Source organism: Myotis nattereri (genome assembly GCF_964212035.1).
Source record: "Myotis nattereri genome assembly, chromosome: 14".
Taxonomy (NCBI): Eukaryota; Metazoa; Chordata; class Mammalia; order Chiroptera; family Vespertilionidae; genus Myotis; species Myotis nattereri.
Genome location: NC_138089.1, coordinates 40,105,778 through 40,177,866, shown reverse-complemented (window position 1 = coordinate 40,177,866; position 72,089 = coordinate 40,105,778). Strand labels below are relative to the sequence as shown.

Sequence of the window (72,089 nt, the reverse complement as noted above, 5' to 3'; positions counted from 1 at the left end):
TGTAATTTTGATGTGGTTGTGGGAGGCAGCAAGTACTGGCATTTACCTATGCTGCCATCTTCAAATCTCTCCAGCTTTTGTCTTTAGGCTTATAACATACTAGAGACCCGGTGCATGACATTCGTGCACTCAGGGGGTCCCTCAGCCCGGCCTGCACCCTCTTGCAGTCTGCAAGCCCTGGGGAGTGGGCCTAAGCCGGCAGTTGGACATACTTAGCCCTGCCACGGAGGCGGGAAAGGCTCCCACCGCTGCCGCTGCGCTCGCCAGCCCTGAGCCCAGCTTCTGGCTGAGCGTACACTTCCCCTGTGGGAGCACACTGACCACCAGGCAGCAGCTACTGCATTGAGCGTCTGTCCCCTGGTGGTCAGTGTGCATCATAGCAACCGGCCATTCTGCCATTCGGTTGATTTGCATATTAGGCTTTTATTACATAGGATAGTTAAAATACTGTCTTCCAAAGTTACATAGATCAGATCTTTTTATGCTCACCATTTTTCATAATCATATCAGACATTTGTTTGTCCCAGTCTGTTGCTTCTTGGCTTCCACTGACACCCTGGTTATTTTTTTTAAATTTGCATGAATCAAATGTAATTTTTGTGTTATACAGTCCTGTGGATTTTGGCAAATGCATAGGGAATCATACATCTACCATCACAATACCACTTAGAAATGAACCTCAAAATTCGGCTGCGCTTCTCCTTTGCAGCCAGTCCCTCCCTCACTCCTCCACTACGGATCCGCTTTCCATTTCTATAGTTTTTCCTTTCCGGGAATGTCATACAAATGGCATTGCACAACATATAGATGTCTATCGCTGGCTTCTTTCACTTAAGGAACTGTGTTTCAAATCCATGTATGTTCTTGCATGAATTGGTAGTTTATTTCTTTTCATTGCTAAGTAGAACACGCTACCGCTTGTTCATTCATTCTCCTGTTGAAGGACACCTGGACTGTTTCCAGCTTTCAGCGATTGTGTAGAAAGCTTTTCTAAACGTTCACGTAAATGTTTTCATGTGGTAGTAAGTCTTCATTCAGTTCACTTGGTTACATACCGAAAGTGGGATGGGTAAGTCATACGACAGACGAATGTTTAACTTTATAAGAAACTGCCAAACTGTTTCCCAACGTGGCTGTACCATTTTGCATTCCATTAGAGCTAGTGTCCGGTTGCTCTGCATCCATCAGCAGCAGCATTTGCAATTGTCGGTTCTGTTTTGGTTCAGCTTTTCCAATGTAATGGTATCTCAGTGTGATCCTAACTTGCATTTCCTTAAAAACTAATGATGTTGAAACGTAGCACGTGCTCATTTGTTCTCTGTGTATCCTCTTTGGTAAAATGATAGTTTAGAACTTTGCCCATTTTTTTAAAATGGGCTGTTTGATTTCATATTGTTGAGTTTCAAGATCTCTTTATGTATTCAGGATACAAGTGTCTTATAAGATATGTATTTTGCAAATAGTTCACTGCATTCTAAGGCCTTTCTTTTCATTCTCTTAACATTATCTTTCACTGAGTAAAAGTTTATATTTTAGATAAACCTCAGTTTATCCATTTTTTTTCTTTTTTAGATTATACTTTTGATTTCATAACTAAAAACTCTTCACCAAACCCAAAGTCACATTAATGTTCTTCTACAAATTTTATAATTTTATGTTTTATATTTAAGTCAATGATTCATTTTTAGTTATTTTTGTATAACGTTTGAGGTATGTGTCAAGCTCTTTTTGTGGATATCAAGTTTTTCCTTGCCATTTGATGAAACGGCTATCTTCTTTTCATTAAATTGCCTTTGCATTTTTATCCAAAAATAGGTTGACCATGTTCATGTGAGTTTATCTCTGAGCTTCACATTTAGTTCCCTGGTCTATATGTTCCTCTTTTTGCCAATAGCTCACTGTCTGTGGCATATCTGAGTCAGGTTCTCATGATTGCCTTGTCTCCTCTGAGTGTGTTTTACTTGTCTTTGCATATGTCTCATAATTATTGTCGAAAGTTACTCATTTTTATAAAACAGTAAATACCAGGGTAAATATTTTTGATGCTTGGAGATGAGCACATTATCGCTTCTGCTAGGCCTTTGCTGTTGGAGGTTTATGGGACCTACTCAGGAGTAGGCTGGGTGCAGCGTTCGGTGTTGCTATGGTTACTCTCATTGTACCTCAGGCTTCACATGCTGCTAGTAATGCCTCCTCTTCCCTCTGAGGCTGGCTTGCCAGGAGTTTCCTCAAGGTCCACGTCCCTCTTGAATTTGGGTTTTCCCTTTGTGCTGCTCTCCAAAGAGAATCTGTCTTGCAGCTCTCCCTGGTTTATTTCACTGTTATGTTTACTTGACATTTGTTAGCCTGATGGTGGGGGTGGAAAGGGCGGAGCATTTTCTGATGCTCTGGTTAACCCTCCATTCTAGGCAGGCCAGTGTCTCTGGGTCTGGTGGCTGCATATGCTGGGCCTAGCGTGCATTCCTGGAACACATACCCCTGCCCAGAGGTAGAGGGTGTTTTGTTTGTTTGTTTGTTTCATATTCTCAGCCCTCAGTTGCAATGAGTTTCCACCACTTGTTCTACCCACTAAGACACCAATTGTTGTGATCTTACCACAGATTAAGGTTTTTCCTCATTAGGAGGTGGTTCTGGGAGAAGTTCCTGCCTCAGTTGCTGTTCCTCTCTCACAGAGGGCACCATGAAGGAAGCTTTGAGCGTTAGAGTAACGAGAAACACAGGATCAGTGACAAGGTCAAGTTTACATTTTAGAAACATACAGAGACTGGGTTGCAGCAGGACAGCACATGAGAAGACCAGTGTCTTTTTATTTTATTTATTTTTTAATACATGTGTATTTTTATTTTTTAGATGAAGGGAGAGGGAGAGATAGAAACGTCAATGATGAGAGAGAATCATTGATTGGCTGCCTCCTGCATGTCCCCTACAGAGGATGGAGCCCACACCCCAGGCTTGTGCCTTGACTGGGAATGGAACAGTGACCTCCTGGTTCATAGGTCGACACTCAACCACTGAGCCACACCAGCTGGGTGAGAAGACCAGTTTCAAAGCTCTTGAGAGAGTGCACATAGCAGGGGGAAAGAAAAACCAATTATCTTAAGAATTGGCAATAACATTCCTCTTGGGGAGGGAACTGTCTCTGCTTAGCAAATCTCTTAATGGGCTATTTAGGTGTAAAAAGATAGACTCCAAGGAAAAAAGAGAGGATGAAAAATGCAACTGAGTTTCTTAATGAAATAAAAGTGAGCTTGTTTGCTGAGACTGATAAGAAAGGAAAAGAGGAACAACCAACAGTGATTACAAAGCACCTAATAGGGAGGTGTGATGGGTGACCTACCCTGGGGAAGGATTGTCTGAATTACACTTTTGGAGAAGGATGTCTAAAATGCTAATATAAAGCGCTGTGTTTTCTGTGATGTAAATGCCGTGGATTGCCCTGAACAGTCAATAAAGTCAGCCACAGGCAGCAAAGGAGTATGTTAAGGAATTGGATTTGGACTGGGCACAGGGAGTCTTAGAGCCAAGGATAGGGCCGAGACCACTGTCTGCACGAATTAAGTGCACGACAGCAGAAGGAGGACCAGAGAGGCCACTGAAATGAACAGATTCAGAGAAATTAAGAATTCCACCCCTGACACAAGGATGACCATTGAAGCTCCCAAAGGAAGGGCTGGACTTTTCACAAGCCAGAGGCTTGGGTATTTGAGACTGGGTGATTTCAGCGAACCCTTCGGTGGGCAGTTCCTTCCCGTGGCCAGGAATAAGGGGATGCCCAGGGATGGAGTCCATAACAGGGATACGTGGAAAACCGAGAGTGTCAAAATAAACTGCGGTGGGCTCCGACTTATACCATAAAAGAGAGCCACAGAGTTAGGCTGACTTTATTTACACCACTTGGGATTCTTTAAGAATGTCACTTGCCAAGGGGAAATGCAGTTGAGGTTACTGTCAGAGAAGATCATACAGCCTTTACGAATTGTTAGCTTTAAAATGGAATCAGGCTGCCCCAGAAGGAATTTGGCATTTTCATAATGACCTGGATGGACACAGAGGCGGGGAGTGAAGTGCTCTGGGCAGACAGGGTCCTGGTGCTGCCTTGGACCACTTCTCTGAATGTGACTCCCACCAAGACACTGCAGCCCCACTGCACATCACATAGCGTGTGCAAGAGGCAAATTGGGCACAAAATGCCAATTATTTTACACCTGAGACACAAAAGCAAGACATATTACAAACAAGTGTATTTTGGGAGATTCTTTCAAAACAGTAAATCACTAACTTTGGCTCATAGTCTGTTGTATGAACTTCAGTACCAAACAAGAGGCAGTTGGAGTTACTGTCAACAACAGAAGCAGTACAGAAGAAAGTCAAAATTTTTTAAAGAAAACCTCCTGTACATTTATATTGTAGGAATATGTCTTATAAACAAGGGAGAAAATGTCACCAAAAACCCAAGATAGTATTTTTGGAAATAGTCACATTCACATTGTCATCTTTTGTTTTTGGGGTCTTTTTTTGTTTTTGTTTTTGTTTTTCCATTTTTTCTTTTTCTTTTTTTCTCCAAAATATCTCATGCCCTTTACTGAAACTAGCATAGAGAAAGTATACTCCTCTGAGTTCTATTCCTTGAACATGGTCCTCAAGAGGGATACAACATCAACCCAAGTGCATTTAAAAGTGAGGTTTTTAAAAATTAATCCTGGTAGACTTCATACCCTTTAGTGTCTGTCTGGATTTGGTTGCCCCAGAAGCAGATGCTAACATAAGGATGTGAGTGTGTGAGACATATATGGAACACGATCCCAAGAAATGTTGAAAAGGGGATGGGAAGTAAGGCAAAGAGGAGAAAAAGCCAGTAAAGTGTGCATTGATTAAGCAGTTCATCACTGTGGACAATGGAGACGCAGTGCTCCTGGAGAATTGTGGGAGAGAGTGTACGACACACCAGAGTCCTCCCACTGCCGGGCACATGTTTGTGCCTACTTCTCCGGTGCCTGTTGAGAGCTGCTTGTAGGGACATCAACTCTTCACTTTGCACTGTGCTCCTATCCTCAGAGGATCAGGAAAAGTGGATTTTGCATCTAGAAATGTCACCAGCATGAAACCAATTGTGCCAAAATTTAATATGCACAACGTCTCGATTAATCTAAGCTGTGCTTAGTAATTTCATTTCTCTTATAACTGATTGGCTAAGGCAATGATATGTGATACAGGCCTGGCCAATGAGACTGAATGGGAGGTTTGCTAAAGAGCTTCTGAAAAAAAAAAAAAATCCTTCTTGTAGTAAGGAGACACCAAAGGAGAATTTTTTTTTCTATCTCTCCCTGTGGTTGTGTGAGGACATGACATGTAGGACCACAGAGACCATCCTCTTTCCATGAGGAGATAAACCGAGGGAAAATACCAGCAAACTGAGGATGGGACAATGGACACATTAGTATCATCTCTGGGCTACTGAAGTAACAGATCCTGGAATTTTCTACGTCCAATGCTCTTTTGCTGTGAGCAAAATTCTTATTGTTTAATGCACTTGTAATAGCATATTCTGTTACTTGCAGCCAAAAACATGCTCTCAATGCACTCAATGACTTTAACAAAGAGTCAATCAAGAACACCTTTGCCCTAGCCAATGTTGCTCAGGTGCTTGGGCATCATCCCAGGCCTCAAAAGGTTGCTGGTTGGATTCCCTTTCAGGGTACATGCCAGAGTTGTGGGTTCGGTCCCCTTTGGATATGTGTCGGAGGCAGCTAATTGATGTTTCTCTCTCCTTCTCCTTTCCTCTCTCCCTAAAATTCAATTTTTTTAAAAAAAATTTAAACATTGATACCGAATGTTAAAAATTGTTTGGGTTTTATCACTAAAAAAAAAAAAGTTGTTTCTTTACCTAAAATAAATCTGTTTATTTCAAAGCATTGCATTGAATGATTTTACATGCTCTGTGCTCATTCCTCTTGAAATAAAAACCTTATATGTTTCTCTATATAGTTAAAAACATATATGTTGGATATACTAAATATACCAATTGATATGTTTGATAATGTAGAAGAATAAAAGTCATTCGAGCCCAAATATTGTAGTAAGCAGTTATCAGAATTCCTTATGGGGAATTTGCCCTTGTAGTCATTTGTTTAGCATCCAGGACACTTCATCTTTCATCAAATACCTTCGAGGCATGGGGCAGACCCTTTACAGGCATCTGTCATGCCTCTGCTCAGTACCACCTCCTCTGAATGGCTACCTGCTAGCCACTCACTCCACGGAGGAAATTAATGTAGGAAGTATCACCATGAGACAGTAAGAAACCTTCCAATTATACTGTGATCTGACCTGACTACTCTTACGGTGTCTTTATATGCCCATCAATCCAAACAGGTTAAGCCCTGAACACCACATTGAAAAAGTTATTAAAAAAAAAAAAGGAAAAGAAAAGATAGAAAAAACCTGTCAGATTTTAGTGGTACTTTGTGAAGATGTTTCAAGACTTTTTCAATGGAAACTATGTCAGGAGAGATCTCTAAACACATCACTGATCTGAATTGTGGATGACAAATAGCCTGGGTTTCCCATCATCCCAATGTTGTCAATTTGGCCTTCCTCCCCACTGACTGAGGACAGACAGGGGGACTCCAGACACAGGCCTGCATTAAGTATCACATCCAGTAAATGAGTTTATTGCCTTTACCAACGTCATTGCATCAGGGAGAGTTGGGGGGAACCCTGGCTTGGAATAACATTCCTGGTAGCTGCTGATCGTTCTCTTTCCTTCCAATAAAGATGAAAGAGAAAAGAGACAGAAGGTGTACAACCTCATTGTAGTTGTATCATTCCCCTTCAGGTTCACACACTTTGGTGCATGATACAATACAACGCTTGCTGGAAAGGGCGGAGCGGTGTGGAGCCAAGTTCTCCACCTCCACCTGCACACCTTTCTCAGAACCACGGAGTTCACAGGTGATAAGAAGGGAGGCGTCTCTGATACTGGGTGCCAACCCCCCTGATCCAATTTATTCCCTTCCTGAGTGCTTCTATCCTCCGATGTGGCAATCGCACCTCCTCACCTTTCTCCAAGAGCCTCGTTAACTTCCCTGATACGTGTGCCCCCCCCCCCCCCCCCCCCCCGCTTAAATAATCCAAAACCTGCGACTGCGTGGTACCTCGCAGAAGAACAGATGCAGTTGGGCGCACCTGGGGACAGCTGCGGTCTGGACTCCGGGCCCCCATCAATGATCACCCCCCTTACACTCACCCTCCCCTCCGTCACATTGCCACCTGTGCTTTATGTGTTCCTGAGATTCCTTGGGAAAAAATGCAATGAGTAGCATGCGGGGGGTCTCTCGGATTCCCACACCGCGCACAGTCCTCCCTTCATCCCTCTTTGCAGCGTGCTAATTGTAAATGCAGAAACAGAGAACTGCCTCCAGAAAGCACAGGCTTCAAACTCAACCCAGACAAAGGTGTGGCGGCTGCCAGCACTCAGACGCTCTGCCATTTCAGTCTGAGGCGCCGCTTCCGAATCGCGGGGGGCTCACAACTCCCCTTGTCTTCAAGGGCAGAAGTGGGCCCAAGCAGGCGGCAACCACTGTGAGTCTGAGGGCCTCGCAGCAGTGTGAGGTTTTCAATGTATTACAATTATTAAAACACCTGTGCTAAATAACCTGATCCAGTATGAAGTGTTCCTGAATCTCCAAAATGACTCATTACTTAAGTAGGCTGGCTGGCTGTTTGATTGCCTTGGTGGGGGGTGCGGTGCGGGGGGCGGGGGGCAGAAAATGGAGCAAAAGCTATGTTCAAAGCATCTTGATGTCCTCTCTCACCTGCGTTGCGAGACATGGTGCATTTGCTTTGAAACTTCTGGCTCTCTTACTCTCCTGCCGGCCTAGTGAAAACCAAGCCAGATGTAAATGGCAGAATAAAGGCCACCACAAGCAGCCCCAAGAAGCCAGCTCAGGGAGGAAAAGGTGCTGTTCATTCGGAGCGGAAGGAACCTTTCCTACTAACATCAGATGCTTTGGTGAGAGATAAGCCAGGGGTAAACAGTGCAGGAATGGCAGACATGCAGGTTTAAGTGAATAAGTTCATTTCTGCTTCTCAAGCTGTACTAAATGCCCGTGTCAGATGCTTCATCTATTTTAAAGCAGCTGGTCACTTAAGTTAAAAATCACACAGATGGATGAAAAGTTCTCACAGGATTAAGAAATGTCTTTAAAATATCCATGGCCACATGGGCTCTGCAGCGGGAAAGGCTAGGGCTTCATGCAGTCTCTTTGCCCCCAAGCCCACAGACTTCTACCCTTCTAATGGACTTCTGGCTTTCGCAGTGTGATCGTCTCCTTCCGATGCAATTTCTTCCTTGGCCAGGGTTCCTTTCCTGAACAGTAGGGTACAATTCAGGTATGGGCAAGTGTAGCAGGAACCCATGGAAGCAAGCCAGACACAGGTTCTAAGGAAATTCCTATCTAATCTCTGACATACAATAGGAAAGGGCCCTGGGACTCCCCCATTCCAGGGTTCTGCTGGGACTCTGGTGTGGTCTGAGGCCAGTTTGTAGTTGTACTCACACTTGAACTTCTTAAACATCTCTGGATTCATGATCAAACTAAGCCAAGCCAGTCCTTAAATACAGCCCTGGACTCCTTGCCATACCAACATAACCTAGGAAGATGCAAGTAGATGCTATGATTGCTTAGAAAATCTCTCTAGGAACCTCTAATATTTCACCAGTGCTTAATATTTTCCATGAACAATGATAAGGTATTTTATATAAAATACCTCATTTATTTCTCACAGTATGCTGGTGCAGAAGGCACTATTGGTTTTCCGACTTTATAAAGGAAAAAGCTGAAATATAGAGTGTGTGAGTAACTTGCCAAAGGTCACAGAATTAATAGATACTACAACCAGAAATGTAAATTCTAATTCCATAGCCTACATACATATACTTTTAACAACTATCCCCCCCAAAAAATTGTCACTAACACGCACACAAATTAACCTCATGAATAATATTAGAAATGTGAAAGACAGTAACAGTGAAATGATATCCCTTTCTTTTTCAAACTAGAAAAAAATTACAATGATGATATCTGGGCAGGGGTGGAGGAAGGGAGTAGGGCTCTCAGTGCTGTTGGGTGTATAAATAGATACATATTTTCTGGAAGACAATATGACAATAATATCAAATGCCTGGGGATTTCACCTACTATTTTAATCAGTAGATTCATTCCTAGGAACTTATCCTAAGGAAATAGTCTGAATAAGTGTGAAAATGATGTGCAATGTTTATCATAGCTTTGTTTGTAGCAGAATGGGCAATAACTGTAATGTGCAATAAGAAGAAATTAGCTAAACAACCTGTGGTATATCCATATATCGGAACACTTGTAGTTGGGCAAAATTGGAATTTAAATGTGCATTAAATTAAATTCCAAAACACATTCCATGGAAATGTGTTTAAGGTATAGTATTAAATAAAAAGATACAGAGCCATATGCATAATAGAATCCAATAATCCAATTTTTGCTCAAATTTTTACCCATACTTGGAGCTTTGATTTTTAAAAAATCGTTTTTTATTCTCATTATTTTAATCCTGATTTTCTTTGGCTACTAAAATTATGTGCAAGTGCTTTTCATTTATTTTCATTTTCTCTGGGGTAATCAAGTATTATTAGTATAATCAAAATATTTTTAAAAGCTATTGATAATTGAGATACTAAGATTAAATTGATTTTATAGATCAGCAAATCTCAACTACATTGCCTAGGCAGATATAGATGTGAGATCAGTTATGAAATGTCAACATTTTTATTGCAAGTAATACTAAATTAAAATTAGAAAATGCTTTGTGAATTCAAAGTTATCCTTTAATAATGTCTCTTCTACTTCCTTGGGTTTCAATACATTCTCAGGAGTAGAGGTAGATGAAAAAGGGTGGAATTCCCACCAACCTGGGGAAGCGCATGCCATCCACAGCCGATGCCATCTGCACCCTACAGACTGATAGGAGTGGAGGGTGATGGCCAAGAACAAAGTCTGACCCTGGTACAAGTGGGGGTCAAAATCTGGCTAATGCATGCGACTGACCATTCATCCTGTGGCCTCTGCAGGAAATAAAAGCTGAGAGCAAAAGCCACAGACAACTTAGGCTATTTCCCAACTAAACTGTTTCAAGTCCAACACTGTCCAAAATACTTTCTATTTAACAAGACAAACTTCTCCAGTCCTTAACGAGGTGCCCACAAATTAGCGAATTCTGACTATAACTCCCTCCCTCCTTTGCCTCTTTCTTTCTCCACTTTTACAAGGCTTTCCAGAGATGAGACCACAGTTCTCTTGGGGTCAAGGATGCAGGCCCCAGTTTCCAGGGTGTCAACCAGGGTGGCTGTGTTCCATGTACTGATGCTCTAACTCCTGCCAGGCTTCTTAAAAAATACTTACAGTTTGGCCAAAAGAGCCCCAAAGAAATTACTGAGCTGAATTTTTGCCAGCGTGGCAGAAATCAAAGCACATGCTCTACAAGAAGTAGAAAGCTGACACTTCTCTGGACTGTAAAAAAAGTGTCCTGTGGTCAGCCATCCTTCAACAGGCACACTTTTGCTGTTTGTTTATTGCTGCTGCTGCTTCTTTTTTTTCTTCTGCAAAAAGCTTTATTGTTTCATTTGGTCCAATGCATGAGAGAGGGCTCCAGGGTGGTTAAAAGAATGGCTAGTAGTTTCGGGAAGAGGCTCAGGTAAAAGCCAGAGACACCAGGGGGATGCAGAGGGGCCTCTGAAAGGCCTCTGGGCTCCAAAGGCTCCTACTAGCTCTTGAGAGTGAGCCTTTGGAAGAGATACTCGCCCAGCCCAGCCTGGGGCCGGCAGCCTGCGGAGGTGAGCCAGGGGTGGCCCATCTTCTTGATGAGCTTCACCGGCTCACCCCGGAAGTGGTTCTCCAGGAGGTCGCAGAGATGAGGGCCTGTGCAGCCAGAACCCAGGGCCTGCAGCTCCACAAGGGCCTGGCTCAGGTTCCTCTCCAAGGCCAGGGCGGCTTCCAAGCGATCTGAGTTTTGCCCCAGTCATCTTGGGAAGGTTTCTGCATGTCTTGGAAGAGAATGCGGCCGCCACGCTTGCTTTGCAACTTTAAGGGACGCTCGGAGCCCTCGTGCTTCTTCTCCGCCAACTCTCAGAAGAAGTGGCCCTCGCCCTCCAGAGCCACATCTCACGGTCGAAATAGTAGCCCAGAGAGAGGTAGGTGTGGGAGGCCCGCAGAGGCAGGCTGGCCAAGCGGTTGACCACAGCCTCCACCTCGGTGGAATAATTCTGACAAATTTGGGAGCTCATGGTTGTTCAGCAAGAACGAGTTAAGGTAGAAAAAAAACCTAGTGTGTTGGCTGGTCCCGGATATGGTTCTGAAGGTGGTGACTGGATGAGACACAGGAGAGTGGCCAGAGGCTGGAAGAAGGGGCGTCCCTGGGTCTGTTCCAATAGTTGTTGAAGCAAGAGACAGATCTGGGACCTCCGAGTGCGCTGCCTGTTTATTGCTTCTTCTAACAAATGTGTTAACTGATAGTCAAAAGCATCGTCTTTGATAATATTGACTCTGCTGAAAGTATGAGAGCCCAAATGAGTAATTATTTCCACCACTTACAGTAGAATTGAGCATTTGTCAGATAAGGAAAATAGTACAATTCAATTGGGAGCATGAGTAAACAGTTCAAATATAAAATATTTGGAATATGTATCCATGTGTGATAAACATCTCAATCTATTTCCATGCTATTATGTCAATTTTAACTCTATAGAAATTTCAAGCTTCTGTGGGGTTTGTGTTTGTTTTTTAATCCTCACTGGAGGATATTTTTCCATAGATTTTTAGAGAGAGTGGAAGGGAGAGGGAGAGGGAGAGAAAAGGAGAGAAAACACCCATGTGAGAGACACATGGATTGGTCGGTCGCCTTCCACTCAAGCCCCCCTGACCAGAGCCAGGGATCAAGCCCGCAACCAAAGTATGTGCCCTTGACCAGAATTAAACCCGGGACCCTTCAGTCTGCAGGCCAATATCCTATCCACTGAGCCAAACTGGCTAGGGCCAAACTTCTGTGTTTAAATATCATGCAGATATTTACATTTGTTTGGGTATAAATATACATATATTTGTGTATTGTGTGCATTTGAGTATAAGGGTCTCTATCATAATGTGCTGTAATTCACACCAAAATTAAGCCTGAAGTGATTTTGCATACCAAACCAAATTATGTCCCTTCAGAAAAAAAATATTTAGTGAGCACTTTGTATGCACAAGGTCTTGTGCTCAGTGTTGGCAAGGGATACAAAGGTGAACAAAAATTCAATACAGATGCTCTCAAGGAGCTTACATTGTGTCAGGGGGTTGGAAAGACAAGTAAACAAACAACTATTAGGTAAACATAGCCAAATGACAATGATAAAAATTTAAAGATATATGGGTATGTCAAAAACTATATAGAGAGACAGATGTAAAGATGGGTATAGATCAAGGGTTGTCAAATTTTTTCCTGAAAGGGCCAGTAGTAAATAAATTAGGTTTTATAAGCCATACAGTCATTGTTGCCACCACTAAAGTCTGTCATTGTAGCTAAAAGTACCCATAACCAATATGTAAATCAATGGGCATGGCTGCTTTTCAATAAGACTTTATTTATGGACATTGGAATTTGAATTTCATATAATTTTCACATATTGCAAAATAGTCCTCTTTTTTATTGCTTTTTAAAAAATTTAAAAATGTATAAAACATCCTTGGCTCACAAGCAGTTCAAAAACAAGAGGAGAGCTAGGTTTAGCCTGCAAGCCATAGTTTACTGACTCCTGACATAGACATAGCTTAAGGGACAGAGATCACAACCCATTGGAGTATGAAAGGTAAAAACTCAGGAAAAAGCTTCATGGGGAAAATGACTTTTAATAATGCACCGTGAAGAAGGGCCATGTTTGAAAGAGATGGAGGTGGGATGGGAAAGGCAATGGATGGGAGAGGAAAAGTAATTTGAGGTCACTAGAATGCCAGAGTAAGGAGTTTGGTGTTGGCATTGAGAAATGCCAGGCTAAGGAGTTTGAGTAGCTCCTGGGAACTCAGGGAAATATTTTAAATAAGGAAGAAATAATTGCAGCTGTTGTCCAGGTAGTGGAAGTGGGAGGCGTGGTGAGGAAAAGGATGGAGCTATTACAGTGGTCCAGCTGAGTTAACATAAAGGCTTGACCTTGCAAAGTGGCCAAGGGACTGAGAATGGGAGAAGGGACTCGAGGGACAATGATGAAGCCAGTACGACCTGGAGGGAGAACAAATGTGGTGCAGGAGGAAAGGGAAGGAACTGAGGCTGACTCTGCAGGTACAGCCTGGGGGACGTGGAGGAGGTGAATCATGAACTGAGACAAGGGGGATGGCATGTTGAGTTTTAGGGGGATTTCAGGGCATGTTGAGGCAGCAGGCGCAAGCACATAAAGGAGATGGTCCACTGATTCTGAAATGTGTTTCCCATGGACGGCTTCTCTCCTCTGAGCTGCTGGTCATTGTTATCAGACGGCTAAGAGTTGCAGTGATTTCAAATCAATGTAGAGGGTCACCTCCCAGCAAAATATTCTAGATGCTATCAAAAATCGGGGCTCAAATGGTTGTCATTCACCGTACATGTCCAGGCAGAGAACAATCTAAGGCAGTGGTTCTCAACCGTGGCTGCACATTAGAATCACCTGGGAATCTTTTTAAAATCCTGATTTCTGGGCCTCATCCTCCGGAAATTCTGTTTCTTTGTTACTAATGTTGTGGCCCCTCCCCATAACAAAGAAACAGAATTTCCAGAAGATGAGGCCCAGAAATCAGGATTTTAGAAAGATTCCCAGGTGGTTCTAATGTGCAGCCAAGGTTGAGAACCACTGATGTACTCCTGCTATCAACTACTTCCAAACTCAAAAGGTCAACGTCTCTTGTTAGCCAAATCACCTAAATAACTGAATGCTGAACTTCCTTCCCACCTTACTTCTCTTTGGGCAGGAAGTTTGGATTTCAGGTGCAGTTAGGGAATCAGTAGCATGTAGAGCAATGAAGTTCAACAAAACATTCTGCAACAAAGACATTGTTCTATATCTGTGCACTCTCCTATAGTAACCACTAGCCCATGTGGCCAGTACTGAATTTTAAATTGATTTAATTAAAATTTAATATATGTGTAGTGGTTGAATATTGGACAGTGCAGATATAGATAATAATCGTAGCTGAAGGAATGGCTGAAATAACACAGTAGGTCATAGAACCCCAGAAAGAGGTAGCGTTTAAGGGTGGGAGGAGATAGAAGATCCCTAAAGGGAGGCGTGCAAGAAGGTGGATAGGACAACTCCCAAAAGATAGCCTTAAGGAAAGCTAAGGAGAAAAAAAAGCGTTTTAGGAGGGCAGAGTGGTAAATAGTTTCAGTAAAGATACAACAAGCATGAGGCAATGCATGACGAAGACTTTTCCATGGACTGCGGGTACTAGGAGACTACAGATGACCTTTGATACCTACAGAAGTATGATGCGGGCAGAATCAAACTGCAATGCTTTAGGAATGCACTGGTGACTAAAGTTAAAATAATGACAGCAGGCACAGTCATGCACCAGGCTGCTGGAGAAAGAAATTTAAAAGGACATTCTTTTCAAAATCATGTGTGGCCTAACTCAAAGTTACTGGGAAGACTAGTAGACTGAGAAGGGCATGGACAGGACTGTATTTTGAGGACACCTTCATTATGAGGTGCACCATCAATACCATAACAGCTTTCTTCGGAGGGGGTGGGGGATGAGGGGCAACCACTCGTTAGCACACACTTACCAATTCTGCTAGCCAGGCTTTTCAGATGCAAGGGAATGGAGTACATATGAGGGTAAAGGGTTTCTTTAAAAACATCAGGCTTGTTTTCTATTAAAGGAGAAAACTGTTATGTGGATAGATTCTAAGCAGTATTATCAGATTCTCAGAAAATTCTGGTTAAACGTTTTTGTGTAAACAGGAACTAGAATAAAAAAAAAATAACGTATAGGGTAATAGTATTAGAAGGTAGAGAGCAGGTGAGAAGAGGGGTAGGCTGACTTGGGTTTCGGAATGAATGGAAGCATAGTATTATACTGTCATCACTGACCCCAGTGAAAGAGGTGGGACCAGTGTAGGAATCCAAACCCCTGTGAGCATGGATGAACAGATAAAGAAGATGCGGGGTGTGTGTGTGTGTACAGAGAGAGAGAGAATATAAAATTATTCAGCCTTAAAAAAACAAGGAAGTCCTATCATCGGCAACAACATGGATGTACCTCGAAGGCCTTATTGTAAGTGAAATAAGTCAGGCAGAGAAGGACAAATACAGTATGATCTCACTTCTATGTAGAGTAAAAATGAAGAAAGAAAGGAACAAGCTCATTGAAAATGAGATTAAACTTTTGGCTCCCAGAGGTGGTGGGTGGGGAGAGAAAAAAATTAAAGGAAGGTGGTCAGAAGGTACAAATTACCAGTTACAAGATAAGCGAACACTAGGGAGGGAATGTACAACAGGATGGCCACAGTCAACACTGCTATTTGGCTTACAGGAAATTTGTTAAGAGAGTAAGTCCTAAGCGTTGTTTTCACAATGAAAAAACGTTTTGCCTTGCTGTCTTCTCTTCTTTTCATTGTATCTATGCGAGACCGATAGATGCCAGCTTCACCTGTTGTGGTAATGTAATAGGTTACAATGAATGTAACTCAAACCATCATTCTGTACCCCCTTAAACGTATATAGTGATATATGTCCATTCTTTCTCAGTAAAACTAGGCAAGAACCACTCTGAGCCGCTGTGCTGGTGAAAGGCTGCATGTGCTTAGGTAACCGGTTCCAGGTAACACCTCCTTTGAGCTCTGGTGCCCAAGGGTCTCCATCAGAGGTGCTGCCACCATCATGAGAGAGAAGAGAAACTCACTTCCTTCTCTCCCACCCTCGCCCTAACCCACTGGGCTTCTCGCTTAGAGGCCAAGAAGAAACCTTTTCCTTTACCTTCATCTGTGCGATTCACATCAGCCTTGTGTCCAGCTCACATCGTCAGGTTTCATGTGCACATTGAGGAATATTTACTTTTATGAAAGAACATAGAATCCTAGAACCAGAAAAGGCCTCCCCAAACCACCCCAATCAGATGCTGTCTTCGGCCAGGTGTTTGTGCTTCCTGCCCCGGAAAGATGAGTATTTATTTCCTTCTTGCAAATCCCCAGGGACAAAGAGTCGCCATTCGGCCTTGTTTGTTTGCTGCCGCACTTTATCCAGCGGTTGCCTATCTGAACGGAGACCCGTCCAGTAATGGCAAAATGCACCAACCTCCATGCCGGGGCCTCTGTTCAGAAGTGCCCTGCGTTTGCGTAAACGTGTCTGAGTCACTAAGTTCCTCCCAACAAATGTTTTAACATCTTCTCCTTTCTCTCTCCCATTTGTTCATTTCATTTCAAAAATAATAACCATTGTTCTTTGCCCTTTTGTCCAGTTTGTTACTCTGTCTTGTATTTTTTTTTTTAATTAGGAAATTTTAGTGCAACATGTTATGTCTCTGATTTTAAATGTCGACAGCAAAGCCCTCCAAACTCATGATTTCCATGGCAAATGTGGCTCCGTCTCATTGCTGAGCCACAGCGGCGCGAGCATTAACATTTTATGCTATATGACAAAATACTGTACTCTTGGAAAGGGCCAGAATTAATGTTACTATGACAACTCCAAATTTCTGACTTTTATGCATGTAAAATTTCAAGGATACAGTTGCATTATAGCACAAGGTTGTTTATAAAATCTCCCTCGAAGACTAAGATATTTATTGCAAGTCCTCACTGAGACCAATAGAAAGTGCCACCCCCACCTCCCCCATACCAATACACATCAGCAAAATAGATGGTAGTGTATATGCGGTTGCAAAATATTATGAAATCGATTAAAATCTTATTTCTTTTCGTAGCTGCTATACTTATAAACACATACATACAGTATGCAGCAGTGGGTATAAATACAAATAAAACATAAAGAGAAAACATATAAAACCTCATAAATATACAGTATCGTGCCTTATCAATATTCATTTATGCATATCTCTGCACTCACGCATTAATAAAAGCACATATATTGGATTTGAATGTGTGAGGGATGGGCAGGGAAGCTGTAATCAAGATATTCAAGCTCTCCTCTTCATGGATAAGTATTACATTATCTCTCTCAGCCTATTATGTTTTCTGAAATTTCCAAATGTATGTTCTGGCCTCTTCAACTTTAGTCTTTTGCATTTAAGTAATGAGAAAGTTAAGTGCAATAAATGGATCACTCAAGGGCATTACAAAGGATGTTTTGATCTATTTAGAGCCTTTAACTTCAGAGCAAAGGCCTGGTTTAGTGTGACCTTCGTGAATTCAAACTGTTTTGTTTCACTAACAAGTGAAGCATATATTTCAATAGAATTAATGTATGGCTGGCTCCTCCAAAAGGCTCCATTGCAGGGGGATGGGGAGGGGGCTGGTTTCCAAACTCCCTCAGACGTATTTGTAAGAAAGCATCTCAGTATAATGGCAACTGGTGAAAATTTGGGAAGTCTGTGGTCCTGCAGCTCTATTTCATTTCTGTTAGTAATGAGCGGCGCTAATACCGTTTTCTCCAAAAACTCAAAGTGCTCAGGTGCTTGTGAGCAAGCTGGACTTTATCTCAACAGACTCTTCCGTGTTCCCCATGGGGTACAGGGGTACAGCCTCCCCTGACCCCCGCACTTTCTTTGTATTTTGTAACTGTTAATATTCAAGCCAAACCCTGAGCTAAGATTCTTTACTGTTTTCTGAGCCTTCATTTCCTTTAGGTGTCTTCCTTCCCTAGGGCTTTTGTCATTCCTTTGGCAACTATGAATAATGCGCCCACATCTTTACTAAAGACCAGTTGTTCTATGGAGCCGGGATGGATAATTAGCAAATTAATTCATTAGAGTTATCCTCCTATTATTGAACCAATCATCTGGATAAGCAAGATGTCCTTAGTTTATGAAAGACGTTTGTGCCTATGAGTGAATAATTGTGAGACTGTCTTTTTCCTTTCTAGAAAGAATTTAGGAAGACATTTTACGTGGAGTTTCTTTGTCCTTACTGAAACAAAGAATGTCACAGGGGCCAGAGGCAGCTAAGGGCACCAGGTGCTATGGGATCCAACACATGAATTATAATCAGTCCTCGGATATGAAGAATGGTGGCTCACATTTATTGAGATATTACTGAGAGCGAAGTGCTATTGGAAGTACTTTCTCGTCCATGCTTTAATCTTCTCTGTACCTCCATAAGGATGGGACAATGGTGCAACATAGGGCCAAGTGCCCTGCTCAAGTTCGTACGGCCAGAAGGCGATGGAGCCAGGGTTTGAACCCAGGTAGCCTGGCTCCTGACTGCACTCGAGACTGCTTTTCTTGACTTAATTTTATCAGACCTTTTAAGGAGATTCAGGGTTTTTAGGCATAGAGTTTGGGCCTTCTTGAGGCACCCCCATTACCATCCTCCATCTGAGGATGCCATAGGTCTGCCTGTCTGCTCCAGAGCAATTCCTCTGACTTTAGACAACTTTGCCTCCTCCATGGCTGATATCCAAATACATCATTGCCCTTAACTCAGTGAGAGAAGACCAAACTTTATATTTAATGGTAAACATTTCTCTTTATAACTATATAGGCTTTTTTCATATTCTTAAAATATAATCTCTTGTGATTAAAAAAATTGTAAAGCACCAACACAGTCCCTCTTAACTGTTAGGCCATGGCAATTATCACTCCTGGAGTAATGCCATCATAATTAGCACTGTCTTTTCCATGCACAATTTCTATATTTTAGATAACATTGTATATAGTAACTACTAACAATGTTTAAAACCAGTGCTCAACCACTCGTTGCCAAGGAATATTTTAAGTTTCCTATGCATCTTGCTTATTCACTTAATAGCAAAAGCCTCATGGCAGTTATGTTATTTGTTACCAGGTCAATGGCTTTATGATATTTTATCATGTGTCATACCCAGTGCGTTTACAAATGAACATTTGTGTTTTCCATTTTATTTTTTACTATTATAGACATCACTGAAATGAACATCTTTGTGTGTTTCAGTTTATTTCTGGCATGGATAAGATAGATTTCTAGACCCTTCATGAGGCTCTTTATGGTAGCAATTGCAAAATTGCTTCCTAGAAACTACTACTACGCAATTCTTGCTAGAAACCTGAAACATGCAGTGAGGCAATTGTTGTTTGGAAAGGTTAAGTTAAGGGATGTGCCAGCTTGTTATCAAATTAAGTCATCAGAAAACTCCATGTTTGAAGCTCATTAATGTGGGCTTCTCAGAAAGTCCTTCCCAAAGTCACATGTCAAAACGTGTCAAGACTTTGGCCTTGGCTTTCATCGAGGACAATTAAGACCAAGTCCACATGAGCAAAGTTATTATTGAAAAGATTTTCTACAGTGTTAGCCCTTAGCCCTTAAATAAGAGTAAACAAACTTTATCCTGTCCAACTGATTAACTGGCACGCATCCATCTTTTTCCATTAAAAAATATAACTACATTTTTGTCTGGACAGCTGGGAAACCTAAAACTTAAGGGAATATTGTACAGTAGCCTACAAAATAAAATACAAACTTCTCATTGGCAGAACATGTCGCCCACCATTTTACCCCAACCTAGCAATCCAATCACACCTCCTATTATTGCTGTGAGCAAATGCTCTGTCCCAGATAATCTTGTCCCACTTTCTGATGACTCTTCATTGTCTTTCGCGTTCTCATTACATGCACAGTGCCCTTATCTAAACACCTATTTGAATCTTGCATGTTATCTATTTTCTTCACTTGCCTTTTTATGTTCAACTTGGTGACTAGGCCATAAGCCCCCAGAGGTCCTCTCTCATGTCTACATCCTGTAGGAATTCTTAAGAGGAGAGAGTCTCATATCTTAGGTTTATGTAGTGATCTATCTGGGCCCTATTGCATATTCCCCAGGGAAATACCTGGAGGCCAGAAGATTCCATTAGTACCCCCCTTAAAACCCTAAGGACTCGAAATCCCTTTATATCATAATAACCTCTAATAAAGGCATAGTCACTTAAGGTAGGAAGTCATTTGCTGTACAATAGAAACATAAACTGCTAAACAGGTCCCACATTCACTGTTAGGACTACAGCTAGGTATAAGATCTCAGTGAGAATTTACTGAGTGGTTTGCAAAAAAAAAACAAATGTTGACTCAGGACTTATTGTCTGTACCTAAACTCTCTCTGAGAGAAGAGGACATTTCTGAAAACCCCCTTTTCAGTTTGGGTGGGGTTTAGAAATTTTTTTCTGTAACCCTGCACCAGGGAACCTTTCCCTGCAGCACTGCTTTGACTAGAATAAGTATGTTTGTGTAGAAGTATCTTTGGAGAGTGCTTGTGTTCTATGTAAAGCCATTATTTTTCAACATGGAAACTCAACAAACTATAACTAGCTCATGCCCCTTCATCATTCCCTCTCAAGTTTCCAGAATCACTTGAGAAGTATTCACTTTCCAAACCTCCCTTTGTAAAGTCCTAGCTTGAACTGTATGCCTCAGTCAAGAGTAGAGTCACAATATGTTGCTAAGCAAGGCACTTGAGAAAAAAATTCAGGGTCACTGTTCAAGTCAGCTCAGCAAAGGAACGTATTCATGCAGTGAAGTCACCAGGTAATGAGTAGGTGGCAGGCAATTGAATTTTCTCTCTGGAGAAGTCTTACACTCTCAGGAGGACTAGGGGAGGAAAACAGACTTGTGGATCCAAGAGGCTCTTGAAGTCACTCATGTCTCAAGTGTGGAAATGTCCAAAACTAGCCTTTGAGATAAGATGAGGCAGCTTCAGAATAGTCAGTGGCAACTTCCCCTAATTCCATCAAAAACTTGCAAGTGAGAAAATGTAGAAAGCCAGATACTAGAGACCGGGAAGTAGCTAATGGAGCCATATATTCATCATATTGATTGGTCCATTGATTTTTCCCTGGTTTTTTTTTTTTAAGCGCCCATTTCTTGGTCCTGTGCCAGAGATGCTTTAAAAGCTTAAACAAAACTTACACCAAATCTTGCCAATGGTCCCCAGGGAACCTACAAACTACCTTTCTCTGTTGCCACAAGCACAGCTGCACAGGTAAATTCCCTCCAGATGAAATTGTAGAATTCTGGCTCCAGAAAGCTATATACCCAGCTAACTAAGAACTTTGACTGGGTAAGGGAGGTAAAAAAAAAAAAAAAAAAAAAAAAAAAAAGCCTGAATGTTGAGAGCCAGGATGGTTGGACCAAGTATCTATGAAGAAACAGTGATTTGTTTTTTGGGTTTTTGTTTGTTATTTTTTTAAAATATATTTTTATTGATTTTAGAGAGGAAGTGAGACATAGAAACATCAGTGACAAGAGAGAATCATTGATCGGCTGCCTCCTGCACACCCCACACCAGGAAATGAGCCCACAACCTGGGCATGTGCCCTGACTGGGAATCAAACCATCACCTCCTGGTTCATAGGTCGTCGCTCAACCACTGAGCAACACCAGCTGGGCTACAGAAACAGTTTTGTACTGTTGTCAGCAGGTCCTCCTCCTGCTAATAAAAGTTGAAAAACCCTTAGCACCAGTGGTATGAATAGAAAATATCCACTTTCCTAGGACTGGTCACAGAAGGTCTGGCACCATCAATTTCTTAACCCATTAGTGTCCAAACTCTACTGTGCTTAAGAAAAAAACAGATTCCTGGGTTCACCTTCAACAAGTCTGATTCTGTGGGGAGTAGGGCCTGGAAGCCTGCATCGTAATGAGCAGATTCTTGGGTGAAGGGGGTCTTTGGAGAAACACTACAGTTTTACAGAAAGGCTTTATCTGGTGACTGCTGTAGATGAACTGCAGAGGAGGAAAATGGATGTTGTGAAATATTTGAGTGATTGATAATTATCCCTTTATTTGTGTCCATTCCTTCTCCTAAACCCAGCAATCTAGAGAGCCTCTTGCCAACCCTTGAGTAACAGAGATATATACAATGATTGGTATTAATTAGAAAACTTTGATTGCAAGTAGCAACTCAATGTGATCTTATTATGAGGTGACAATGGTGTCACCTGAGCTGGGAACTAGATATTCATAACAATGCCTCTCTCATTTCTGCTAAAGTTTCTTCTCTCTCTCTCTCTCTCTCTCTCTCTCTCTCTCGCTCTCTCTCTCTCTCTCTCCCTCTCTCTCTCTCGCGCGCGCTCTCTCTCTCTCCATTTATTTACAATGCAACAAATGGCTGCAACCAAAATGCAACCAAATCTCCTCAGTGAAGAGTGCTACACAGAGACTGAATTCCAGTTCAAACTATTGTTATCAATCAATATGAATCCCTGGTCATCTAGAGGTCAGGGGTCCACGTGAAGGGTGGAGGGTACTTTTGATTAACAAGTGCTATGAATTTAAAGTTTCAGTCATACTGTTTGTAAGCTTTTCTTCTATCCCCTAACTCAGGATATCTCACAACAAAATTATGCAAAATGTAACCTTATAATGAGGAACCAATAGGTCATAGATTTTTCTTTCTTAGAGGAAAATAAAATAAATGGACAAGATTTGGTCTCAGCACAAGGTCAGCTCAAGGCTTAATTGTCAAATAGATGAAAAATATCTGATTCCCCTATCTTTTCTTTCCAGACCTTTACACTATCTATATCTACCTGCTCACCCATCCTCTTCTAATATGAGAGTTTTATTAATTACTAGAGGCCTGGTGCATGAAAATTTATGCACTGGAGGGGTGGTCCCTCAGCCTGGCCTGCCCCCTCCACAGTCTGGGAGCACTCAGGGGTGGGAGGTGACCTGGTGATCAGGGAAAGGCGATGCCCCATCACACCTCTGCTGCTGCCACTGCCAGCAGTGCAAGCCTCGGCCAAACCTGGTTACCTGAGCCTTGGGCAGCCCTGGGCGGCTGGGCACCCACCATCTGAGGCTTGCCTGTGCCTTGGGCCGGCCCTGGGCGGCTGCGGGGCTGAGGGGACTGGGGAACTCTGCAGACAGGCACACAGAGCAGCCTGGCCTGCCTGGGGGTAGGCCCGGCCTTGCCGCATACCTGCCACCCCGGTGGGGTTGTGGGAACTGGGCACCGCCATCTTCGAGGGTGTGGCAGTCAATTAGCATATTCCCTCCTAATTGGCTGTGGGCGCCACCATCTTTGCGACAGTGTGAGGGTCAATTCACATATCCCCTCTTTATTAGATAGGATTTGCATCCCCAGTGAGTGGGTTAAGTCCATCTGTCCCTTACTCCAAGGGAAAAGATGACCACAATAAGCCTAAAGCTAACCATATGAATGACAGGACTTGTTTCTAAGTTACTTGTCTTCTGTAACTTAACTCTCTTAATTTCATTTACCCTGATGGCATCTCCCTTTCCTGAGGCATTGGGCATGCAAGGTATCCCTTGTGCTGGGATATTGGTGACTCTCACATCTATGCAGTAAAGCAAATCAAAATGGACAGAGTATCATCAGGAGTGCTGATCTCAAAGGCAAATGTCATTTCAGACATATTTTTTTGGTACTTCGTGACCTATTTGCCTGTATCAAGAGATTTTTCTGTTTTTTAATATTTAAACAGGGTGAAAGAGTTCACTTCAGCCTCAGCGACGGGCAAACCCCATGGTAGCCTTCCAAAGCCTGAACAGAATTTTCTTTCTGAAAAACTTTATCCTCCAAAGGTTGAAGGTGGAGGGCTGTGTGTAGGGGGGTGGAGGAGTGGGGGTGATTAATCACAGCCTAGCAAACCTTGACATTCTTTAAAAGGCTTCATCATCTATTGCTTGAGGGGCTTTTCACCTTCCCAGGTGTTCTCTATTGGCAGCTAGTTGTTGGTGTGTGTGCTTGTGCGCGTGCATGCTTGTGTGTGTGTTGTTTTTAGTCAAGCCACAAACTTCTTCGCTTGAAATGTTATAAGTGCTCTTTGGATTCAACTTGTGTATTTTAAGAAAGAATTACCAATAAGCGTCTAGTCTGTCCAGATTAAAGGTGCTTACAAAGACTCCCATCAGGAATTTGAGTAGCTTCCGATGAGCCTCCCTTTGAGCCCAGTGAACACAGCTTTAAGCTTTCATTCAGGTGAGGTGTGGCTCTCCTTCTTTAAGAAGAGAATGAGCTGGTGCCAATGAAATCGGGTAGGACAGGAAGCAGCAATTTGTTCCCACACATTTTCTACCTTCTGGGAATTCACACTCAGAGGAGAGGTCACTCTACTCTGAGCCACCGTGTGGCAGGTATGAAGAATGACAGCCAGAAGCAAAAGTCCTGGATGACACAATATTTGGGGGACAGTCTTTGGGGAGGGTGTGGTACTGATTCTGTGAGATTCCTTAAGGGAATGAAGCAACTGGACAGCAGAACTTGTCTTCTGTAACTTCAGTCTTCAGGGAGATGGTATTATTTTAGCGATTAGGCGAGAAAGCTTTGAGAGCCACAGAAGTGAGTCAAACCCTGGCTGCACCAGTTACTGGACACATACCCTTGAACAAGTTATCCAGCCTCTGAGAAAAGACAATGAAAATGGTCCTTACCTCACATGTTTATTGTGAGAATTAAATACGGTAATGTGTGAGAAGGGATTGGCATTGTGTCTGGCACAACGAATGGGCTCAGGTATTTCTGAATGGATAACAAATAAACACACAGTTCTGAAACTTTGGGGAATTCTCACTATTGCTCCTTTGAAATTAGAGCCATGCTTTTTTGCTTTGGTTTGCTTTGGCATGGTCAAAGATCTGATGGCAGAGTTGCCTTTTGAGAAATGGGGGGCCGGAGGGGGCGGGTAGAAATCTGTTAAGAAGTGCTGTTAAGTCAGTGTGCTGATTTTATGATTGTTAAATTCAGTTCGTCACTCAGAACTCTCCCCAATTATGAAGAGGATGCCCACTGAGCACCAAGGTGGACTTTGAAAACTCCACTTTCTCTTTGTCTTAATTGTGCAGTATTCGACCAAACTAGATGCCTTGAAGCCTTAGGAGATATTAGTCAGAGAAAACACCAATTGACCAGTTTTAGGAGCTTAATGCAATGTTCATTCAGATGAAAGTTGACAGTTGTTGGTGATGTTCACCAGACCATTCCCATCATGAAGAGTGAGTGCATCTAAAGATCAGATAACCCCACACCAGTGAGTGAGAAATTTCTTTCCTATTCCTTTCTGTCTCCCTCCTCCCTTTTTTTTTTTTTTCAGCAAGTGACTTCTTTTGAAGAACTGATCTTCTGGTATACATCTGTGAGCTTTGCCAGGCAACAGAACTTTTGCCTATGCCAAAATACAATAGACAATCTGTTGGGGGGCTGGGGTGTCATAGGAAAATACTATCCAAACCCAGTCAACTTCACTTTTGAGTGATTTTTTTTTTCTGGGAAGTATCTCAATAAGAAAAACCTAACTAAAATAGAATTACGTAGAGGATGAAATCTCACATTATTAGTCGAAAGCATCAGATACTCAGGGAGGTAACTCTCACTCCATTTCTCAAGCTAACTCACTAAAAGATCTTAGGGAGATGGATTTTAGGCACTGAAAAAGCCTGTACCAGGTAATGAATTAAAGCTAATTATTTTCCTTATCCATTTGGAATATAATTCATATGGCATGAAAACTAGAGTCCAGGAATCAAACAAATATCCAAATATAATATCAATTTTTATGTCTTAGAGACGGAACATATTTTCTTTGGCTGTCCTCTATCATATTATTCAGTATAAAGTATAGCAATTGGATGGGGGGGGGGGCTAGTTGGTTTTCCATCTCCACTAAGGTGTGCAATGTATTTTGTTGATTATCATTTTATTTTGAGAGTAGCCACATACATGGGAATTATGTTTAATATCACAGGAGCTTCTCATTGTGCCACCCTTCACAATTTGAAAATCCCTTGAAAGTGGGTTGTTTGGTTTGAACTTCACAACAATAAAATGAGTTCCACAGATCGTTACTAGAATTCAAAGTGGACAAATGAGGCTCTAAGACAGCGGTTCTCCACCTGTGGGTCGCGACCCCTTTAGGAGTCAAACGACCCTTTCACAGGGGTTGCCTAAGACCATCGGAAAACACATATATAATTACATATTATTTTTGTGATTAATCACTATGCTTTAATTATGTCCAATTTGTAACAATGAAAATACATCCTGCATATCAGATATTTACATTACGATTCATAACAGAAGCAAAATTACAGTTATGAAGTAGCAACAGAAATAATGTTATGGTTGGGGGTCACCACAACATGAGGAACTGTATTAAAGGGTGGCGGCATTAGGAAGGTTGAGAACCACTGCTCTAAGAGATTAGGTGACCTGGGCAAGCACACTCTGCTTGTAAAGATTTGTGTTGCAATGAGAAGATGGTATTGTTGGGAACTTGAAGGGGTGCCGAGGGAACGTATGGAACTTCCTCCCCTGCCTCTTTTTTAGAAACAACGTCTATTCTCATCTGATTACAGTGTTTTGATATGTGGTTCCTCCTGATGGTAAGGAAGGGGACCAGAAGGCCTCTCATAAGGACCCTGCTAGCCCTGTAATTGGGACAGTTGCTTTCTCTCAAATGGAAGAGCCATGATGATAATCATTAAACTTCAGGCTTCCCAGCGTCCTTTCATCTGCGTCCCTGAGCCAGACAGGAAGGAACCACACCCCCTGCACGGTATGGCTCTCTTCTCAAGCTGGTCGACATCCATTAACTACCTAGACTTCGTTTTTTTCTGCTCAATACAAAGATCGTTTCTACTCCCAAACACACGGCGAAGTCTGCTTTTTGTGGCGTGCTGGTAGGGTGCCCTAGGTGTATAAAACTTTCCGAGCAAATAGAGTGGCTGCTCCTCCGCGTGAAAATGAAGTTAAGGAACCATCAGAGTCTCTCGTCAGCAACATCTGCGAGTTTAGTGGGGAGAGTTTGAAGGCAGAGTATGCGGAGGCTCCTGTGCTCCGTCCCCGCCTCCTCCGTCTTCCACCTGCAATAGCCTGTATTCATACCTCCCAGAGGAAATATGCTATTACTGATAATATGATCACTGAAACACTGGGAGTGGTTAGATCCAGAGCTCTGGCAGTGGGTTAATAAAGGGCCTAATGAAGAACAAAAAATCCTGCCAGTCGCTGTAAAAAAATATTGCCCTCGGGAAATTATAAATCAGACACCATGGTGTGAAGTTAAAAAATATAAGAATTGCACTGGCTCGCAGATAAATGCGGGCGTGGGCAGACTGGTGACGACACACACATGTCACTGGATGCCCGTGGAGTTTCAGTCCGCCTCAGCGTGATGCAGTCAGACGGCTCGGCAGACAAAGCCACGGCCAGGTTTACTCAGCCTTGTCAACCCACTCTGCAGCGTGCACGTGGCAGGGACAGAATGCCTGGCCCACAGATGAGCTGTCATTCCCAGGGCCTCTCGCCTGCTTCCTTTTTATTTGTATCTCTCTTTATTTGTTTGTTTGCCTGATTTCACAGCGTTCATCTCCATAGACTTTTAAGTGCTGCCTCTGAACAGAGACCTGTATTTAGGGTTTTCCCAATATATCCACATTGAGCTTGTCTGCGGGGGAAAAAAAACAGTGAAAATTCGTCTTATGGGGCAGCCTCAACACAGTTCTCCCTGACCTGATTTAGGGAATGAACGCGACAGAGTAAAGACCCTGGCTGACAGCCACACTCCACCTTTTAGCTACATTGTCAAAGGCCTAGGAAAGCAGTTGAGCTTTCGGACTCTAAGAGCACGCATACACCTTGACCCATGAACTTGGTGGCTGCCTGATGAATACTCACTGAGGGGCTGAAGCTCATCTTCTCAGCTCTGTCCTTTACTCAGTCACGCTTGCCCGTGACCTTCTTTAGCCTACTGCCCTCTAACAAGGCCAGTGCTTCCCCCGGGGCCACTTCTGACAGCTTGCCAACTGCTTCATTGGGTGCCAACTGTTGACTCCCCATGGAAGAGAGTCCCCAGGGGATGTGGGGGAAAGAGGACAAGCAGTGCAGTGAGGTCAATGCCTAGGAGAACCCCTCTGCCCCACCCCCTCCTCACTACCACCAGTGAGGCCTGCTTTTCGTTCTACCCTCCGAAGCTGGTACCTTTCAATGTCTCTCCACCGAAAGAAGTGGGATGATGCTGAGATGTGTCAGGAATTCCTTTCTGTTTCTTAGGGATTCCAAAAAGGCAACTCCAGAAATGCCAGGAGGCCCTACTGGAGAAACTTCCAGCTCACCTAAGGAAATTGAACCACAAACCTCCAACAGATAGTACAGAAAACACCTCTGCTTGCAACAAGCATCCGTACCTGTATCCTGAATTCTTTCTTGAAATTTATATTTTCCTGGAGATCGCCAAAACATTGTCACAGCTACCATTATCCTGGTTTCAAAGGGCCCATTGGCCCCAAATATGGATTCAAATTTCTCTCTCTCTCTCTCCTTTTTTTTTTTTTTTTTTTTACTGAGCTAAGGTGTGAATATGTAAACCAAACTTTAGCAAGGATTCAGGGATGGAAAAAAAAAAAAAAGAAAGAACTCAGTAAAAGAAATATACCATTTAGTAACCTGATTGACACATTACATCTTTATAAAGCTGTCTGATGGAACACTGATTTCCGTATGCCAGGTAAAATTTCTGATGGAGTTTGCATTGGTGTACAGCATAGCAAAATGCAATAGAACAAAATGCAGTGGAATTTTCATGTGAGATATAATTATATAGTGAATTATACTTATTTTATTGATTCTGAGATTATTTTCTCCCTCAGCTTATTATCATAAATAGTCCCCTCTTGTAATAATAGATCGTACTTGCTTTTTCAGTGCCCTAATTTGGTAAAATGGAAAGCTAGTCATTCTGTGTTGCTCTTCCACCTTTTACATTTTGACTGGTGCGGTCTCCAAAAGGTAGTCATATTTCAGCACAAGCGGTGAAGTGGACACTTACTAAAGAGTTTGAGTCTCCAAAGTGGCTTATCTCCAAAGGGGAGAGCGTCAGAATTTGAAAATGAGTTGAGTTCAAAGAATAGGGAATGAGAAGAGGACAAGCAGAATTGTGAGGCATGATGAAACTATTCCCGGGTACTGCTTTTTCTATCAACACAGCCACAATCATGAGCATTATTGAGCATCCACAATGTAGGATATGCATTTTACATGCATTATCTCATTTAATTAAACTTCATGACAATTAAGGAGCTAGTTACCTCATTGCCCATTTTTCAAAGGATGAAATTGGGACTGAGAAAGGCCATGTTACTTGCCTAACAACACCCAGCCTTTAAATGACAGAACTTAACTGTGAGTCTACGTTGTCTATCATGTAGTCACAGATGTATTGCTAAAGTAGTTGATCATCACCTGAATTTTTGTAAATCATGCCATAATTCTAATTCATTAAAGGAGTTTAACATTTCTGGAGATACTTGTGAATCCTTTGTCAATGCAAAAAATAACTTCCCAAATGGACACCTCCTCAGTAATGTTTGGTCAATCCAACTTTGTTGAAGCAAGGTTAATTTTTATTGAAAGGTATAGTTACAGAGTACTCTAGAATAGAATAATCAAAGCATTTTAGAGACAATAAGTTGTCTCTCCGATTAAAACAAAAAAAAGGACCCAATAAGGTCAGTGGCAAAAGCAAGAATTATGACACCAAGGCATTATGACACTGCTCACTATGAAACATTGCAATTCCTTACTCATTAGCAGAGCTTTATTTTCCATGGGATGTATTTCAAATGAGGCTATGCTATAAGTAGAAAACAATACATACGGGTTCATTAGTCTTGCTCTTTTAAAGATAAATGCTGTATGTGGGATAAATGCTGTGAGCAAGAAATTACAAGCAGGTTCCCATATGCTAGATATCTATTTCCACAGCTCCTATCATCATGGTTTCTGGGCACTTTGACAGATAGATGAGGCTAATTCAGGCAACGCAGTACATTCTGAAGAGTAGGTGAAAATCCTCTTTCTCCTTAGCTCCCTGCCTTGGAAAACAATAATTCACTGGAAAGTGAGAAGAATAAAAGATTTTTCTAGAATGAAAACCTAAAAGAGAAGCCATGCAGGAGGGGCAAGTTTATACTTTGGTTACAAGTAATAATGTCTGTATTATCCTTTAATCAAGTTGTTTGGAAATCTATACTAAGTAAATAATCCTAAGTGGGTAAAATGTTGTATGCCAATCATCATAGCATTAAATAGGGAAAAAAATTCAAAAACATCTGTAATACTATCAACAATAAATATATACAGGGTGTCCCAAAAATGTATACACACTTTGAATAATTATGAAATCAGTGTTTGTTAAAATACATGTCATGTTCAAAATGTAAAAGAATCTACAGACATCGTGTCTATATATTTTTTGGGATACCCTATACATAAAAAAAAGAAAGAAAAGTGTTCAAAAGTAGGAGATGTTTTTAAAGAATTTATGGTGTGTATTTCTCTGAATATTATGTAACTGTTAAAATCATATTTATAAAAACTACAGAATTATTTGGGAAAATGCTTATGTTAATTGACAAAAGTAGTGAGATTTTAAATGTAATACATAAAATGTTAAATAAAAGGTGTGATTACAACTGTGAAAAAAGAGAAATACAAAGTATAGCCCTGGCCAGTGTCGCTCAGTGCACCCAAAGGGTGCCAGTTCGATTCCCAATCAGGGCATATGCCCAGTTTGCCAGTTTGATCCCCAGTAGGGGACATATAGGAGGCAGCCTATCAATGTTTCACTCTCACATCCATGTTTTTTTCCTCTCTCTCCCTCTCCCTTCCTCTTTCTCTAAAAATCAATAAAAATATATATTTTTAAAAATGCAAAGCATAGAAAAATGGTCATGTTGGCGTAAGGAGTGATTGAAATAAGGAATAATTTTTTTTTTATTCTTACAACTTTTCTGTACTTTCCAAATTTCTATTTTTTTTAAAAAATGTCACCCAACAGGTATGGCTCAGTGATTGAGCATCAACCTATGAACTAAGAGGTCATGGTTCAATTCCTGGTCAGGGTACATGCCTAGGTTGCAGGCTCAGACCACAGTGGGGCAGCGTGCAGGAGGCAGCCAACCAATGATTCTCTCATCATTGATGTTTCTCTCTCTCTCTCTCTCTCTCTCTCTCTCTCTCTCTCTCTCTTTCTCTCTCTCTCTCTCTCTCTCTTTCTCTCTCTCTCTCTCTCTCTCTCTCTCTCTCTCTCTCTCTCTCTCTCCCTTCCTCCCTCCCTCCCTCCCTCTCCCTTCCTTTCTGAAATCAATAAAAATATATTATTTTTTTTAAAAATGTCTATTTTGAAATATAAATGATGATGTCATGATCTGGAGGTTTAAGAGCTGGAAGTTCTACCAATAATGACATTTTAAAAATCAGTCAATATGGGTCCCCAAAAAGTACATTTTTATTGGCTACCTTGTGGTATTTTTACATCATTTCTAAATCAAATTTTAATCAAATTTTTCTCCAATTTTACATGCTTTAAAGTGTATTAAAATGTGGCTTGTTCATACATTTTGACAAGCATACACAGCCGTATGACCACACCATGATCAAGATATAGAATATGTCCATTATTTCCACAAAGTTTTCTTGTGCTCAGTCCCAGTCAAATCCTCTCATGTTTCCAAAAGCAGGAAAGCACTGACCTGTTTTCTATCACCATCGATTAGTCTTTCCTGTTGCAGGATTTCACAGAAGTAGAATAATACAATTTGCTCTCTTTTGTGTCAGTCTCCCTTCGATCAGCATAATGTTGTTGTTTTTTGTTTTCTTTAAACCCTCACTGGAGGATATATTTCCACTGATTATCAGAGAGAGTGGAAGAGAGAGGGGAAGACAGAAACATCGGTGTGAAAGAAACATACCGATTGGTTGCCAGAGCCCGGGCCAGGGAGGAGCCCGCAACCAAGGTATGTGCCCTTGACCGGATCGAATCCAGGACACTTTCGTCCGCAGGCCGATGCTCTTATCCACTGAGCCAAACCAGCTACGGCTCAGCATAATGTTTTAAGGTTAAATATATTGTTACATGTATTAGTTGTCTATTCGGTTTTTATTGCTGTGCATATATAGGTCACATGGATGCATTCCACACATTTTTATCCATTAACCTGATGGTGGTCACTTGAGTTGTTCCATTTGGGGATATTATGGATAAAGATGTTATACACATTTGTGTTCAAATATTTCTATGAACATATGTTTTCATTTCTCTTGGGTGAATACCTACTAGTGGGATTCCTGGAAACGGAAAGTGTATATTTAACTTTATGAAAGCTAGACCACCTTCCAAATGTTTTTGTTAAAGTGGCTTTAACCATAAAGCTGCTAGGAGAAAATATTTTCAGTCTTAGAATAGGCAAAAAATTCTTAGGACACAAAAAGCACAAACAAAAGAAAAAATTTTATATATAGGACTTCATCAAAGTTAAAATTTTCTGTCCTTCTAAAGGCAGCACTAAGAAAATGAAAAGGCAAGCAACAGACTGGGAGAAAATATTTACAATACATATATGTGAAAAAAGGACTTGCATCTGAATATATAACTTTTACAACTCAAAGATAAGAATACAAACACTCAATAAAAACATGGGCAAAAGATTTGAACAGACATTTCTACAAAGAAGATAAACAGATGGCAAAAAAAGTACATGAATAAATGTTCAGTATCATTAGTCATCAAAAAATGCAAATGAAAACCATAATGAGATGCCATTACTCTTCTGCCACAGTGTCTAAAATTACAAAGATTGACAATCCCAAATGTTGGCAAGAATGTGGAGCAACTGGAACTCTCAAACACTGAGTTTTTTCATGGGATGATTCATCTCATATTGGTATCTTAAATAAGTAAAGGATTATTCACTTGAGTTAGAGATTTAATTAACGTTCATACTTGTTCTCTGTCTCATTATGACTTCAGACTTTGCTAATTTCCATAAATGGATCATAATATATATAATAGCTAAATATAAAATACTCTGCATATCAGGAAAGAAATAATTATTATTGACCTGATAAGTTATTTTAGAATATCACCTCTAATGTTCTCTCAATTCTTACATTTAATATGTCATTTCAACTTTGTTCTATTTCAATATTCATGAATTATTTTGGAGACCACACAATATATCCCTGATGCCATTTAAATCTTGTAATGTCTTTGGCCAAGAGTAATAAAATTGAGACCAGGAACAATTAGCAACTTCTTGGATTATCTTTCAGTTTATATGTCAATTTCAAAAGCTAAATTTTCTCTTTAACCCAAGTCAAGCTTTATGGAATTGATTCAAATGTTAACTGTGCTGTAGAATTTGAACTGCGAGATTGAGAAAATTAAAAATAGTTTCGTTTATTTTAGACTTTTAATTTCCTATAATCATTTCACAATCTATGATAAAACAGTTTGTGGTCTCTCCGACATGAAAACAGGATCACTCCTGAATTTTACTAATTGCACTTCCCTACAAGCCTTATTTGTGTTATTCTGATTCCAAACCCCACATCAGATACTTTAGGGGCAGCTGAGAAGAAAACAATCAGAGATATGTTGTTTCTTTGCCTGAATAATGAAATTTCCACAATATTTTGATCATTTATGGAAACAATGGAACAGATCTTTTAAATCCAATTTCCCATAGATCCTCACATTTACTGGATCTATAGCCATAGCAAATGTTCCCATCACACCATAACAAAAATATGTCTTAATGATGCACCATGGAGACCTCCAAGTTTAAATGTCATGGATATTTGATAGTTTTCTAAATTTTCTGTGGATTCTGTCCCTATATCAACTTATTTCCCCCTTTTCAGTACAAGTCTTGATGGGTTCTGCTTCATTGTCCACTTCTTCCCAAGTTTCTTTAAAATGTAGACACATCCAGATTAAATCACATGGAAGAATTGTTCATGGTACAACCTGTACCTTCTTGGAGAACCATACTTAATTAATTACAAAAAAAAAAAATAATAGCATTCAGCAGGAAAAGCAAAAAATGAAAGATCAAAACTCCAGCTAAACCCTTTGGCTATTATGAGTGACCTCTAAACCACAAACAACGCTAAAGTTCTTGGGAAAACTTTGTTTAACTGGCACACACAATACATATTAACTCAGAAGCAGGGCCCTGCCAAAAATGTAGACTGGCCGCTCTTTGTAAATGTGAAAAGAAAATCCGTATATGAGCAAAAGGAAAAACACATCTTTGGTGTCAACCTTCCTGTGAAACTTCTCTGTGGTACTTACAGTTCCATTTGCTGTTTTTTTGCAGAGATGTGATGGACGGAGCGAGAGGTACAGCTGGAGTGAAGGGTGCACCTGTTTGCATTTGAAGGCTGAGACCATCTCAGGTACAACTTTGTTCACTGTTTGTGATTCCTGATATACAGAGTCCCTTAAAGTCACTTCAAAAGAGCAAGTTTTGCAGAGGTCCCCAATTCAGGCTGCACATTATACTCACTAAGTGTTTTCAAAAATTCCCTCCAACACCTTATTTCTTCTCCAGGTTTACTAAATAACCTCTAGCCATAGGACCTAAGCATCAGTATTCCCTATTAATTCTCAATGATTCTGATGCAAAGTTAGGTCTGTAAACTCTCTATTAAAACAAACATTAGCAGCAATGTCCAACCAAGTCTTCTAAGATGGTAGGAGAGATAGGGATAGGATTGAAGGTTTAGAACTAGTTCCAATTTATAAAAAATCCCAAGAGAAACTATACATGCAACCTATATTATGGGTTTGGGGTTCATTGGATTTTATGTTTTGTTGTCTTTTGTTTTATCTATAACTAGGGCCCAGTGCACGAATTTGTGCGCCTTAAAAGGAACTGAGGGCTGCGAGGCTGCTTGGGCACAGGGGCAGGTCTCAGCCCATCCTCCACGCGCCCGCCCAACCCCTCCCACCATGGCCCCTGGTCCCCTGTCTGCCGGCAATCCTGCTCCTGCTACCACTGCTCCCACGTGCTGATGGGGCTGGCCCCACTCACACACACTGATGGCACAGAGCAATTGGGGCTGGCACTGGCAGCGGGTATGAGTGGGGCCGGTGCCATCAGCGGGTGTACGCCGGTGGCTGCTGTCCAGATCGCCCCTCAAGAGCAGAGGGAGGTGGTGAAGCCCTCAGAGGCAATCAGGGCAGCAGCCGCTATTCGCACCCGCTGACTGCGCCGAATGATCAAGAGGTGGCTCTAGTGCCAGCAGCAGGTGTGAGCACCGGGCAGGACCACGGCACACGGGAGCAAATAATTTTCAATAACCACAGGAGGCTTGCCCTGATGACAGTGACCGGTGCCTCACCTTGGTCTGGCGCCCCCACTTACCTGCTCCACCATCCCACCGTGGCCAACACCCACCATGTTCCACCTGCGTCCCCTGGTGGTCAGCGCATGTCATAGTGAACAGTTATTTCGGTTGTTCTGCCATTCGGTCTATTTGCATGTTAGGGTTTTATATATAGAGTATATTGTCTCAATAGAGTGTCATGAAAGAAAGATGATTTCTTTAAGGAATAGGAAATGAAAAATGAATTATTACATGAGAAAGCATTTTCTAGTAAATAACTATTTTCAACTATGGTCTCCATTTGGAAAAAAAAACTAAAAATAGGATCTCTGGTAGATAGCTATGGCGTTTGCCTATATAGCATTCATTCCCTTTCTTTTGGCAACAATGCTGTAATTTGTATTGGTAAAAGATCCCTCTCTCTGCCTTAGTCTGAGTTTAGTTGAGCCCACCACTGGTTCTGGAATGAGCATGTGACACTACCTAGATAATTCCAATCTCACATCCCTCAGCCAGAAGGATTGGTTCATATCCTTGAACCAATCCTTAGTCAGGCTATTAGAGCAATCAACTGTCAATCTAGCCTGGGGCCTTTTCTAGAGGGATAAGAAGGAAACCTGTGTTCATGTGAAGGCATTGCAAAGGAAAGCAAAAACTAGTAAAGAAGAAAGATAGAACTGGCCCAGTTGACATTATTGGATCCCCTGGATACTGATGTGCATCATATAAGCAAGATCCTGGACTTTTCAGTTATGTGACTTAATAAACTTAATTTTATCAAATTCATTCATTTATTCATTCATTCATTTTGTGAAAGCCAATTTGAATAAAGTTTCTGTTACCAATAGCCAAGTAAGTCTGATGAATATAAGATTCTTATTAGTGAAATTGTCAGAACTATTAAGAAAGTTAGAGATGCTTTACGATTTAATAGACAGTTTTTGTTTGTCTGTTTTATTAGGCAAACTGAAGCTTGAATGTCCTAGAATCAGAACCTCAAGGAAATTTCTGGTCAATTACTCAATCCATCAACAAGTAGTAAATGAGCTTCCCATCTGGGCCCATTACTCTTCTAGGCATAATAGAAAAGTAAAACTAAATAGAAAGCCTTGTCCCTCCCTTCAGTAAACTTACAATCCACTCAGAGAGACAAAGCAAGTACATTAGAAGTAACTTAGGAGGAAAAAGATCACATAAGCTTCAGTGGAAAGAGGTGTTAACCAGCACTCCTTAAGGCTTTCTGTGAGACACACATCATAGGAAGTGTTGCATAAAGACCCTAAGAAACAAATAGTGCAACCACTGACCTCAAGGAGCACATAGTCGAGAACATAAAACACAAATTCCAGAAATTAATTAAGTGTATTACACAGCAGCATACCATAACTTAATAACAAAGATGGTACCTTAGTACTAAGGCCTTATTAAGTAGCATGGTGATTACTTTACTGAAATGCTCTGAAAGCTCAGAGGCTTCTTCTCCTATGGCTCCCAGAAGTCACCAGCTTTCCTCTCAGAGAAGGATGTCACGTAACCTTTGAATCACTAGGGTTAGGGGCCTTCTCTAAATTCTACCACAGATCCCATGACTTCTCTGTTGAGACATGCCATTCTCTAAAAAATAAGACAAACTTTCAGTTTCCTAACTCTCCAACATTCTCCAGCTTTTCATTATTCTCCAACTCCTTGTTCCCCTTTAATGCTAAATCATTCTATACCTCTCGACCACCTCTTCAACTCTCCAAATTGTTTACAGAGTTAACCAAATGTAGCTTAATCTAGTTTTCATACTGAAGATAGAGAAGGGGTGATGGAAGGATGGACACAGGAGAGCAAAATTGGGTCCATGTTGGTAAAAATATCTTTTTTTTCTTTTTTTCCTCTGGATTTCTTCTCTCCTTCAACCAAATTCTGACTTCTTTGGAAACAAACTACTATTGAGTAGGGAGTCACTTTTGTACTCCAAAAGAAGAGTTAGTTCATCTAAATGACTCTCCAGCATGTGTGTGTGTGTGTGTGTGTGTGTGTGTGTGTTGAAGGTTTAAGAGCTTTGGAAGAGGGCGAGGCCAGGGGAAGGTTGAGAATAAAATTTACCAAATAAGAATCCTTATTTATTGTATGTACTCCTTTATCATTTCTTCAGGGAGTGAGGAGGATAGATTGGATTAGTACTGTAAATATTCACATACCAAGAACACAAAGAACATTTCAGCAGCAGAATAGAGAAAAATCCAAGTATTGAAGGTTCTCTAGGAACTATTCTGCTACCTTACTGCCTTGATTTTCCCTTTGAATTCTTACAAACCTCTCTGTTAATGCATGGAGAGCATGAAGCATTGAAATGGAAATTGCACAACTTGCCAACTTAGAATTCTTATTTTTAAATAAAAGTTGACATTTAATTGAGTGATGGAATAACAATGTGAGAATATTAGCCAGCATGATCCCACCCACACACCCCAAGTGGTCTTTTACCATGTCACTGACTTACCCACTGCTCAGTCAGCTAGGCTGTTCCCATCTAATTGTTTCAGAAAAGGAATGTGACAGCAAAAAAAAAAAAAAAAAAGAAAGAAAGAAAGTAGTTGATTCTTGGCTTTTGGAAGCCAAAAAACTAAAGGCCAAAGAAGTGTAGAAAGGAGTCACAATCTAGCAAAAGATGTGGGATAAAATATCATGACAAAGTACATGCGTTTCTCTAGATCCACACAGCCAAATTAGAAAACAGTGTTCCCTGAATGTTGACAGAAGTAGGAGTAAAGGAAATGCAATGCAAACATAGGCTTCAGTGCCCTCCCAAGGGATAGTCACTGCCTATGCTCCTAGGCCAGCCGTGGGCAAACTATGGCCCGCGGGCTGGATCCGGCCTGTTTGAAATGAATAAAACTAAAAAAAAAAAAAAAAAAAAGACCGTACCCTTTTATGTAATGATGTTTACTTTGAATTTATATTAGTTCACACAAACACTCCATCCATGCTTTTGTTCTAGCCCTCCGGTCCAATTTAAGAACCCATTGTGGCCCTCCAGTCAAAAAGCTTGCCCACCCCTGTCTAGGCTAAGCCCAAGCCAGGAGACAAAACCCCCCACAGAGTTTATGGAAACTAGATTGACCCAAAGAAGGCAAAACCTAAGAGAAAAGTGACTGCTGAGTTCATTTAGGCAGGCAGAGCCTTACACAACGTCAGAATTTCCCATCCTGCAGTGTGACAGAGAAGAAGAAAGACGACTGACTTGGGTCAAGTGTGGCTCAGAGAGAGCAGGAGAACTACTGGGCCTGGAGTGGTCAGGGGTCATGCTCACTGGAGGAAGGCCTGTCTCCAATGGTGACTTGCATGGACTAGCAGTTGGGGACGAGATGAGACAAACAATGTGACCGCCATTGTGGACAGAGGTCACTGAGAATCAGGTATGGCAATGAATGTCTTCAAAAGTGCCTCTATGGGTCAATGACATTGAGGACCAGACTTTGCCTGCCTCCATCCCTGTCCACCCATAATGCAAGGTCTTTAACATTAATTGGTGGAACATTCGTTAAGCTCTATAAAAAACTGATATATTTAAGTCATCAAAAACCATTGTCCAGCTGAAGAGTAATGGTCACATAACTTTCTAATGCAAAAACTGCTCTTTCATATTGATGATCACAAAATTATGTGAGTGATCTCTTACTAAAATGAAGTTGATCAAAACTTTAAAACTGACAACTATGATCAACAGTCACCCCATAACCTTAGAGTAACGAACGCTGAAACAGACACACTTCATCTTCTTGAAAATAAGAGACATAGCTAAAATATTTGCAAGCCAACAGGTACCTAAGGCATAATTTCAAACGATGCTCAATAATAGCACCATTTTCCTGGTTCCAAGAGCAATGAGTGGGTGGCTTAGGACCAGAGCAGAGGAAACCTCTGAGCTTTTATGCTGGGAATAAGTTAAAACATAATGTCACTTGTTTGGTGCCTCCAAACTCATGTACCATTTACATTAGTTTGTGATACGCTGCTTTTAAATGACTTGTGCATTTCCAAAGTCTACGCTTTATGCCATCAACAAAAGCTGCTTGTGGACAGGGACTATGTCAAATCCAATGGACACCCCTTAATTATTAGACCTTTCTCCAGTATTTAACATTGTTCTCCATTTACTCTTCCTAAAGTTACTCTGGAAGGCCTTCATACTAAGATATCATTTTTTGTTATTAAATTACAGTATGCTGCTTTGTAATGCACTTAATTAATTTCTGGAATTTGTGTATTATGTTCTCCACTATGTGCTCCTTGAGGTCAGTGGTTGTATATTTGTTTCTTAGGGTCCTTCTATAATACTTTGTATGATATGAGGCTCACAGAAAGCCTTAAGGCATGCTGGTTAACACCTCTTTCCACTGAAGCTTATGTGCTTCCTTCTTCCAAGTTACTTCTAATGTATTTGCTTTGTCTCTCTGAGTGGATTGTAAGTTTACTGAAGAAAGGGACGAAGCTTTCTACTTAGTTTTACTTTGCTATTATGCCTAGAAGAGTAATGGGCCCAAATGGGAAGCTCATTTACTACTTGTTGATGGATTGAGTGATTGGCCAGAAATTTCCTTGAGGTTCTGATTCTGGGAAATTCAAGCTTTAATTTGCTCAAGAAAACAAACAAACAAACAAACAAACAAACAAAAACTCTATTAAACATAAAGCATCTCTAATTTTCTTAATAGTTCTGACAATTTTACTAATAGCCCTAACCGGTTTGGCTCAGTGAATAGAGCGTCAGCCTGCAGACTGCAGGGTCCCAGGTTCAATTCCAGTCAAGGGCATGTACCTTGGTTGCGGGCACATCCCCAGTAGTGGGTGTGCAGGAGGCAGCTGATCGATGTTTCTCTCTCATGGATGTTTCTAACTTTCTATCTTTCTCCCTTCCTCGCTGGAAAAAAAATCAATAATTTTTTTAAAAATGTTGTATTCAATCAGACTTACTTGGCTATTGATAACAGAAACTTTATTCAAATTGACTTTCACAAAATGAATGAATGAATGAATGAATGAATGGATTTAATAAAATCATATTTATTCAGTCACAAAACTGACAAATCCAGGATCTTGCTTATTTGATGCACATCTGTATCCAGGGAGATCCAATAATGTCAATTGAACCAGTTCTATCTGTTTTCTCTGCTAGTCTCTGCTTTTCTTTGCAATGCCAGCCTTAGAAACTTTATTGTTTTGCTTTGGGTTTTTGTGTCCATTTCTTAAGGAACCTCAGAATGTAGGTGTTTTTGTAATTATACTTCTCAGCACCCCAAATTTTCCTCACTTTTTAACCCTTCCTTTTCTAGAAGGAGCCAATGCAACATCTTCCATATTTTAAATAATTTATGTCACCTTATACCAAATGTAGATTACTTTCTCTATAGTTTTAATTTTTTTTTCTTATGAGTTCAGGGAAGATGTATAATAATCAGCCATTTGTTCACTTAGTTTTAAAAAATTATTTAAAATGATGATTGAGTGACTATTATGTCCTAGATTAGCATCATGTTCTGTGTAGGAATCCATCATCTACTGAAATGTCATCCAGCCAGCTCTCTGCTAGGTCTAACAGTCTTGATTCATATTTCCCAAGCTTTCAGTCATTTTCATGTGTCTCTTCTATTATCTTCCTTCTTTTTATGAAGATCTTCTTTTGGTCAAAAGCTCAGAACTGAATCCAATAAATATCTGACCTAGTACAGATAAAACCAACAACAACAATGAAAATCTTAGGATTTGAAACATAGAAAGTTAAAAATTTTCTAATTGTAAAACTAAAGGACTGTCTTGTCCCAAAATATTTGAAATAGTAAATTTAGAAGAAGGAGAATAATAAAATAATAGAAATCACCTTTAATCCCAGTACCTCTTTATAATTTGTCATATTTCTTGCCTGTGCATATTGTTTTAAGTAGTTGAAAAAGACAATTTATGCATTCTCTACTGTGCTATAATTTAAATTATTTATAAATATTATATTATCTTTTATAATAACATCATAATTTATTTAATCATTCCTATGCTGTTAGTCAAATATATTTCTTGCAATTACTAAATAACATTGCCAAGAATTAGCTTGCTATCCAAGTGAAGTCTTTGTCATTTTTGCTATGGTTGAAAATGGTCTGTTATTTCTAATTTGTATACTAATGTTAAATTTACTGTTGGAGAACATAATACTTTGTGTTTTTTGATTTCCATTTGTGTTTACCAAGGTCTCTTGAAATCTGTTTCTACTAAAGGTGTGAATTTAGCAATGGAACTCTAAGTGGCTTTATTATAAATAAGTAACACTTGAACAGAAAATATATAAAAGGATATATATTATATAAACAAAACAAACAAAATATTATTTTTAAAATAAAGAATGTTTTTAAAAAATGCCAAAAATGAGCATGGAGTTTATTTATGCTAGGGTTTAAATTGGGCAGTAACATAACAACATAGCCTTGGGGCAGTCCATTTCACAATTATATATATATATATACACTAATCTTCACCTGAGAGTATTTTTTCCATTGATTTCCAGAGAGAGAGAGAGAGAGAGAGAGAGAGAGAGAGAGAGAGGAGAGGAGGGGGAGAGAGAGATGGAAGGGAGGGAAGAAGTGGGGAGAGAGAAAAACATCAGTGTAAGAGAGAGACACATCAATTGGTTGCCTCTGCATGCGCCCCTACCAGGACTGGGGTACCTGGAACCGAAGTATGTGCCCTTGACTTGAAATAGAACCCATGACACTTGGGTCCACAGGATGATGCTCTAACTACTAAGTCAAACCAGCCAGGCTAAATTTTATCTTTTACATCAATCATGATAACTAAAAAATAATAAAGCTCTTAATAGTCAGAGCTTATTAAAAGATTCACTTTTTTCAAATGTAAATCTGTATAATTTTAAAAAGCATTTACTTTATAATTGTAATTATGGTAACTATTCTCACCACTTAATATTTATTTAGCCCCCCCCCCCCCACCTCACGGAATATGGTAATATAGCAATTTGCTTTGTATTTGTTGAAAATGGCACTTTAAAAATCAAGGGAAATGTTATTTTAAAGTAAGTTGTTAACAGCTAGTTGGTCAAGGTGCTCTCTTAATATCCCTAAGGTGAAGAAACCAACAGAACCTCAACTCTGATCACTTAGGAGTAGTAGAATTCACTTGTGCCATAGTCATTTGTTTATGTGGTAAATAGGAGTAAGAAAATAGCTACAGGCAGCTTAACTATGAGCAACTCACCCCAACCCTCCCCCCCTGCCCCCCCCCCCACACACACACACACACAATTGTGGGTATGGAATGAGAGGAAGAATGTGTTCTGGGAAGCCATTTATGGGCAAGGGGTTTTGACATAGGCATAAAAAATAGTCCTCAAGAGAAGGGAGAACAAACTGGGATGTTGAAAAGTATGAAAATGTTGGTGATTTTACGTATAAAAGAATCACATCCACCATTTGGTCAGAGGTCAGGATGTGCATGTGGTAAGCTTACATTTCCCTGTCTCCTTGAAGTAGAGGTGCTCATGTGACTTGCATGGGCCAATGAAACACAAGGATGTGCATTATGTGCACGTGGCAACTTAAAGAACTGCTGCACAATTTGCCATGACCTGATCTTTCCACTGTGATATGGATTCATATTTTGACATACACCCTTCACCTACCAGCTTTCTGAGTGACTGTAATGAACAGAGCCCCATTGATAATTTGCTTTGGAAATCTATCATGCACAAGAAATAAATTTTTACTGTTTTCAGCCACTAGAATTTTGAAGTTGTTACTATCACAAAACCCTAATTTAATCGGTTAACCGTCCCTGTGAAAAAAATAGTCTCCAGTAACAAAACAAAATGTTCTTATATTCAGAATAATTTTACCAGCCTCATCCCAACTGACACAAGAGACCAAGTATTATTCTTGAATTTTTTAAATAGACACTCATTTGTCCTGAATGTCATCTTTTCTCTTGGGCACGGTTTTGTAGCAGATGGTGTCAGTGCCTCTCCAATATTACCTCCCTGTTACACTTGTTTGCACTTGGCCCAAAGTCCAACTCCTAGCACCAGCAGTTCTTTGTTGAGAGTGTCCTCTCACTGACGGTACTTACTCTGCCACCTGTTCAACAGGTGGAAAGTTTCTATATTTCAGGTCTTCAGGAGAAGCTGTCAAGGAATAGCTGAGGAATGTTGAAGTAATGTGGCTCCTTTCCTCCTTGAGTGGGATAACTCTGAAGTGGAATAAGTTGTATGGGCTGCCAGAGTTTCCCTACAGTGGTCGGCAAACTCATTAGTCAACAGAGCCAAATATCAACAGTACGACGATTGAAATTTCTTTGGAGAGCCAAATTTTTTAAACTTAAACTCTAGAGGTAGGTACATTGTTATTAACTTAATTAGGGTCCTCCTAAGGCTTAGGAAGAGCCACACTCAAGGGGCCAAAGAGCCGCATGTGGCTCGCGAGCCACAGTTTGCTGACCATGGCCCTAGCACAACGCTGCTTCAGTTGCTTCCTGGAACTGAAAACTGGCTTTATAACAGGAGCTTCCTGCCTAGTTTCACTTACCCATCCTCCTGCCTTTACCTCCTGACAAACTACTTGAGCTTAAAAGTGTATCTCAGTGTCTGATTGTCAGGGAACCTAAACTAGGTCAAATTTAAACAACCAAAGTTTTAGAACAGAGAATGTCGGGTGGATAAACGGCATGAGAATGGGTTTAAAGGTATGAAAACAAACCATTTGAAGAATAGCAAGTCATTTGGTTTGGATTAAGCTATATGCAAAGAAAAGTAACATGGGATATAGCTGGGAAAATAGATTGGCCAGATCATAAAAGATCTTGAATAATAAAGTGTTTAAGCTTTTAAGTATGTGGATTCCTAACCTGTTACGATATTGAGCCTTTCCTTCACTCTCTGATCTTTTCTCTTACGATTTTTAAATCTCTAGTATACAAACCAGAAAGAGAAGGTTGTATTCCTGTTAAATACAGCAAAGTAAAGGAAAGCCATAATCACTTTTTTCGGTCATTCAATCACTTTAATGATAATATCAAACTAGACAAGACTTGGACGACAGCAGCTCTGCATTCCTGACATGCAACCTCTGTCATCTGACCTTTCAACTTGAGAAGTATAGATAGCATTGTTCCTGAATGGAGTCATTAATTGAACTTTATACTCAAAAACAGTATGACTTAAAACTTGAAAGGCACCTGGCTATTATCTCCTCATTATGATAAGTAAGCACAAACTCAAGAAACAAAATCTGATGCCTTAGTGTGATATATCAAGGAGCTAAAATCATCTCTCTGGAAATTACTGACCTTAAAAAGGCAGCACACATGCCCTAACCGGTTTGGCTCAGTGGATAGAGCGTCGTCTTGCGGACCCAAAGGTCCCAGGTTCGATTCCGGTCAAGGGCATGTACCTTGGTTGCGGGCACATCCCCAGTAGGGGGTGTGCAGAAAGCAGCTGATCCATTTCTCTCTCTCTCTCATCAATGTTTCTAACTCTCTTTCACTCTCTCTTTCTCTATCAACTCTCTCTTCCTCTCTGTAAAAATCAATAAAGTGTATTTAAAAAAAAAAAAAAAGGCAGCACATAATGGTAAGAGCATTGGCTACAACTCAGGACTCTGCCTTAGGTGTGATCTTAACCAAGTCACTTCTCTTCGGGACTCAGTTTTTATATCTCTAAAATGATAGGATAAGACTAAAAGAATACCTCCAAATTTTTCTCTCTCAAAAATTCTGGGCTTCCAAGTATTTGTATTTTATATAAGGTTTATTGGTATGCAGAACATTCCTATACCTTCAGCTAGTTCTGCAATTCCAAATTCTTCAGCAGCTATGTGTATACTTATTGCATCTACTCTCTAAAATCACCTTCCTCCTCTCTGTTCACCTTCCTTTCCTTTACACCCCTAGCAAGATGATATGCAAATATTTTCCTTGACCTTTGGAAAGGGTGTAAAGATTAACCTGTCTCATCTCTCAAGAAAATGGAAGCTAATTTTGGGTTTGTTCAATGATGGGGTCTTAGGGTTTAAAAAGCCCTCAGAGTCTATTGGGGAAGAACAAGAGGATTATAGCTTAGAGAAGAGCGAGAACACCTCTAAATACCTTCTAAAAAGCAAGGGCTGGATGATTCAGAGGATTAACAAATGAAGCTTCTAGAATTTAGAAGTTGCCAAGAATGCACAGTGCCCCTTTGCCCAAGAAGAGCTGTGTAACAAATTCTAGCAACTCTCCATTATGTGGGTGCCCAGGAGTCTCCCAGAAGAGAAGAGTGGGAGGCCACCGTTGCTACTATCCAGGGACTATAGCATTGGTTCTTCCTATCAACAAAGAGAAAAGAACAAATTAGTCAACCCTCACACTTCAGGTATTGACTATCAGGTAGGAAGGACACTTGACCACACGCACATTGCCATAATACTTTGCTCAGTATTTATCTAATTCCATGGTAACCCCGTTCTCACAACAACCCAGTATGTCCACATTCCAAAGGAGATAATGGAGGAGGAAAGGGGACATCAGCCGTTAGAGCTAAATGTAAATTGATACCAGGAAGCCTTCAAGTCTCAGAAGATAGAAATTATTTCCAAAAATGTAAGAAGCCAGTCAATGATTCCATACTTATTCACATTTTTGTTTATATTTAATGATTTTTGTTGTTAAATCTATTTGAAATCCTATCACGAAAAATTTTTCTAACGAGGCTTTCACAATTTTAAACTGAATGGTTGGATTTAATAAAGGTAAATTCATATAAATTAAGAACAACTAGCATATAGGTAACAGAAAGGCATGGATATAATTGAGAAGAAATATAGTGATGCGTGTGGTGCTATTAATTGAATTAAACGTTTAAGTATAATTTTGTTGGTGATAAATTTCAAGTGAGGAGAATTTTTTTGAATGAAAGAGAATGTACTAGTATCCAAAAGACTGAATAGTTATTTACACCAATTAATTCAGAAGTCATCTAATGTCTCCCATGAGACGGGCATTTCAGGAATGTAGAGGACTAGGTTGTGAAATTGATGCCTTTCCCCATGAATTAATCAGCATCCTCAGAGTTGAACAGGTGTCAGATGAGAAAGGTCAGACTTTACTGACCTCAGGCAGCAGGAAACCAACACACTGAAGACCCTATTATCTATTATCAGACTGTAAAACAAAAATCAAAATGCTATTTCACATTATAGTTTTAAGGTTTTATCAAAAGCCAACATTGCTCTATGTTAGAGAAAAAGAGGTTTGAGGAATTCAAGGAGAAAAAATCCACTTTTGTAGCTTACATGCGATTATGGATGTGGGAGGCATTTTTCCACTACTGGCAAACCCAGGGAAAAATCTTTGTTTTGTTTCTTGTTTTTTTGCAGAATTTGCAAAAACAATAACTTTAAATCAGCTCTCCCGATCTACCACAGGCTCTGGGTAATTATCCCCAAAAGGTCCCTTTAGTGAGTCAGTTTCTATTTTTTTCCTCAAAAGTAGTTTCTTTTTGACATTTTTATGCAGTCTTTCTGTTTGCTAAAATAACAGAAGTCTCCTATTAAAAAAACATCAACAACTGTCAGGGATTTTGTTTCTCCAGAGCTCAGCTCTCAAGCCTCCTGACACAGTGACTAACATGGCCATCTGAGTTGTGTATTTCATGTAAATCCCTCCTTTTCCTTAGCAGATTAATGAAACTGAAATTGAGACTGGCCCACTGCTCTATTATCAAACACCTACGTTACATACCTGAAGCCTCTCTGTGACTCTTCTATTTTTTTTTTATTCTGATCTTAAAGAATAAAGTGTCAGCCAAAAAGAAAAATCAAATAATGAGAACTCCTGTTTCTGGCCAGAATGGAGAAAAGGACAAATTTACTCTCCAACTTGAAACAAGAGAAAATTAGACAAAAATATATGAAGCAATGGTTTTCAAGACATGGGATCGTGGGGTGATGAAGGATACTGATCCCTGAAAGGTGAGAAACAAATGAAGTAAACCCTATATTGTCCCGCCTTACTACCTTAAAGGTGGGTCCAGATCACATCCAGAGAGAGAGAGCCCAGGTGGAGTGTATCCAACTCCTTAAGTTGAGGAGCTACAGTTGAGAATCTGAAGAGACCCGGGCAGCTATAGTTCATAGTACAGAGTACCAGAGAGGAAAGAGCGGCACAGAAATCACTACAGATACCTACTGAGTGTCCCTCTTGAGTATTCAACTGAGTACAGACCAGTGCATGCATGTACACTGATCTGAAACTATCTGAGGCCAGAGAAAAAAATCACCCAAAAGGATGAGGGGATACCAGTGCCCAGCGAACAATCACGGGTAAGAAGAGTGCCTGTACCCATCAGGCAGACTGAAAACTTTAAAATTTACAGGGCATTGAGTGCAGTACTCAGAAGGCTCTTCCTCAGTAGTGGGAAATAATTAGCCCATGACTATTCACTACATGGGTTCTGCCTAGCAATTAAAAGCAAGATCAGATAGGACCAAACTATTTCCAAGTAACTGAACTGTGTCCCAGAAAAAAGCTCAAGAGTATTTATAGGAACACAATAATATTCAGCATCCCACAAGGTATAATTTACAATGTCTGGCATCCAATCAAAAAGTTCCAGACCCACAAAGAAGCAGGAAAATATGATCCATAATGAGGAGATAAATCAATCAATTGAATCTGATTAAGAACTAACCACAGATGTTAGTTAGCAGAGAAGGACATTAAAATGGTTATTATAATTGTATTCCATATGTTCAAAAAGTTAAGCAAAAACATGGAAGATATAAAAAAATTCAAGTAAACTTGTGATAAAAACTACAATGTGTGAGATAAATAGACTTTTTAAGGTTAACAGTAAATTAGACATTATGGAAGAAAAGATTGGTGAACTTGAAGGCATAGCAATAGAAACAATTCAAGATGAAACAAAGAGAACTTTAAAATTGACACCATATCAAAGAGGTGTGGACAACATCAAGCAGTCTAACATATGAGTAATTGGAGCCACAATGGGGTTATAGGAAAAAGTATTTGAAGAAATTGTGGATAAAAATTTTCCAAATTTGAGAAAAACTATAAACACATATATGAGAAGCTAAGAAAACAAAAAAAATGATACCAAGTCACGGTATAATCAAATGGACCAATATCAGTATTAAATGAAAAACCTTAAAAGAAATCAGAGAAAAGGATGTGTACAAAGAAACAAAGAGAAAATAACATTTTTTGTTACAAACAATGCAAGAAAGAAAAACAGTAAAGCAACATCTTTAAAGTATTGAAAGGAAAAGAACAATCTGCCATTCTTGAATTCTATGCCCGAGTGAAAAGTCTTTCAAACATGAAAACAAAAGAGACACTGCACTATACAGAAGCTGAAACAATTCATCACCTTCTTTGAGAAGGTCATAAAAATTGATAAATCTCTATACTAATAAGGAAAAAGAGAAAATACAAATTGTCAACATCATAAATGAGATATGATATCATTACAGACTACCCCAACCCTCAGCAACCATCACCCACCCCAATCAGTCAGCAGCTGTTGAGAGTGGCTGTTGCAATTTTTTAAAATAAGCCAAAAATGAAGTCTGCCAAATCAGTGGACTCTTCCTTTCATTAATGATTTCTGTGTGGCATGTGATGCTGTTTGATAACATTTTATTAATAGTAGAACTTCTTTCAAAATTGGAATCAATCTTCTCATACCCTGCTATGGTTTAGCAACTACGTTCATGATGACTGTGGGGGGTGGGGGGGAACACGGTGAGAGAGGTGAAGGGGGGATAAATGGTAATGGGGAAATTTTTTTTTAAATAAAAAAAATCCTTGTTATGATTTCAACAATTTTCATAGAATCTTCACTGGGAGTAGATTCCATCTCAAGAAACCAATTTCTTTGCTCATTGTAAGAAGTAACTTTTCATCCATTTAAATTTTCTCATTAGATTGCAACAATTAAGTTACATCTCCACGCTTCACTTGTAATTTTATCACCTTTGCTATTTCCACCACATCTGCAATTATTTCCTCCACTGAAGTCTTGAACACTCATCCATGAGAGTTGGAATCAACTTTAAAAATCCTGTTACTGTTGATATTTTGACATCTTCCCATGAATCATAAATGTTCTTAGTGGCACCTAGATGGTGAATTCTTTCCAGAAGTTCTTCAATTTACTTTGCCCAGTAAATACATCAGAGGAATCACGATGGTAGATATAGCCTTTAAAATGTCCGTCTTAAATAATAACACTTGAAGTCAAAATTATTTTTTGCTCCATGGGCTGCATAAAGGATGCTGTGTTAATAGGTATGAAAACAACATTAATCTCACTGTGCATCTCCATCAGAGCCTTTGTAGTGACCAGGTGCATTGTCAATGAGCAGGAATATTTTGAAAGAAATCTTTTTTTTCTGAGCAGTATTCTCAGCAGCAGGCTTAAATATTCAGTAAACAATATTGTAAACAAATGAGCTGTCATCAGGTTTTGTTTTTCTATTTATAGAGCACAGGCAGAGTGGATTTTCTGAATGGTAAATGAATATTGGCTTGCCCTTAAAGTCACCAGCTATATTAGCCCCTAACAAGAGAGTCAGCCTGTCCTTCGAAGCTTTGAAGCCAGCATTGACTTCTCTCTAGCTATGAAAGTCGTACATGGAATCTTTTTCCAATACAAGGCTGTTTTATCTACATTGAAAATCTGTTGTTTAGTGTAGTCACCTTCATTAATTATATTGGCTAGATTTTCTGGGTACCTTGCTGAAGTGTCTTCATCAGCACTTGCTTCACCTTGCACTTTTATGTCATGGAGATGGCTTCTTTCTTTAAAGCTCATGAAACAACTTTTGCTGGCTTCAAACTTTTAACCTCTCTCAGCCTCCAAAGAATTGAAGAGACTTGGGGCCTTTCTTGTATATGACCTTTCTCTGTATTTTTAAGGGAATGTTATGGCTGATTTGATCTATCCAGACTACTTATTTTATATTTCTGATAATTGGAAGAATTTCCATAGACTAGCTTCTATCTCTGTACATTTCAACTCAGGTATCTCCTCACTACTTACAGATTTCTGGTGCTGGAGACCTTAGCACCCATTCATATTGTAATAAAACCTCTAATCCTCCAGGTTCTTGTTCCAAACACAGGTGAGTTGGTACAGTTGACAGAATAAATATTCCTGGAAGGCAAAACTACACTGGGGTGGCTAGCAATACCTTAATTAAATATTGAAGTGTCTATGACCCACATAACTACATCCCTGTTGAACTGCATCACCTTAGCCATATCTCTTTATATACTTTTTATTGATTTTATTTTTAGAGAGAGAGAGGAAGGGAGAAGAGAGAAACGTCAGTGTGAGAGCAACATTGATCAGCTGCCTCCTGCACACCCCCTACCTGGAATCAAGCCCGTAACCAGGGCATATGTCCTGACCAGGAATCAAACCAGCAACCTCTCTGTGCATAGGATGATGCCCAACCCACCAAGCCACACGGGCCAGGCCACCTTAGCCAGATTTCAACATTTCTATAGTCATTGCAATGCTACCCAACCCAAGTAGAATATAATGAGGCAACGAGTATGAAAGGGGAGAATAGACAGCTATCTTAACCAATTACAATAAAAATATCTAGCTTTTGAAAATTTTAGAAAATCTTAAAACAATATGAACACATTGCTAGAGTTTCTCTCACAGACTTAGAAAGGGAGGTGAGGGATCATTATGCTTAAACTTCATTAGTTTTCCAGTGAAATGACCTTTGAAATGAGCCATGATTACTTCTTCCTACACCTTCCCATTTTCTCTGTACTGATTTCTTTCTCCTTTCACAGCCATTCCCAGCTTCTTTTAGTTGCTTAATTTAGGGTTGATGATAGGCATTTGGCTTTATATGTGATCCATATAACACTTTGAGAACTATAGCTATATATTCTTATCACATATAGGGAAAAAGATTGAAGGTAATTTCTGCAAAATGAGGAATTATCATGATAAGGGGAAATACACTTTGCTTAAGATATATTAACATATTACCTCAGAGGAGAAACTAACGTGTGTATACCTTTTTGTTTAATTAAGTATATGTACATAATTTGATAATTTTGCTCCTCAAACATAAATTCATACCCCAGGTTTTATTATTCCTATGGAATTAAAATTCCAATTAACTAGACTTATCAGAGAATAGCATCATTTAATGTTTTTCTGCCTAATTTAAAATAATTCAACAAAACATTTTTTTTTCATTCTGTTCAGAATCTTTGTAAATTTTAAGTGGACAACTTTTCTCACTTAGTGAAATAGCCTAAATGTAATTGAATTTGATTAACTAGGTTGCTGAATTGTTTCAGGAATGTGACTCTGGAAGTGGGTGTGGAAGATGAAGGGTTCTTAATGAAAGCACCTTCCATGGGGAGTACCTGTGTCACTTGGAACTCTTTATGGTGAAAGTGGCACAAAACCTATAAAGCCGCTCAAGTTACAAATAGCAATTTGAGCAAATAATTTTGCAGTTAAGTCCAGAAACTTCAGGTGAGGTTTGTTCAGGAGTTCAATGGTTGTCAGTATGAACCTAAATTTCCTCTAATTTTCTTTTTCTTTCTTTCTTCTTTCCTTCCTTCCTTCCACAGCTCCCTCTCTGTCCAAGGTTGCAGGTGTGAAGCACCGGTATTCAAGATAGCCTCATACATGTGCATAGCGTGGCAGGCTGGGTTTGCATCTTTCTAGCATTTTTTTTCTTTTCTTTCTGAGTTTACAGGATTTCACTTCAGTGCTCAATAGCCCTTAAAGCCAGGGAGCATTTTCTTTAGTTCAACCTAAAATCCTTCTGTCATAGCAGCAAGGTTTCTAACCTAATCTGTAGATATTTGAGCACATCTGGTCAATCTAGTCTATGATAAAAACTTCCAGGTACCTGAACATCATTAATAGATTTACTCCTCTCTCCTGGCCATGGAATTATCCTCCCTCATTTGCTGTACTATTTCTTGGTTAAAAACTATCATCTTTGTCTTTCTAATTTACTCTATCCCACTATTCCAATCCTTTCCTGAATGGAACCCTCACTTTGATGATGGCATATAACCAAAAGAAATATTGGAATATAATAAATGGAGAGAAAAGTTAGGAATATAATAGGAGGAGGAGAAGAAGCACTAGAATAAGTGACCAGAAGGAATATAGTCAGAGGAGCAAATGTGACTATAGAGGCATGGCATTTAGATGGAGCAGGATTTGAGCACTGGCCCTGTGACTGACCTTTTCTGAACACTCTTTAAAATTACTTGACCCTTCAGTTCCTTCGTATGTAAAATGGAGATCATTCATGGGGTATTGTGAAAACTAAATAATATACACCGCATGGAAGAAAATCTTTGCTGGCACTAGCAACAGCTCGATAAATGTTTACAAGGATGTGGCAGACACGGAGGAGCCCACCCAATTTTTCTTGAATTCCTTTGACCATTTCCATGCATTCCTTTCTGCTCCTCGGCTTCTGCTTCCAAAGACTCTCCCATAGGACTGTCCTTTAGAGGTCTGCCCTAGGGCTGTTGAAGCAGAAATACCTGGGAGTTTACATCGCCCTGGGCTGGGCCTCAGCAGTGACCTATGATACAAGAGTAAGGAGGCTCACCTCCTCCCAGCTGCCTCGTGGTGGACAACTCAACCTCACCCCCAGGGTTCCCTTGTAAGAACAGGCTAAAGCTCCTGTTATGGGCTTTGGCCCGAAACAGCACATGTTGCTTGACTTCATCGCTTTTCCTGTCCTGATTCCTCCACTTTCTCACCAGGTTCTCCTGGGACCACTTCCTTCATAAATCATTTGTACACAAATGCTCATCTTAGTCTCTGCTTCTGGGGACCTGACCTAAGACATTTACCAATATAATTATCCTGCTTACTTCCTCATAGTGCACGTTTTTCGAATACCTCAGCTCAAGAAAAAATAATACTGAATTTTGCTCAGGTAGATACATGTTTGGGAAAAAATATTTCCAAATGGGGCAACTTCTGCAACGCATCACACTACAGATAAACTGTAACAGCACACAGTGAATAATTTAGGTAATTACCAGAAGTAAAGGAAGTTTTAAATAGGTGGCATGGGCATTTCTGAAATAATTCAATATTGTTGCTTTGCCATTCCTCACCTTGTTTCTGTCCTACTGAGCCCACAAGGAGCAAAACAGTTCCCAGCCATAGACACAATTCTGCTCTAATCTCCTCTCTTCCCTTGTAAGAGACCACGTCCAGAGGCAGGGTCTTTGGAAGTCCGAATGAGGTCTCTTACTTGAGTCACCCTGGAGAAGGAGATATGACAATCAAACACCCAAGCAAACACAAACACGCTGGAATTGGAGAGGAAAGACAAGAGTTTAAGTTCTTACAGAGACAGATTCAGGGCAAAAACAATGAAGAACACTCCAAAAGCATTCAGAGTAATTGCCAGCCAGGTCCTTGAGGCATTACAAAGGGGATTTGGGTGTATGTCAGGATGACTTAGAAGTCCACATGCAGAGATTTTAGAGCTGAAGACCACCACGGATGGGAGTTCACTTTATCTCACTATCCAGCCACCACTCCTGAGGGGGAATTTAAAGGACATAAAGTAATGAAAGATGGGCCATCTCTCATTTGTTCTCCTTTCATCATTGTGCCCAACTTCTGGATTGGTCAACAATTAGTAAATCTGCTGTCCCAAGTTTAAGGGGAAATCAAATTCCCAATAAGAATCAGCATGTTTCATGTTTCTCTTTGCCCAGGGAGGGAATGGGGTGGGAGCAGGCAGTACCATGCCTGCACTGTACAGCATGAGCTTTCAGAGACTATCTTTCAGTAAATTGCGCCTGCCAAAAATGCAAGCCCAAGTATGTGAAGCAATACCATCAGTATTTTTCATATGCATTTGCCCTTCCTGGGTTGCAAGGGGCAGAAGTGTACATGTTTTCAATTTTAACATTAATCTGATCATTCCCTTCTAGCTCTCTTCCCTTTTACCAATCTTCACTCCAATCAGACTGATTTTGAGGCTTTCTAAAAATCCAAATGATATGCTGTTGTTTCAGCCAAGATTACCCTCCACTCTGTGGCATAATTAGACTTCCTACTAAGTCTACTCACACAACTGCAACCCCATCCATGTTTTAATTGGAGTTTTACATTTAAATCGATAACTATAGAGAGGATTTCTAACCACTTATATTAGACCAGTTTTGTTTGTTTCCAAAAGATGAGGAGCTCTTGCTCTTGCCAAGGCCGCGGCATGATAAATACATTGAAAAAGCAGGGTGTGCACACACACACACAGATTTTCTACAAGGCCTCTTTTCCAGGTTGTCATGGTTTCTATTGATGCCTATTACCTATGGTAATTCTGTTTGGATGATGTTCTATTTGTTCTGTTGTTGTTTTTGCCTATTTATTTATTTTAAAAATTACAGCATTTGCCTGCCTCAGTTTATAGGGTAGGGCTCTTAAGAAATTTAGAACTCTCGTCCTGGCCCCATGGCTCAGTTGGTTAGAGAGTTGTCCTGGTGTGCTGTGTTGTAGTTGGATCCTTGGTCAGGGCACGTGCAGGAGTCAACCAATGAATGCATGGATGGATAGAAAAACAAATCAATGTTTCTCTCTCTCCCTTCCTCCCTATATATAAAATCAATAGATACAAAGTTATAAAAAAAAAGAAATTTAGAACTTTCTTAATCTCCTGTTCTCTCATTCCAGTTTGCTTTGAGCAAGTTGTTTATATGTGAACCCATTGTCTTACTTAATCCATAGAGATTGATGAGATGCCTTGGATTATTAGACCTTGAACCTAACAGAATTAAGTTCTTCCAGAGTCAGTGATGAAATCTGTATAGTTAAATGCAATGCTAAATCCCATCCAAAGGTTCTCATCTTATGTGTCAGCAACATTTGACACAATCAATCACTATCTCTATCTTGAAAAATGTTCTTCACTTGGCTTCCAGGACATGGTACTCTTTTTTACCATTCCTTCTCAGCTTCATTGAATTATTTCTCTTTATCTCTCTAAACCCTAAGATTTAATCCACAGACCTCTTTTCTAAGAAGTGACCTAAGTGATCTCATCCAGTCTCATGGCTTTAAATATCATCTACATGCTGATGATCCTCAAATTTATGTCTCCAACTTGGGCCTCTCTCTCTCAACTCCAGACTCGTATATCCAAGGGCTTACTTGATAACTCCACTTAGGTATCTAGTAGACATATCATTCTTAACATGTCCCAAATAAAGATCTTTACACACACACACACACACACACACACACACACACTACCTTCCTTCTTCAACTTTTCCCATCTATACTAATGAAAGGGTAATATGCTAATTAGACTGGGTCGACTGGACATCTTCCGGTCGTCCAGTCCTCCTTCTGGACAAAGCCATGGTGGCAGGGGCTGAGGCAGAGGCGATTGGAGGCGATCAGGCCAGCAGAGGAGCAGTTAGGGGCGATCAGTCCGGCAGGGGAGGGTGGTTAGGGGCGATCAAGCCAGCAGGCAGAGGCAGTTAGGGGTGATCAGGCCAGCAGGCAGAGTGGTTAGGGGCAATCAGGCAAGCAGGCAAGTGAGTGGTTAGGAGCCAGCAGTCCCGGATTTTGAGAGGGATGTCTGACTGCCGGACATCCCCCGAGGGGTCCCAGTCGGACATCCCCCGAGGGGTCCCAGATTGGAGAGGGTGCAGGCCAGGCTGAGGGATCCCTCCCCCTATGCATGAATTTCATGCACTGGGCCTCTATTCTTAAATAATTAAATCTCCATTCTACCAGTTATTCATATCAATATCCAGGTGGCATCCATAACTCTATTCTTACCCTAAGTAAGAGCCATCATCAAATTCTATTGTCTCTACCTTTGAAATATATTCAGAATACCACCACCCTGATCCAGTCCTGTCTAAATTTCAGTAACTTCCTAACTGATCTCCATCTTCCATGGCCCCTCTTCCATCTATTCTCAGGCAACATAACATCCAGAGTGATCCTTTTAAAAGGCAAATATAATCATCTTAGTCTTCAGCATAAAACCCGCCAGTGACTTCTAATGGGTTTAAAAGAAAAAGCCAATGCCCTTTCTATGATTCACAAGGATCTACATGGTCTGGTCCTCTTTATCTCTGTGGTATCATCTCCTATGACTAACTTCTGCATTTACTTCCTATTAGTATTCACAGCCTCTTTGTTTTTCTCCACAGAAATGTGAAGCATGGACCTGGCCAGGTAGCTCAGTTGGTTAGGACATCATCACAATACACCAAGGTTGTGGGTTTGATCTCTGGTCAGGGCTTGTGAAAGAAGCAACCAATAAATGCATAAATAAGTGGAACAACAAATCGATGTCTCTCTCTCTCTCTCTCTCTCTCTCTCTCTCTCTCTCTCTCTCTCTCATCAAGAAAAATATTGTCAGTTATCCCCAGCCCCATGGCCTTTGCACTTGCTGTTCCCTCTGCCTCGATTATTCATCCCCAGATATCTACATGGCTAGTTTTCCCATTTTCTTCAGGTCTTTACTTAAAATCGTCTTCTCAGTGAGGCTGATTGTCCCTACTCTGTCTAAAACCTCCCCTCCTTTGTTCATGATTAGCCCTTATCACTATCAAAAATGGCATTTACTTTATATATTTTATTTATTATATTTTCTAATCACTGAAATGTGAGTTCCATGAAGGAAGACATTTTTTCTGTTTTGTTCATTACTAAACTCCCAGCTCCTAGTGCTGGAACATAGTAGGTGCTCAGTAGATATCTGTTGAATGAATGTATTATGGTCGGTACGTACAGAGATCGTTTTATCTAACATCTCACTTACCCCAAATAAAAAAGAAGATAGCATAAGAGCTGCTGTCCTTTGTTTCGCCGAGTTTTACAGTTCTCCTCTTTGCCAACTCTTTTGTTGCCTTCCTTTTTGTTATTATTTTTTTAAAATTTGAAGATACATAGCATGGATTCTACACCTGCAAGCAACAGAAAATCAGTGAAGGAGTGAAGAAATACCTGCCATTTTATTACGCCAATGAGACCAATTGAGATAACTTTTTCAGAACTGTGGCTAGTCTTTCAATTTTGTTTTTTTGTTTGTTTGTTTTGTTTGTTTGTCTGTTCATCTTTCTGTGTCTCTGATTCTCTCATACCTAAGGCCAGGGGCACCTTCCCTTCCCATAGTGTATCACCTGCAGGCATTAAAATACCTATAGGCACGTGCATGTGTGTTATTTGTTCATTTGGGGATTTGGGATGTTACTATTAGGGTGTGGAAGATTGGTTTCATACAGGGAGTTATGTAGCATCTTCGGGGGATCTGAGACCTAGAAAACAGCAGTCCTACTCAAGGAAGGCCATGCTACCAGGGAGCCCAGTTATCAATCAATGTACCACAAAAATTAAACTGGCTCTTATAACAGCAGTTGAAGCACTGTGGGCAATGAATTCTTAGGGGGTGGCAAAACAGATGAAATCCAGTCATCACATTTTACAACAGATCTGCTGCTTGATAAAGTACAACTGGAGAGCAGACTGTTAGCAATAAGGCCATTTCTAAGAATAAAATGAGAGTTTGTAAAAGATCCATTTGAATTATTAACTCCAAAAAGTGGCTAGAGAAGAAAATGGTTGCTGGTATCACTGGCTTTTCCCCTCACGTGTATGATTAGAACAAAGGGAGGCACAGAAGAGCCGGGGAAAGAAGTGAAAGCAAATTTTCCTCCGACATAAGGAGGCACATTTTCACGCAGTGCCTCATCGATACATGGAGAGGCCACCTACCAGGTAAAGGAAAACACTGCGGCCGTTGCGAAAGCAAGCAGATGCCGAGGCAGGAGAAAACAACACTCATTTTTCCCGAACACCATCTCTTTTTTTGCTTGCAAAAGCATTCCTTTAATACCAAGTGGACACATCTAGCCTTTACTTTACTTCGCACCCTGTGGCTTTTCACTCCCCACTCCCAGACACCCCAATGCAGATTCAATTTAAAACCTGAGCCCTATCGAAGGTCACAAGGAAACAGCCAAGGTGACCACAAATATCTTTCCTCTTGCTCTGACTTTACAAATGAAGGATGAATGGATATGGAAAGACAATATTAGTGTTTTACAATTTAATATTTTTTCACCACATTAAGATGAGACTTAAAATCTTTCATCTGAATCAAACAAGAAAACATGTTAAACAGGTGGTAATGGTCAATGTTCTCCTTTGCTTTTATGAGCATGTTCTCTCCACGTTGTATGGACACGCGTGGAAGCATTCTGACTCCAGGAAATAAAGAAGCTTCATTATGGAATCCAGTCCAGTGGAGTAGCATAGATTCTGAAGATCCTGGGAGAGTATTTGGCCTTTTGCTCTTCAGAAATTTGCTCTCAAGGCCCTTCCAAGTCTTCCTTTGTAAATCCTTTCAGTAGAAAAATCCCTAAATTTGCTTTAAAGAATGTACAGTATGACCTTTCAGAATATGTGGGTTCCATTGACCATAAATATTATTAATAGGTAGTGCCAGTGTTTTCTGATTACTTCATTATTAAAGATACATTCCTTTGTTATATAAAAGTAAGTGAATGTCAGATAAGTTTGATATTTGCAACCATTAAGGATTTAACTGTCCTCTTTAAAAGCAAGGGAGTAGCTTTTACACCTCAGGTATTGTAAGTCTGATCAGGGCACTTCAAGAAACACAGTGAAAGACCCAAGATAAGAAGAAAAGATGCTAGGATCAGTTTAGTCTAAAAATCTAAAGGGTGGGAGGCATAGTTTCAAAGGTTACAAAATCACCATGTGTAAATAAACTCATTTGCCAAATTCTGGAATAACAGTACTTGAAAGTAGTTTGGAGTTGCGTTATTGCATTGTTTGTTGTTATTGGATTTTTTTTTTCAGTACATTTTGCACATCACAGGGTGTGTATAGGTTTAGAAATCCAGTTTTTAAAAATGAAGTCATATATATGATCCAAAAAATGTGGGTAGATTTTGTTTGTATTTATTTACTTTGTTCAAGGCACTGTCCTAAGCACAAGGGAGAGGGAGAGAGAGATAGAAACATCAGTGATGAGAAAGAATCATTGATTGGTTGCCTCCTGCACGTCTCACACTGGGATCAAGCCCACAACTTGGGCATATGCCCTGACTGGGAATCGAACCATGATCTCCTGGTTCAACCACTGAGCAACACCAGCCAGGCAAGGTAAGTATTCTTAATATCTTCATTTTACAGATGGAAACTGAGGCTCAGACAGGGTAAGTAACCTTCTTGATATCACACAGCTGATAGGTGGTAGAGTCTGGCACCAGGGTCTGTGTTCATAACTACTCCACCTCTCATTCAATCACACATTCAATAAATGTTCAGTGAGTACCAGGTGCAAGGAACTATGCTAAAGTAAATTAAATTTGCCTTTTTTCCCCAAAATGTCTACAGATTAAGAAGAGATGAAATGTGGACACAAATGCCTACATCCTAAGGTAACATGTGACAAGCTATCTAACAGACACCTGGAATATATAAAGCAACTCCATCATCCCTACAGATGGCTCAAGGAAAATGGGGCATAGGAGAAAAGAAGGCTTTCAGAGAAGAGACCAAGAATTATGAAGAGGATAATTATAGAGTAAGTCTATAGTAAATACCATTCAAATGTAAGGGGGAAAAAAGTTTCTTGTGGGAGAAAAATCAATTCTTAGAAAATGCTGGCGTTTTTCCATTTCAATGTGTATAGACTCCATAAGACTAGGTCTCTTGGAGCAAAACTTGGTTTTTGCCATTTTCCCCACTCAGACAGCAAAAAAAACTGACCAAGTATTTACATATTTTAAAAATACAATTTAGCTACTATACAACCATGAGAATGACTAAAATTAAAAGCGAAAGACTGCCAATACTGATAATGCCAATTGCTGCCAAGAGTAAGGAGCAAAGGAGACCCTCATACATTGTAGGTGGGAATGTAAAATGGTACGACTTCTTTGGGAAAAGGTCCACCAGTTTCTTATAAGACTAAATACACACTATTCTATAACTCAGCAATTCCATCCCTAGGTGTTACCTGAAAGAAATAAAAACAGACGTCCACAGAAAGGCTTGTACAAGAAACACAACATAGATGAATCTCAAAAACATTCTGCTGAGTGAGCACGACCCAATATGAAAAACTACTAGGACGTGCTGTATGACTCCTTCCATATGAAGTTCTAGACTGCAGAAACAATGACTTATTGGAATCCAATCAAAACCATGGTTGGCTCCGGGAGGATCAGTGCAGGGATGACTGCGGAGGAACTTGAGGGAACCTCCTATGGTGACGTTCTATATCTTGATTGGTGTTTGGGTGACACAGGTACATGCAATTGTCAAAATTCATTTAATGATCACTTAAGATTTATATATTCCATTGCATATAAATTTTATCCCGAGAGTTCTAAAAGAAGTGTAAAGGATATTGAATTCTAGTTAAAGATATACATGATGCAGTATTTAGAAGTAAAATGTCTTCATGTCTGCTACTTACTTGAAATGTATCAGAAGTAAGATGGACTGATGGCTGCATAAATAGATATGTGATCAAGCAAAAACATTAAATTTTCATTACAGAATCAAGCTGATAGATTTATTTGAGTTCACTGTTATATTATTTTAACTTTTCTGTATGTTTGAAATTTTTCATGATAAAACGTTGGAAAAGTACAACTCAAGAATACATTAATACATATTTTTTTAAAGGTTTGAAGATTTGAATTCTCTACAAATTAAAGGTCCTTTCAGTTAGGAAAGCTTAGGGTTTTATTTTTTAAACTACCCTCTTTTCTTGAAGAATAAAAGGAAATAACTACAAATGTAACACCACTACACAGCATGAATGAAGGACCCCAGTTTTATGGCATAAGACATATGTCTTATGTGTTTTAGATAATTTGACTGTAGACTTCAGATGGAGTTTTAATTTTTAAAAAACAAAACTGGAGTGGATAAACTAAGGATATTGGAATATAAGTATGGTCTCTGGAGCCCTGAGAACTTGTTAAAGCCATTTTTTGCTAGTTGTGCAAAAAATTTGGAAAAGCTTATAAGTGCACAGTGAAGAGGGAAAAAACTATGTAATAATTCTACCACCAAAAGAAAATCACTGTTAATAGTTTGAGAAATTTATTTCCAATCATTTCTTTGGTCCACATGTTTAACAGAGTTAAACTGGTAAATATAATATTTCCATATAGTATGAATATGTTTCATGTGAAAAATGTTTATAAATAATGTTAAGATAAACATGATGTTATTTTAAATGGGTATGTCTTGTTTTACTATGGAAATGTGGGCATATAGTTGTTTTAATTTTATTTTGCTATACTAAAGAATGTTGAAAAGGAACATCTAGGCAAAAATACATTACATACTTATTTTTAGGACAAATAATTTCTGGAAATGTGTATTTACCAGAGCATTGTAGCTAGCCTATGGGTTAAAAATAGTCCCCATGTTCTCTCCACAAAGTGTCTTTATTGCTACAGTCCGCTCAATGAGATGATATTAAGTACAAGTTTAACCTCATCCTATGGTTTGCCAGCATTTCAGCAGCCCATGGGAAGAGACCTGAACCCTGTGTATACCTGTAGTTCATGCAAACACAGATGTCAGCACCTGACAGGGGTGGGAGATGAACTCAGTTTGAAAGCATCCCTTTCTTCCCCAAAAAGGGAGGAATGAAAATCCTCTGAAGTGAGGCAGAAGTCTAGCTCTGGAAGATGCAGGAGCCAGTGAGGGAAGCTGTGCAGAGTTGTTCTTCTCACAGTAGGAGGTTGTGCTCAAACCTCTCCCAGCTGAGGCACCTGATGGGTGATTCTGGAAAGAGCAGCTTCTTATTATCCTATATAATAAAAGGCTAATATCAAATTGTCCCCTCGACCAGGAGTTCGACTGGGAGTTAGACCAGGGGGTGGGGCAGGGCTGGCCAGCCAACACCCGTGGCCCCTCCCCCCGGCCAGACCCACCCTGATTGTCCCCCCACCCTGATTAGGGGCAGGGCCGGCCAGCCAACCTCCTGCACCCCCTCCCCCCCCCCCCCCGCCACAGCTGGCCTGGCCCAATAGGCCCCCATCGATCAGGGCGGGCCAGCCAGACCCCACCCATACATGAATTCATGCACCAGGACTCTAGTAAATGGATAAAGAAATTGTCATGTCAACAGGGAAATTGATAAACCACCAGCAAAGACACTCTTTAAAAGCCATAGAATAAGCCAGTCAGAAAGACTAGCATCACATGATCTCACTCATATGTAGAATCTAATGAACAAAATAAACTGATGAACAACATAGATCCAGAGACATAGAACCATGAACAGACTGATGAGTTTCAGAGGGAAGGTGGAGGTGGCGGTGGGGGGTTGGGGATGTGTGAGATTAACCTGGGAACTTATATGAACATATGCATAGCCCATGGACACAGACAATAGTATGGCAAATGCTTGGGAGAGGTGGGTGCGGGCAGGAGGGGGTCAATGGGGAAAAAAGAAACAAATGGACATCTGTAATACTTTCAACAATAAAGATAAATTTTTTAAAAAAGCAGTGGACTTGAGCCCTGGCTAGGTAGTTCAGTTCATTGGAAGTTATCCCCACATGCCAGGGTTGCAGGTTCTGTCCCTGGTCAGGGCACATACAAGAAGCAACTAAAGGCCTGGCCAGTGTGGTTCAGTGGTTGAGCATTGACCTAGGAACCAAGAAGTCTCAGTTCGATTCCCGATCAGGTCTTATGCCTGGGTTTTGGGCTCGATCCCCAGTATTGGGGCACATAAGAGGCAGCCGATCAATGATTCTCTCTCATCATTGATGTTTCTATCTCTCTCTCCCGCTCCTTTCCTCTCTGAAATAAAAAAAAAGAAGCAACTAATGAATGCATAAATGAGTGGAACAACAAATCAATGTTTCTCTCTCTTTCCTTTCCTCTGTCTCTAAAATTAATAAATAAAATTTAAAAATGTTATAGCAGTTGGCATGAGATGATAAGGTATTTCTATTCCACAGGAAGAAAATGTGTGAGCTATGGATAGACACTCAGAAACAAGGATTCATATCAAAAGAATTTAAATTCAATATGTCCCATAGGCAAGAGGATCTGGTACAAGGTGAGGAAAGATGTGTATCTCTCTCGTTCTCTGCCTCATTAAGTGACTCATATCTAGTAGTGTACTAGAGCCAGCAGACGCCAGCTGGAGAGAGCCAGTTGGTAAATGTACAGGAATTTTGCAAACCAGTTTGGTAACTTGAAATTGGCCACAATGAGAGTATTTACAGCAAGGAAATCAGCAAATGCAATATATCAATCTTTTTTTTCTTTTCCTGGAGATCTGGTTACCAACTCATCACAGCTCAAATCCAAAGCAACTTATCTGGTTTCTTTCCCAAATTCCAGAGCAATTATTGCCAACTACATCAGAACATCTCTCATCAAATCCATTAGCTTCCAAAGAGACCTCAACCCATCATTTCCCAGGTCCAGGTATGAGCTTACTAGTGTGATCTGTTCTTCTGTTAACTTATTATCTTCACAAACACCAAAACTCAGAACCTCACAATTGTATTTAACACTTTGCTCAATAATAACATGAAAGGGGAAAATGGAAATAAAGGAGGAGGAGAATTATTCGTGTGGTATTGTTTTCTTAACACATTGTTTTCTTATGTCAGCCCTTGTGATAAGTTATTTCCAAATATCCTCACAACATCTCTTAAAAGAAGGCATTGTTTCAGTTCATCAAAGGGAAAGTTGAAGTTCAGGGAAGTTATATTACTTACCTAAACTTTCACAGTGAATAAGTTGCATAACTATGATTTGAATCCAGGGCCTCTGAGTACAAAAGCAACTCTTACTAGTAAACCCATATGCCTAATCGGCCCGTTAGGACTGCTTTTCATTGCTTGTATGAAAATATTGTTTACATACAAAGAAATGCAAAAATCTTAAAAATATATTTACTGTGTTGACAAATATATACAGTTGTGTCAACTCACACTCGTAGCAAAATATAGACCATTTCCATCACCACAGAAAGCTTCCTCCTTCCTTGTTCCAGTCAACCCCCCTGGAGAGTAACCACTGCTTTCACTTATTCCATCACAAATGGGTTTTATCTGTTCTAGAACTTCATATATACGTACTCTTTTGTGGAAGGCTTCTTTACCTCGGCATTTTGAGCATCATCTCTACTATTTGTGTGTACCAGTATTTTGTGTCTCTATGTATGAGTAATATCCTATTGTATGTATAAATCAATGTTTGTTTATCCACCCTTTGATTGGTGAACATATGGATGATTAACTATTATAAATAAGGAGGCTATGATCATTCTTGTACAAGTATTTTTGTTGACATATGTCTTAATTTCTTTGGGGTAAAAGCTAAAAGTATAAGTGCTCATCCATAGGTTAGGTGTATGTTTACCTATATGAGAAACCATCCGACTGATTTCCACAGTGATTTTGTTATTTTATATTTCAACTAGCAGTATATGATTGTTCTCGTTGCTCCACATTCTTGTCAACACTTAGTATTGCCAGTATTTTTTTTTTAATTTTAGCCATTCTGGTGAGTATTTAGTTACAACCATTGGCTTTAGTTTGCATTTCCCTAATGACTTATAAGGTAGACCTAGATGTGAAAGAAGCATAGAAGTATCAAGATTATATCTTCATGATTTTGCGTGGGCAAGGCCCAGGAAGCACTAACTTTAAAAAAAAAAATGTACATATATAGTGTACTATACCAAAATTAAAACCTTAAGAAAATGAATAAATAAGCCATATACTGGAATAAATATATATACTAAGGACTTATGCTTAACTATATAAACAACGGTTTCAAACGAAAACAATTTTTAAAAATCCAATGAGCAATTATGGGCAAAAGATTGGAACAGGAACTTCACAAAGGAGGATACACATTGGCGAAAAATGTACATAAGAAAATTCCTCACGGTACTTCACCTCTACCTTTTTTAGGAGTCAATCTTTTACAATTTTGTACTACAGTTTGTGTATGTAAAACTTGTAGCCCAAATTGTAAACCAGAAAGCAGAATAAACATCTGAGCCATCTTTGTACCCTCAGGGTATGCATAGATGTGGAGACAGGATAGGCCCACAACTATTTCAAAATGATTGACCAAATGAATTAACATTGTATATCTCAAGACATGTTAGCTGGCCATTAATATTGTAAGCAAATGAAGCAGTAATATCAGAGCAGTGCCAAGAGAGAGAAATAAACCCAAAACAGTAACAAGAGGAGTAAGCTTCAGTATTCCCCATAGGCAGGTGAAATGACATTTTAAGTGTTAGTGTAAAATATAAGAGGAAATAGCGTTGGTAGCATAAAACGATGAAGATAATGTGAAGCAAAGCTTTCCAAAAATAAGACACCTACTCTTTTGCATGGGCAACCCATCTCTGTGTGGGGAGCTTTGCATGTGAAAGCCCAGGGGAAGCTATCAGACCAAAACAGGAAGCTGTGCATGTGCTCTGAGCCGGAAGTCACCAAGACATGCCTCTTGTGTACTCTTATGTGCATCCTGCTTGCCAGAAAATGCAAGTTCCTTGTCAACAATAGACCCAGAAAATGCAGATGGCATCATTACTGCATCACAATAGTGTTTTCAGATGCAGGGGACACCTTGGAATTGCCATCATTTTAACGCCTAGAGGGCATGTCCTTTCTGCAGCAAAACTTGTTTACAGAGGCCCTTGTGAATGACTGGTGTGCCGCTGGCTCACTTCTATGACTCATGAACAACTTCAATATTTACAGTAACTCTGAAAGGAATTTTCTAGAACTTAGTTGGACGATATTTGTAATTATTTTCAAATAATGTACTCTCTGTTCCAGATGATGACCTCAAGAATCAGATGTTTTCAAGGGGAAAGAATTCCTGTATATATTCCAATGAATGTATTGCTGTCCCCAATTTCAAACTGATTTGCATAAATCATTCCATTTCCAAGTAAAAGAAAGATTTCTTTCCTGATCAGAGCCTTGACACATGAGAGAGGAAAAAATTGACCCAAAGAAGCAATTATTGTTACTTTTCCTTTTTGAGATTCTCAGGAGGGGAAAAAAAGCACCTCACTGAGTAAATTAAATTACATTTCATGACTAGAGCAGTAAATAAGAAAATTAGAGGGACACTCTGGGTGGGGCTCAGATAGGTCCTAGAAAAAGAAGAAGATACAGAAATTTTAACAAGAGAGAGTAGAGTTAAGGATTTGGAAGACCCTAAAAAATGACATTTCAGAACTGTGTGTGTGTGTGTGTTGTGTGTGTGTGTGTGTGTGTGTGTGTGTGTGTGTGATGCATACAGGTGGAGGGAAGTATATGAGAGTCAGAGAAAAGAAAACCTTAAGTGAAAATTACAGTTTTGTCAGGGAAACCTTGGAGAATAAACATATTTATCTCTATTCAAGCAAAACATACCCAGATAATTAGCAGAACTCCTTAAATAATATGAGCTCTCCTGAGATGCCACCTCAGAAGCATTATTCTCCAACTGAGTAGAGCCATCTACCACACACACACACACACACACACACACACACACACACCCCACATTTTAACACCAGACCTGAAGCCATAGTAATAGACATAAAGGAAAGGGGAGGTGAGAACAGAAAAATTGCAGGGGACTCTTAAACACGTTGGGTGGACAGACAGCCTTCAAACCACTCTCTTGAAGACTCACATCTTAAGTTTTCTCAATGAAAAGCTTATTTTTTTAAAAAAAAAAAAAAAGTGCTGTGGCCAGATTTAGGAGAATAACAAAAATAAATAGTTCAAAGTTCTAGGATGATATCAAGGTAAAGGCAAATTCCAGTTATTACATTCATATAAACTGACTGGAAATACCTGCTCAATGCTCTCTGCTCTCCTGGAGGGACCTCTCTCAGGGCAACACCAGCTTAGATTTTTTCAACAAATTCGATGCATTTTGATAAAAGAGATAGATATATACTTTTGAGATCTGTCAGATTTTCGACATGCTCAAGGAGAGCCTATTATTTAAAGCATTCCCCCGAGTTTCTGTATGTCTAAGTATCCATTTGGCACTTGGGACTTTTCCCCAAATGCGGCGTATCAGACTAGCAACTCCAGTTCGGAATCAGTGAATGGGCTCGCTCCACCAGAATGTCAGGCTCCAGTGTGCTATTTTTGTATTTTAATTCAGATCCTTTATGTGACTCTCCATTTCTAATTTGAATTTTGCTGGGTGGTTTAAAGCTTTTCAGTTCTCTCGCATCTATTCTTTAAGATGCTTAGTTTAGCATCTTTACGATTCCCCGCCAGGGTTTTCTTTGTGCATAATTCTTTGGCACCCCGGGCAGCAGGCTCGGAAACAGTGGCTGGGCTTTCTGTGGCCCCCAAACTCTCCCAAGGAATATGGGCACCTTGGGAGCGTCCTGAAGGGTTTGGTGCCTGAGGTAAGGTGCGCTGTTTGCTTGGTGAATTAGCACCCCGGAAAAGGATGGGAAAAGGGGTGTTCCTGATGGGATGGGGAGCAAATAGGAAGCCGTCCATCTGCGTCAGCACTATTGGGTGCTCCGTCAGCACTACCCACGTTTTCCACTCTGGTTTAAAATGAGTAACCTCGGTGTTTGTAGCCTCGTTTGCAATGTTTGAAGGGAGATGCGATTTAGAGGCTGTCCGCTGGAATCCGGGATCTGGGAGGAGCTTTTAATGAGAAGGTGTTTGATGTGGTCAGTGATGATCCTAACGCCCGTCTTGTTCTTGGGTGCTCTCTTGCGGGAACGTGGACCAAATTTCTAGGGGCCTGTTTTTATGTAGATTTTTGTAAATGTTGTGCTTTAGCAATAGGTCTATCATGACTATTTTAAGATCTAAATGGATGAAATATAAATGGTCAGGACACCTGCATTCTGGTAGCACCAATAATAGCTTAGCAGTTATGCCGTGTTAACCAGGGTGCAGCCATGAGACGAAGCTATTTACATACATCTAATCTATAGCATAGTGCTACAACTTGCCTGATATCATTTCTATGTGACAGATAAAGAGACCGAGCCTTTACACAGCCAAAAAATGCATGTCCTCTTGACTCCAAAGCCTCGGCGTTTGACCATTACACTGTACTGCCTTTCTGTAATGCACTGTGGTGTACTTTGAAAAGATGTAACACCCTATCCATGTCAGGTGGTGTTACTGTGCCTGCTCCAAGCGAATCTTAATCGCACACTATTCTCATTGCAATATCGAGATGCCTGAAAGTGGTTTGAATGGCTCAGCTCTCCCTGTGAGTCACTGAAGCACGTGCAGTTATACCTTGGGGACTAGGGGCAGAAATACTTCAAATCCAGTGTTTTACGATTTCAAGAACTCAAGATAGGGGCCAATGTCTTCCCAAGCTGCTGCTATCTACTGAGTACGGAGAACGTAAAGCCTTGACACAAAATAGCAAACCAAACATTTCAAGGCTGATGAAAGCCTGCCTGGGATGCTTACATTGTTCTGCTGTGGTTGCAAAGAAACCTTTTGCATCCAGAAAGCTCTTCAGTTTATTTATCCACCCTTTTGGAAGACACTTATGTGGAGGTCTGAAGGAAGAGAGCTTGTTTCTGTGCCACCACCAGTTAAAGACATCTTTTTGCATTATCCATCCTATTATTTCAAAGTGAGATATCTGTGGAAAGTCAAAGGCCAGGACTCCTTTAGCAAAAAACTCTTATAAATGTGTTTAAAGCAGTCATATGCTGCATAACGATTGCTCAGTCAATGATGGACCACATAGACCACGGTGCTCCCATCTATGATAATAAAAACATAATATGCTAATTAGACCTGACGTCCTCTGGAGGAAGCCAGGGTCGGAGGGAAGCCCAGTCCCAGGTGCCAGAGGGAAGCCGGTGCTGGCAGCCGGGGAAGGAAGGCCTACTCCTGCACAAAGTTCGTGCATCGGGCCTCTAGTAAGATTATGATGGAGCTAAAAAGTTCCTTATCACCTACTGACGTTGTAATGTCCTAATATCATAGCACAAGGCCTTACTCACACATTTGTGGTCATCCTGCATTGCCAATTGTGTAAAAGTGTCGCACATACAATTGCTAGTACAGTAATAGGTTTGGGTAAGTACACTCTCTGGTATTTGCACAATCATGAAATCACCTATTGACACAATTCTCAGAATGTATCCCATCCTTAAGCAGCACATGACTGTCCTTCAGTAACACTCCCCAATCCTATGCAGATATGACATCTTATAGTTTAAGGGTTATTATTCTCTGATATATCTCTCTGAAAAAAATATGATTTATCAGACTTCCCTGCAAAAGAAGTACATTTCATTTATTTTTGCTTTTGCTAACAAGTTGATAATTTAGGGAGAAATAAGCAGTTGCAAGTTATCAATAGTTGCTTTGTTAAGCAAACAGATTTCAGCAATTTCTCTCCAGTAAAATATCGCTTTTGTGACATCAACCTTTTAGCTGAAAATGGAATTAATCTGTTGTTGAGGCAACTAAGATGATTTAAATTATCGCTGTGAATTTGGTCTCAGACATCGATTAGGGGAATTATTTTGTTGATCTGAATGGATTCTTGAATTTGCAAGAATTTCTCTCTTTCTCTCTCTCTCTCTCTCTCTCTCTCTCTCTCTCTCTCTCTCTCCTCCTCCTCCTCCTCCCTCCCTCCCTCCACTTTTCTCTCTTTTCACTCCCCCACCCCCACCTGCCTCAATTTTACAAAAATCCTCAGCCCAGAGCTATTAAGGCATTCAAATATCTACCCACTGTGCCACTCTCAGTAAGCTTTGGAGAAGGCACGGCAAACGCCCTCTGCCAGTGGAGCTGGGCTGTCAATCATCCTTCTAGGTCACACACCTTCAGGAGGGACCAGAAGGGGTGTGTTTGTGTGAGAACAGTGAATAAGCAAACTTGGTGACCATCCAAGCCAAGAGGAGCTCAAGAGCTGGATTTGGAAAACCAGACAGAGCTAAGGTACATAACTGATTTCCACTCATTTTTATTTTTAAATTTGTATTTAAAAACTTAATGGAGAAACTGTCTGTGGCATCCCCTTTCAGCACTGTCATTTCTCTCAGCTCTAAGGAAGTCTAATTTATGGTGGCATACAATTCTAACTTGTTTTATGTTACTACTAATTTATCTCATTTTGTTTTAAATTGTGCGCTGCTTTGTTCTGAAGGGAGACCTTGAAAATTTAACCCCTGCCCCGCTCCCCCAAAGGACCATGTGATAGAGAATCCATAGTAAGTTTTGTTACTTCTATCAGCTTATATCTAGTTACAGTTTGAAAAATCACAGCATTCTATGTACATTGTTATTCCTGGGTTAATGAAAAAAGGGATTGGGTCAATTAATATACACTTCTTAGCCTATAAAATAAGGTGAGAAAGTTCTTTAAAGATTGCTGACAGAAATAGCTAAAACATTGTGTGTGTGTGTGTGTGTGTGTGTGTACACACCCACACATACACAAATATATACACATCCCTTAGGCTTGAGGTAGAAGCCAGAATGAGAGTTGAAAATTAAAACTAATAGGCAAAATCCCAAAAGTCTAAGTGTTGTTCTCAGTTTGAATCTTAAAGAAGAGTTGAGTGGTTCCTATTCTATCTAAAATGGTTTGTTCATAAATAATGAATGTTAGAAAGGCAGAATGCCTAAAATCCCTTTACATTTGAAGAGGAAATTTATGATCCCTTCAAAATTTTAAATCATTTTAGACTGTGTAAAAAAGAATACCTTAGGTATTATTCTTGACCTCAGCTCTACTCTGGCAACTTGCTAGAATTGTATTCCATACAGGGCAGATTGAATCAAACTCAGCACTGTTGACATTTTGGCTGGGAGAAACATTAAAAAATCACTCCTGCCCCTGAGTCGCTCATTTATGAGTGCAGGAGTTCTCAGGATGTATTTTTACTAATAGCAAAGGGATTACTGTACTGTCTATAGAGGTAAAGATTTCATGGGCAAAAACTGTTTTGAGCAACAGTAATCATGGTGTGTTTTTTAAAATTAGAAATAAGAAGTAACTCTAGACATTTTGGTGGCACAGTACAATGTTTATGGCATTGAAAGGAGATGTATCGCAGAAATAATTTAAATAGTGCCCATCATAAACACCAAAATACCAAAAGAAAATCTGTAGGCAAGTGTAACCTTGAGAGGTATAAATCAGTAAAGAAGAAAAATTTTCTGTAAGACAAATTGAAATGTGTCAGGGAGAAATAAATGCTGTGAGCTCCTGATAAAACTGAGCTTTAGATCTCTGAAAGTAGCATATGTGCAAAAAAAGTGTATTCCATAATGGTTAGAAGGAGTTTTGAAATGATAAAAATGAGACTGCCAGACTACAATTCTGAACTGTAGATAATTTTTTTTAAAGCTCAGTGGATTAAGTCAAACTCATCCTACTGGGTCTCACTTATTTTTGGCCCTAAATGGTTGACCCTGGGCCAAGGTGGGAGCAAGATCTACATGAGGGGTTCACAACTCCCATAGGGAGTGTTGGGGCTTGCTAAATATATCCCACCTGAATCCACACCTAGAGATTCTGATGTAGCAGATCCTGAGTGAAATCAGGAAATTTCTACTTTATTGAAATATTCCAGGTGATTCCGACCTAGACAGTCCAGGGTCATACCCTGGCAAACAGCTATCTGGAAGCAACAGAATGAGTTCACGGGCTCTGTCCTTAGCATATCAAGTGAAAACATTTGTG

General features: G+C 40.1%; 1 long non-coding RNA gene across 1 annotated transcript; it reads right to left on the bottom strand.

The window, feature by feature from the left end:
• Positions 1-40,347: 40,347 nt before the first annotated feature.
• Positions 40,348-57,999, bottom strand: LOC308529989. Its single transcript, XR_013996812.1, has 3 exons — positions 57,166-57,999; positions 53,486-53,635; positions 40,348-41,022 (listed from the first exon to the last, which is right to left on the bottom strand). It is a non-coding gene; the product is annotated as an uncharacterized lncRNA (long non-coding RNA).
• Positions 58,000-72,089: the final 14,090 nt, after the last annotated feature.